The following is a 70,642-nucleotide window of genomic DNA, read 5'->3' as shown; positions in this document are numbered from 1 at the left end:
GAATTTCACGGAGCACATAGTTTCCTTTGGCTGGCGTTAGACACTTTAGGTACGGTGAAGAGAAACCTCTTTTATACAGTTCTCCATCAATGATCGTGAACCGACCAGCTCGAACTCTAAGTTTTCGAGCTTCTACTTGGTTAGCGGGTAGGTTACCCCGCATCAAATAGTCGATTATTTCACCTTTCCAACTATGTTCTTCGCTGTCAGCACAGAAAATTGTAACATCACTTCCATCAGTTTTTTCTTTGCCATATGTTAGGAATGTAATTTTCCTACTATCAATGTTGGCCAAGGAGCTTGCTAACTTGGCGAGACGGTCTGCTGACTCATTTTCCCCTCTAGGTATCTGCTTTATATCATAGCTGTCTAAACGCGAGAGAAGTTCATTTACTTGAGTGAGGTATTCAAACATTTTATCTTCCTTCGCTTCATAATTTCCATTAACCTGACTGACGATAAGTTGGGAGTCACTGTGTATTGTCAGTCTTTTTGCTCCGACCGACAGAGCCGATTTAATTCCCATTATGAAAGCTTCATATTCTGCCTCATTATTCGTTGCAGGAAATAGAAATTTTATGGCATATTGAAATTTATCTCCCTGTGGGCTCTCCACAACTATACCTGCACCGCTTCCTGTAGAGGTTGATGACCCGTCGACATAAACCATCCATGTCTGGGTGGAGCTTTCTTCTTAAGTTACTGTTATCTCTACTAGAAAATCGGCCAGAATCTGTGCTTTAATTGTTGGACGTGGGCGATATTCAATTCCATATTGGCTTAACTAGACAGCCCACTTAACCATTCTTCCTGATGTATCAGGACTCGAAATAATTTGTTTGAGAGGATGATTGGTGAGTACAATTATTGGATGAGACTGAAATTAAGGACGTAGTTTTCTTGCTGCAGTTACCAAAGCCAGTGCCAGTTTCTCGATCTTTGTATATCTTACTTCTGCTCCGTGTAAAGTTCGGCTGATATAATAAACTGGTTTGTGCTCACGTCATACTTTAGAGACCAATACTGCACTTACCGCTTCCGCAGATATTGCCAGATAAATCAATGGGGTGTCACCTTCGTTTGGTTTTACCAACAACGGCGGAGAGGTCAGATGCACTTTCAACTCGTCAAATGCTTGCTGACACTCTTCTGTCCATCGAAAACCTTTCCCACATCTCAGCATTTTGAAGAATGGTAAACCCTTGTCTGCAGATTTTTAATAAATCGGTTGAGGACGGCCAAACGTCCTGTCAACTCTTGGATGCCTTTTACACTCTTCGGAGGATTCATGTTTAAAATTGCTTTGATTTTTTCAGGGTTGGCCTCTATTCCTCGTTTTGACACTATATAGCCAAGAAATTTGCCTCCTCGTACACCAAAAGTGCATTTATCCGGATTAAGTTTTATCTTGTATTTTCTGAGTATACTGAAGCATTCCTCAAGATCTTCCAAGTGATTAGACGCTTGAATACTTTTGACGAGCTTGTCATCTATATAAACTTCCATGTTATGCCCGATCAAGTGTTCGAACATGGTATTTACTAGACGTTGATAGGTAGCTCCAGCATTTTTCAACCCAAACGGCATTACATCATAACAATAAATTCCTCGATCAGTGATGAAACTTGCTTTTTCCTGGTCTTCTGGCCCTAGGCCGATCTGATTGTATCCTTGATATGCATCAAAAAAAGTGAGCAGCTCGCATCCTGCTGTCGAATCGACTAACAAGTCAATTCGAGGGAGTGGAAACGGATCTTTGGGGCATGCTTTGTTGAGATCAGTGAAATCTATACACAAACGCCATTTTCCTCCAGGTTTCGGTACTAAGACAACATTTGCAAGCCAATCTGGGTATATAACTGGCCTGATGTATCTTGCTGCTAAGAGTTTTTCCACTTCAGCAGCTATATGTCGATTTTTTTCTGGGCCAAATGCTCTTTTCTTTTGCTTCACCGGTCTCATTTTCGGATCAACACGGAGGTGATGGAGCGCATATTCATGAGGTATTCCGGGCAGAGGCTCATCACCCCAAGCAAACACGTCCAAATTACGACCAAGAAAAATTTTCAACTTCTCTTCCAACTCAGTAGGTAATTCGGTCCCGATCTTTAGGGTTTTCTTGGGATCACTTGGTACGATTTCTACATGCTTTAGAGTTTCGGTTGCTGTTATTCTTTCTTTGCTCTCGGCTTCCTCATCCACCAAGTGTATTCCGTTTTCACGTAAAATTTTACCAGGTTTCGGTGCTCTTTCCTCACTAGAAACTTGTCTTTTACGATTTCCTGATGAACCCCGTAGTGTTACCGCATGACACTCTCTGGCTAGACGATAGTCACAAATGGCTTCTCCTACTCCTCCTGGAGTTGAAAACTTCAGTTTCATATGATATGTCGATCCGATGGCTTGGAATATATTGAGACTTGGTCGTCTCAATATCACATTGTATGCAGATGAAGACTTTACTACAAGGAATTTCACCATCTTAGTAGACCGTTTGGGGTAAGAACCCAAGGAAAGAGGAAGCGTTACTTCGCCTAAAGCTTCAACTATTTCTCCAGAAAATCCGACTAGTGGAGTGTTGACTGGAGTTAACTGTGCATTATTAATACCCAATTTGACGAATGCATCATGAAAAATTATGTCGGACGAACTTCCTGAATCCACTAGAATTTTCTTTACCCAAAAATTGGAGATTGTGGCTGAGATGATTAAAGCATCATTATGGGTACCCCATGGGTTCTCCAGATCTTTGTCACTGAATGATAATCCATCTTGGATAGTTCCAATTTCATATATCGACAAGGATGTGGGGCTAGATAAATTGTTGGTTCCTTTTGCTGCCCGCAGAAGAGATTTTCTTGCATTGTTCAAGTCGCCACAAGCAGGCCCCCCAGTGATAACGGCGATTACCCCTCCCGAGGGAAAATTTTCATCAGCTCGTTCATGTTGTTTCCCAGTTTCATCATGGCGCTTTTGATAGTCACGTTTTGGTTGTTCGTCTCGACTCCTGTCATCTCGCTTCTCGCTGCGGGATTTGTCCACAAAATTCGCCAAGTGTCCGCGCTTTATGAGTTTTTCAATCTCTGCTCGCAAACTGAAGCAATCTTCTGTTGTATGACCTTTATCTTTATGAAAATGACAGTACTTGTCCGAACGTTGGCACTTTGGATTATTCTGCATTGGGCGAGGGGGACGCAACAATCCTTGTTTTTCAGCCACTACCAGTATATTGGTCAGACGTGCATTGAGGGGTATATTCTGGAGGCGGGGGCTCTGTGCTGTTCGTTTCTCGTCTCGCTTTCTAATATCTTGCTTATCTTCTTCCCTATTTCTTTTATTCAGGTAGTGTGGTTCTACAGATTTTTCAACCCGTATGTATTTCTCAGCTCTTTCCAGTAATTCCTCTAGGTTTTTGGGTGGCCTTCCCGCTATTGATTCCTTGAACTTCCGATGGCGCAAATTTTGTTGCATTATTCCAGCTAACAAATCATGGTTCACGTGTAAGACTTCGTGCACCGCATGAGTAAATCGCCGAACATAGTCCCTCAAACTTTCTCCTTCTTTTTGAATGACTGTGAACAAGTACGCTGCTGTTTTCGGGTATTTCTTGTTAATTGAGAATTGTTGAAGGAAACAGTCAGTAAGTTGCTCCAAATTGGCAATAGATCCAGAGGATAACTTATTGAACCATGTGAGTGCTCTTCCTGATAATGTTGTTCGAAAAATTTTACAGTATGCAGCATCTGTGATATCATACAAATCCGCTTTCGCGTAGAATTTGTCAATATGATCTTGGGGGTCACTCGTTCCATCGAACTCAGGTAAGCTGGGGATTTTTACTTCCTTTGGTAATGCTTCAGATAATATGTCATCAGTGAAGGGGCTTCGACGTGACGGCAAAATTGCGGACATATTCTCTCCAGTTACATGTGTGCGAGATCCATCCTTCCGAGTTGGATTAGGGATCTTGTTTTCGCCAGAGGTGTCATGAACTGTGTGAACACTTGCTTCACCGTCTTTTTGAGTAGTATTTTTCTTGGTCCCCCCTTGATCTTTATCATTCACTTTAGACTTATCTTTATGTGGGTCTTCGTTATTAGGGTCAAGAGAGGACGAGCCTTCAGTCTGAGCTTTTTTTTTGCTGCTTTTGCGCTTACGGGTTTCTAGGTACTGAGCAACTGCATCTTTTGATGCAAGTGCTGCTGTGTTTTTCATTAGCGCAGTCAAGTCTTCACGGGTGATAGTAATACTCGGCGGTGCGTTTCCATTGTTATTATTTCCTTGAGACATTTTTGAAGTAATATGTGCTCTCAATGACGTAAAGAACAAGTTCCCACAGACGGCGCCAAGCTGATGTAGCCAAAAATCACTTGTACTCGACACGTTGCTTCCGCAAAGTCCGGAGTATCAATAAGTCCTTGTACGTTCCCTTGGGAGATCTTCAGTGGGTTGTTCCTACGTCACAAAACAAAGTCAGAGGAGCCGAGAGGGTTCCCGGCGAAGGCACTCCGACGCTCAAGTCAGCGATTACTCAAGGAATAATAATCGAGAGTAGAGCGATATAGTGCTTAAGAAAGTGTGTACTTTAATAATGAGTTGACTTGAGCTATTTATAGATATTCGGAGAGTTTCACGGGCTTGAGCCTCTTATGGGCTTTTGTAGAATTCAGGGTCTGCTTGAATTAAATATATATAATATTTAAATAAGCTTGGGCCTCAAAAATATTTGGAGTGGACCTTCATGATTGGGCTCATGCCCAGTTGAATTTTTAGGTGTAACCTATCACCACCAATAATTAAGGCTTAACTTGTGTTTGCAACATTTAAAAATATGTTAAAAAAAAAATCCATAATCACTTATTTTTAAAAGTTGTAAATATTACTATAAATATGTTATTTTATGCATGCATTTTTTAGATAAATTTTTTTTTTGATGGAATTAATTTTCTTCCCCGTATTTCAAAAACCACCTATATTAAGGTACACCTTTATTATATAATTAAATTTTGACAGCAATTATTACAAGTAAGAAATATATTTAAAAATGGCTGCGTAGCCCCAAAAATGTAACCAAGGTTTTCCGCCCAGCAATCATATCTCCGCTCCACTAACCGTCTAACATTTGGGCTGTGTTTGGTATATGGGATTAGCCAAGGATTGCAAAATTATCTCATGTTTGTCTCGTTTTTTAGGTTTTAGCGCATAACAACCGGCCCGTGATAAAGCGACTGTAGACTTGGGAAATTGAGAGAAAAGAATCTCGAGTTGCAGAAGGTATTGTAAATCACGAAGTGCACAGTTCCAAAGATTATGGGCCACTTTTACGCTTGTGCCCTTTAATAATATTTGTTTAATTAACACATGGGGGCATTTTGGTCATTACAATAAAAATTTAAAAGTTATCCCATCATTTTAATATAATACCAAACACCATATAAATTTATCATCATTAAAACTTATCATTCACTTTATCCTAACTAATAGATATAACTTATTAATCTCATCACACATACCAAGCGCACCCTTAAAGTATGATTTGATTAAAATAGTGTTTGGAAGAGTTTTTAAGAAATATTTATATATAAAAAAAAATTTAATAAATGCTTCTTAAAATCTTTCGAACACATGTTCACGCAACTACGGCAGCACTGTGCGTTCATATAATTTTTTTTTTTGACAGCTGCATTCATATAATAGTTACTTCATGTTCATCGTTATTTTACGGATCATGATTAAATAAAGTTCTAATCCATTATAAATTATTTTGAGCTCTCATTTTTTACCCACATGTAGCATAGCAATGTATCACATTAGTTATCTAATTTTCAAAAAAAGCACGAATCCCCATAGCAATGTTTTTTTAGCTGAAATCCATAACAAATTTTGATGAATTCCAAATAAGTTATATAAGTTGAATTGACTATAGTGAATATAGTATTGCGTTTATGAAATAATTTGTATTGCATCAAAATTTGGTAAATTATATTGATTAACTATTAGTGTTATCCTGGTAGGCCCAGATGGTGAGTCCGGGCAAATGCAAGGATAAGTATCCGGAAACCAGGGGCCGGTAATACTCAATGGGCCCAGGGTCATTTTATATAAAATGAAGCCCATACCTCCTTTACGTGTGGCAGACTCTTACTGCAAATCAAATCATTAGGCAACATGGTGAAACAGTATGGGCTCGGTATGGGCTCTCCCTAATATTGCGGGAAGGTCAATCCTACGTGACAACTATCCCATCACAAGAACAGTTGTCAGTTGGGCCATGCTGGACAATCATGGAAAAAGGCCGGGTCAATACATATAAAAGGAAGGCCCCTTACCACAAGAAGGGGGGCATGAAAAAAGAAAAAGAAAGAAAAAAAAACGAGAGAACAACACAAAAAAGAACCCACGTCGGGACATTCATTTTATGATGTTCGCATCATTGGCGCCGTCTGTGGGAAATTGAGATTTAAGACGTGGATATGACGATTATTGAGGATCCTGAAAGCTCCCAGCGAGCGATGGCAAATCTGCGGGAGCAAGTGAATGCCATGGTAGAGGTAGCATTACAAAGGATCCTAGCTCTACAACAGGAGAAGAGGGAAGGCGATCCGGAGAAGCAGCAGGAGCAGGAGCAGGAGAGAAACCAGGGGGAACCAGGGAAGGAGCAGGAAAAAACAGTAGATAAGGTGCGGGAAGAAAGAAAAGAGAAGGAGAAGAGAGGAGGAGGACGAGAGGGCATACAGGCGGAACAGGAGGCAGAATCACACGCTGAGTCTGCCCATGTCACCATGGTGGGGGAATTGGAACTGCTGAAGCAAAAAATTTTAAAGTTGGAAAACACTGACTCGCGGGAATCTTCGCGAGTCAAAAGCTTGGGATGACATTTCTCGCCGGAGATTATTAAAGAGCCCTTGCCATTACAATTCAAATCAACGAAGATCAAAGGGTACGATGGTAGTGGTGATCCAGAAGAGCACATGGCCCGGTTCGAAAATGTGGCCATGTTACATTGTTATAATGATCAAATCAAGTGTAAAGTTTTCTTAACCACATTGGAAGATTCTGCCCAATGGTGGTTTGAAAACTTGGAGGACGGAAGCATTGATGTCTTTAAGAAGTTTTGGGAAATCTTTCTGCAGAATTTCAGCAGCAGTAAACGGTACCGAAAGACTACCCTCAGTCTTTTTGAGGTAAAGCAGGTCGAAGAGGAATCTCTAAGGGCATATATCAAGAAGTTCAACAAAATAACTTTATAGATTCCAGCGTGCGCACCGGAAACCCGGATCACAGCCTTTACTCAAGGTCTCAGGGAGGGAGAATTCTTTCGGTCGCTGGTAAAGAAAACCCCTCGAAACTTTGAGGACCTCTTAGCCCGGGCTGAAAAGTACATTAACATGGAAGAGGCCCAAAAGCAAAAGAGGGATAAAGATAAGCGAGAGGGAAACAGAGAGAGAGGAAATAGGAATAACTCGGGAGGAGGGAAAAATGATTATCTGGGGAGGTTGATGGCTCATGCCCCGCCGAAAGTAACTAGAGATCGAGGGGTCCATGTGTGCGAGGAGGAAGTTCGGTAGACCTCCCAGAAAGGAGCGGGAAAATATTGCTCCATCCACGAGGTCAACACTCATGATACCAGCGAGTGCAGAAGACGCGCTCCGGATGCAAAAATGCCGATGTCAGGAGAGGAAAGGCGGATGGATAAAAGACAGCGAGGGCCTTATCGGGCACCGGGATTTGCGACACACAGGCCTAATGAGGCTATCTCAGAAAAAGCCCGGGAGGTTCCACCTCAGCGATTGGAGGATAGGACACGAGACGGACCCTCCCGAGGAGTCATCAACATGATATCAGGGGGGTCCACTGATGAGGATTCGAATAGGGCCCGGAAATCTTGGAGTAAGAGAGAAGTATTGGGGTTGGAGGCCCGGAAAGTAACCTCTTGCCCGGTCATTTCCTTCGGGCCAGAGGATTTGAAGGACGTGGTCACCCCTCATAATGATGCCTTGCTCATCCAAGCCAGGGTGGCCAACTATGACATAAGGCGGGTTTTCGTTGATTCTGGAAGCTCGGTAAATGTCATTTTCCAAGAAGCTTTTGAACAAATGGACCTGCTGGGATGTGAGGTCAATTTGGTGAAAACCTCTCTCTACGGGTTTGCAGGGCACACAGTACAGCCTCGGGGAGAGGTATGGTTGCCCATTACCCTGGGAGCCGGTGAATTGAGAAGAACTATCATGACTCTCTTTTCAATAGTAGAAGCTCCATCTTCCTATAATGTCATCTTGGGGAGACCAGCTTTGAACGCCTTCATGGCTGTGGCCTCTGCATATCATCAAAAGATTAAATTCCCGGTGGAAAACCAGATAGGGGAAGTAAAAGGAGACCAACCCTCCTCTCGAAGGTGTTATGCTGATACGGTACGAGTGGACAACAAGAAAGCTCGGGGTGAGCAAGGAAGAGGTGATCCTGGCAAAAAGGAGGTGTGCACAATAGGGGAGGTTAAGGAGGAGCATGAGTTAGTGCAATTATTCCCAGAACAACCGGGAAAAATTGTCAAGGTAGCTAGGGATTTGGAGGTCGGCCTTATGAATCAATTGAAAGCGTGTCTGGCCAAGAATACAGATGTATTCGCCTGGTCTTCCCAGGAGCTAACTGGAATCCCATCTCAGGTGGCCGAACACAAACTAAATATCCTCCCGGGAGCTCGGGTTATCAAACAAAAGAAGCGGCATTTTGGGGCGGATAAGGACAAAGTCATCGCTGACCAGGTTCGGGAGTTAAAGGAGGCAGGACATATCCGGGAGGTACAGTTCCCTACTTGGCTGTCTAACGTGGTACTGGTACCCAAAGCTACCGGGAAGTAGAGGATGTGCATTGATTTCCGAAACCTGAATGAAGCTTGCCCTAAAGATTGTTACCCCCTCCCTCGGGTTGATCAGCTGGTGGACTCTACATCAGGCTTTGAGTTGCTTAGCTTTATGGACGCATACCAGGGATACCACCAAATCCCCCTGGCACAGGAGGATCAAGACAAGGTTAGTTTTATCACTTCCGGAGGGACTTTTTGTTATGTGGTTATGCCGTTCGGGTTAAAAAATGCAGGGGCCACCTATCAAAGGATGATGGACAAGGTCTTTCAAGGCCAGCTCGGCCGGAATGTGGAGGTATATGTAGATGATATCCTGGTAAAGTCCCGAGCTAGGCGGGATTTCATTCCCGACTTAGAAGAAACCTTTAACACTCTTCGAAAGTACGGGGTAAAACTTAACCCGGCCAAGTGTGTTTTCGGAGTCAAGAGTGGGAAGTTTTTGGGTTTTGTGGTAACGAAAAGAGGGATAGAAGTAAATCTTGAAAATGTGAAAATATTGAAAGAAATGCCCTCACCAACCTCTATCAGGGAGGTACAGCGGTTGACAGGAAGAATCACCGCCCTGTCCCGATTCATCGCCCGCTCGGCTCATAGGAGTTATCCTTTCTTCCAGGTGTTGAGGAAGGCCCAAAAATTTGGATGGACTCAGGAATGCGAGAAAGCTTTTCAGGAATTGAAGGAGCATCTGGCTAATCTGCCGGTTCTGGTCAAACCAAAACCCGGAGAAAGGTTGTGGGTATATCTCTCTACAACCGAGCATGCTGTAAATTCCGTACTGATCAGAGAGGAAGCCAGGGACCAGAAACCTGTCTATTATGTAAGTCATGCCTTGAAAGGACCAGAAATTAGGTATGGTGATATAGAAAAGATGGCTCTTGCGCTCATCCTTACAGCCCGAAAGCTTAGACCGTACTTCCTGTCCCATCCAATCACGGTCTTAACTAACAGTTTGCTAGGTCGGGTGATGACTCATCCAGATACTTTGGGTAGACTGGTCAAATGGGCGGTGGAGCTAGGGGAGTATGACATCGAATATCAACCCCGGGTTGCCATCAAGGCGCAGGCTCTGTTCGACTTCTTGACAGAGATTCTCACTTTCGGCCAGGAGGAGGTGTGGAGGGTGTTCGTGGACGGGGCTAGCAGCTCGGAAGGAAGTGGGGTGGGTGTGGTTCTGATCTCTCCCACGCAGGAAAAAACCCGGATAGCCATGAGGTTGCACACTTTCAAGTCCAATAATGAGGCAGAGTACGAGGCAGTCGCAACGGGTTTAAAGTTGGCTCGAGAGGCAGGAGCGGAGCATGTAATTATTTACTCCGATTCCCAGCTGGTAGTGCAGCAATTACAGGGAATGTTCAGTGTTAAGGAAGAAAGGTTGCGAGAGTACACGGAACTGGTCAAGAAGCAGGGAAGTGGTTTCTCCAGTTGGAACATAGAGCAGATTCCCCGGGAGCATAATACTGAGGCAGATGCGCTGGCCAAAATGGCTACTTCCTGGAGTAGTGGTAACAGCCGGGAAGTGATACAACAAGTGGGGTCGGTGTTGGCAATAGAGGAAGAAAAGCAGGAAGGAAAGGGGAAATCTTGGATGACCCCTCTCATTAACTATTTACAGACAGGGACTCTTCCCTCAGATGGGGCAGTAGCCCAAAAGGTCAGAAGACAGATACCCCGTTTTACCCTTTTGAATGGGAGTCTGTATCGAAGATCCTTTCAGGGCCCACTACTAAGATGCCTGGAGGAGAAGGAGGTGAAATATGTGCTCCAAGAAATACATGAAGGATGTTGTGGGGATCACGGAGGAATGTGGAGCCTAGCCCGGCGTACTCTATTAGCCGGGTATTGGTGGCCTACTCTACAGCAGGATGCCCGTCAAGTAGTCAATGCTTGCGAAGGATGCCAAAGATTTGGAAATTTTTCTCATAAGCCGGCAGCGGAGTTGCAAGCAGTATAGGCATCCTTCCCATTCGACCAGTGGGGCTTGGATATTGTGGGACCTTTTCCTCTAGGGTCCAGGCAGAAGAAGTTCCTTCTAGTTGCGGTAGATTACTTCTCTAAATGGGTAGAGGCGGAGCCCCTTGCAAGAATTACAGAAGAGGTTGTGTTAAACTTCATTTGGAAGAATATTGTTTGCCGGTTTGGTGTTCCTCGGAAATTAGTTTCTGATAATGGAAGGAAGTTTCAGGGACGGAAGATGAAGGATTGGTGTGCGGAGATGAAGATACAGCAGGTCTTTACCTCGGTGGCTTATCCTCAGAGTAATGGACAGACGGAGGTAACTAATCGAACGATAGTGCGGTCTTTGCAGGCCAGGCTCTATGGCATGGGTAAAAATTGGGTGGAGGAAATTGCGGGGGTGTTGTGGGCTTATCGTACTACGCCGAAAACAGCTACTGGAGAAACACCTTTCGGTTTGGTGTATGGGTCCGAAGCAGTGTTACCAGTGGAGATTGGGCAATCTTCTCCCCGAATACAAGCTTATCAAGGGGAAGGAACCGGTAGCCGAGCGCAGGAGTTGGACTTGATAGAGGAGAAGCGAGGAAGGGCGGCCGTAAGGATGGAGGCTTACAGGGGAAGAGTGATGAAAGCTTTCAACAAGGGAGTCAAGCCTCGAGAATTCCAGATAGGAGATCTCGTATTAAAAAAGGTTAACCATGCAGGGGATGTGAAGAAGTTAGAAGCAAAGTGGGAAGGTCCTTACAAAATTACTCGGAAGGTGGGGAGAGGGGATTGGTACTTGGAAGACAGTCAAGGTAAGACCCTGAAGCGGCCTTGGAACACATTGCATCTCAAGTTGTATTACTCTTAAACAAGCGAACTTGTTGTAATATGTATTCCATGCTGTTATGTGAATAAATGTGTGTTTTGTTTAATGTACTTAAAGCCCATGGAAAACCCATGGCACCTTAAAGCCCAGGTGATCCACTACCCTGGCACCTTAAAACCCAGGCGTTCCACTACCCTGGTACTCAAAGCCCATGGCAAACCCATGGAACCTTAAAGCCCAGGTGATCCACTACCCTGGCACCATAAGCCCAGGCGATCCACTACCCTGGCACCATAAACCCAGGCGTTCCACTACCCTGGTACTTAAAGCCCATGGCAAACCCATGGCACCTTAAAGCCCAGGTGATCCACTACCCTGGCACCTTAAAACCCAGGCGTTCCACTACCCTGGTACTCAAAGCCTATGGCAAACTCATGGCACCTTAAAGCCCAGGTGATCCACTACCCTGGCACCATAAGCCCAGACGATCCACTACCCTGGCATCATAAACCCAGGTGTTCCACTACCCTGGTACTCAAAGCCCATGGCAAACCCATGGCACCTTAAAACCCAGGCGTTCCACTACCCTGGTACTCAAAGCCCATGGCAAACCCATGGCACCTTAAAGCCCAGGTGATCCACTACCCTGGCACCATAAGCCCAGGCGATCCACTACCCTGGCACCATAAACCCAGGCGTTCCACTACCCTGGTACTCAAAGCCCATGACAAACCCATGGCACCTTAAAACCCAGGCGTTCCATTACCCTGGTACTTAAAGCCTGTAGTAACAACATAGGCCATGTATGGAACCAGCAGCTCATCATCGGTGGCTCAGGATTATCTTATAGTGCTACGCCTCTCGGGACAGCGAAACAAGTTCTAGACCGACTATTTGCCGGAGGTGTAGTGTTATCCTGGTAGGCCCAGACGGTGAATCCGGGGTCGTCTTGCAAGACGGGAGCCCAGCATCATCCCGGGTGATGGGCCCGGGGTCATCTCATAAACCGGGAACCCAGGAGCTCCTTCGGGGGCCCAGGTATGCAAAGGCCCATAATAATTCACAAGTCATAGGAATCTAGGTGATCTACACGATATGTTACTCAACAGGGAAATCAAAATATGCAAGTGGACAGAAAGCCAAAGAAAATCAAATGAACATAATATTCATTACCCAATGTTTTTTACAAAGAAACAAAAAATCCCAAGAAATGTAGACACGCCTCGGGCACTAGTTTTACTTTTCTTCAGGAGGTGTCTCCTCCCCGGTCGTGGAAGAAGAGGGCAGGGATGCAATAGCTCGGTGGATGTCCGGGACCCCCTCTTGACTTAACCCGGCCTCTTCGTATTGCACAGAACATAGGTCGAAACCCTGAGCAAAGAAGTCAAAGGATTGGTCTATCACCATCTTCTTGAAATCCTTTGAGGCCAGAAAAGCTTGCTTCCACTGAGACTCGGTCATCAGCTGCTTCTTCAAAGAGGAGTCGGCATCCTCGGCTAGTAGGCGAGACAGGCCCGCCTCTGTCCAAGCGGCAACCAGCCCTGCCTGCATTTTTTCTATCACAGCTTGATGCATCTCCGTCTCTCGCCGGGCAGCATCCGATAAGGCCAAAGCCTTGTTAGTATCCTCTCGGGCTTCCCTCAGTTGGTTTTGAAGAGCCTGGGACGCCTTTAGATGGATCTCTTGGGCTGGCAGCCAGTTTTCTTTGCCATTCATCATGGGCCTGGGAAGTTTCCGCCCGGGAACTCTCCAGGGCCGAGCGCAGAGCACCAACTTCTGCGTCATGCATCCCCTGCAGCTGTGCGGCATTAAGGCGAAGCTGGGCCATGCGCTCCTCGAAAGAATGAGTTTTTTCTCTTTCCCGGTGGAGGACGGAGTTTGTTTCCTCCAGAGCACTGGCTAGCATGCATAGGCCCTGCAGGACAAAAGTGGGATAAGACAAAGGAAGCAAGGAAAGAAATAGGACACTGAACCCGTACTCACCGTATAGGCATGAGATAAGCCTTCGGAGAACTTGGAGGTAGCACCCCGCACCGACAGAGATGTTCTCTCCTCGGGTGAAAGCAGACTTTGGACCGCTGCAGCCTTCGAAGAGGTGGTCCCTGACAGGAATAAGGGAAATCGAGAGTTCCAGGTAGAGGAATTTACTAGGTTCCCCCAAGCGCACCCCATGTGCTCCATGCTAGCCGAGGGGATGTCCCAGTTCGAGGCTAGAGACTTGTCGGGATTAGCCGGGAGAGTTGGAGAAGAAGAAACAGGGGCAGTAACGTCCTCCGGGTCGCTCAGAATGATCATGTCAGGGTCCCGGAGGGCCTTCCTCTTTCGCCGGGAAAGCGGAACTTCATCCTCCAAATCCTCAACCGATAGAGGTGGGTTGGGTTGAGAGGAGATATGGGAGGAGGCTGATACAGTATCCGCCAAAGCTCCATCAGGGAGGAGTGAGAGAGAAGCAGGGGGAAGAGAAGCCTGGAGCGGGGGCAATGATACAGTGGTAGACAAGCGTGGAGGGCTGGAAAGGACAGCACGGCTCTTTTCCTCCTCCCTGGCTTTCTTCCGCCTTTCCGCTAAGGCCTTGGTTCTCTCCTTGGCAGCCTGCCTTTCTCTAGCTCGCTGGGCAAACTCCTCTCTCATCACGTCCGACGAATCTGCCATAAGAAAGCAATATATTAGGGATAGGATGCAACAAACAAATCAAAACAAACGACAGGAAGAGAACTATAACTTACCAGGTTGAGCTCCCGGAGCACCATAAGCGTCGATCACCTGGTTAAGGGGATCTTCCACCCGGTACTCAACCCGTAAGCTATCATATTCTCAGGCGTGAAAAGGACAGGGGAAGAGAAGTTTTGGTTGCCCACTAAAGCCAGGCTGCGAACATAGGGCTCCTCAACCCTATAGTTTTCAGGGAGTTCAGGTTGAGGGGAAGGCTGGACAAAAATCCGGTCCTAAAAGAGAAGGGGACCGGGGGGCGGATAAAGAAGTACCTTTCTTTCCAGCCCTTCAGGGAAGAAGGGATATCGGAAAGAAAGCGAGCGTTCTGCCGAGCGGCCAAAGAAAAGGCCCTCTCGTTAAAACGGCAGGAGAAAAAGTAGTGAAAAAATGAGGGGGATGATGGCTAAGTTATGCATTTTAAAAAGAATGTAGGTGAATGCCATAATTCGGAAAGAGTTCGGATGAAATTGATTAACCGGAACTCGGAAAAAATTGGCAACCGCCAGATAGAAGGGAGGAATGGGAAAGCGAAGACCGCTACGAATTTGATCCCGAAAAAAGGTATAACAACCCGACGGGGGGGTATCGGGTGTGCTCCCTGATAAGGGGCAGAACAAGGTATAAGATAAGGGGATTTCTCCCGAGTTACGCAATTCCTCCGCCGCCCCCTGCGATAAGGTGCTGGGAAGATGGGTGAACCATCCTAGGGTTGGCGGAATAGAGGCAAGGGGGAGGGGGTTACACACTTTCTTTTTTCCTTTTCCCCTCGCATTGGAGGACGAGGCTACGGAGTGTTTGGCGTGGGAAGTTTTTCTAGAAAAGCGAGGTCGGGAAGGAAGAGCCGAGGCGGAACGAGCATCGCTCGAGTCACCGCTAGGCTCTTCGTCTCTAGGCGAGCCTTTGGCATTCGCCCCGGAGGTAGAAGACGTACCAGTAGACATGAAGGAAGAAAGGATACTTACGTAATTACGAGGCGAGTGAGAGCGTGCGGGGACGAATGATGAAATTGGGAGTGAAGGACAGATGATCGGAGGCAATCGCGCAAGAAAGGGGAGACAATGAGGAGGTGAAGAGAAAGCACAAGTATTGGAGTATTAATAAAAGGTCTGGGCAATCTGAGCCGTCTATTTTGAATTAAACGAAAGAGATGTGCAAAGCGTGCTTGGGAAGCTAAAGCGACCTCTGACAAAATTTCTGACAACGCATACTACGAAGCATCTAGGGCTGACGTGGAGCTCAGTGTACTGCACAGGACCACCGGGGAAGGGCCATACTAACCTCTCGGGACAGCGAAACAAGTTCTAGCCCGACTATTTGCCGGAGGTGTAGTGTTATCCTGGTAGGCCCAGATGGTGAGTCCGGGCAAATGCAAGGATAAGTATCCGGAAACCAGGGGCCGGTAATACTCAGTGGGCCCAGGGTCATTTTATATAAAATGAAGCCCATACCTCCTTTACGTGTGGCAGACTCTTACTGCAAATCAAATCATTAGGCAACATGGTGAAACAGTATGAGCTCGGTATGGGCTCTCCCTAATATTGCGGGAAGGTCAATCCTACGTGACAACTATCCCATCACAAGAACAGTTGTCAGTTGGGCCATGCTGGACAATCATGGAAAAAAACCGGGTCAATACATATAAAAGGAAGGCCCCTTACCACAAGAAGGGGGGCATGAAAAAAGAAAAAGAAAGAAAAAAAAACGAGAGAACAACACAAAAAAGAACCCACGTCGTGACATTCATTTTATGATGTTCGCATCAATTATAATAAAAGGGTAGTCTAATTAATATTGGGTAACGCCGTAGCATTAAAGACGTAGGTGGGTTCATGCAATAAATTAAAATTTAAAAGAGGCCAAGCTAATCTTAACCCCACGTATATATTTCGTCACAATTACTCGCCGCTTTCGATATTTCTCATTAAAATATTAATATTAATGGTGCGTTGCTCAAAATCTTTAAAACGTGCAACAAATAAAATTTATGATTCAAAATTAAAACATTCAACAAACTAAATGCACAGTTTAAATATTTCAAATAGTGGAAAATTTTAAGTTAAGATAAGGTATTTTAAAAATATTTTTTAATATAATGTAAAATATTTTTAAAATTTCTAAATATATAATATTTGATGTATGTGTGTGTGTGTTTTTTTAATCTTTCCTTCAACCACAAGCCATCAGAGTTTCAGATGTCATTTATTAAATTTACAGTACTGATTTGCCCACACGTACAATATTGAATATCGCACTCAACTCTTATAAATTTTTAAAGGGATTTAATTTGGATTTTATTGCAATTTAATTTTCCTACTTGAATTGGGAGAATACGGACGAAATTAATTAATGTTTGGCGCACTGCTACCTTTTTTTATTATTACATAATCATCGAACCTGGTTTTAATTTAAATTCGAGGGACCAGGTACATACGTATCGGTATCTCATTAAACAAATATAGTTTGTCTATTTATTATACTCCTCGTTCTAATTAATAATCATAAAGATTGTCTCTTCTCTTCTTTTTTCTTTTTTTTTTTAGTTATCTAAAAAATATGCAGTTGGATTCTATATTTGGTAACATTTTTTTTTGAAACCGTTTTTAAACGAATTAAATAAGAACAAGATAGTAAGTTTGGTGTAACTTTCATTTTTCAATTATTTTCTTATTTTTTTTGAAACACAAACGAGTCTATCCGTCGATTATAGTTTTTTTTTTTGACGGCATATTTTTTTTCATTATACATAAATCACTCCTTTCATTACAAATTCCTATAGAATACATTTTGATTGATGAATTTGGAATAACAAATTGCAAATCTATTATTCAGGTTTCTTCATTGTATGGATTGTCTAAAATTTAAATTCCGAATTTACGTTATGTCACTTTAAATATTTTCGACAACAAGCGTATGGAATTAGAATGCATAAATATTCAATATTATTTGGAATTCATACTTCAAATAATATATCAAATTAAACTTAAGATTAATATTTAAAATTATTTATCAAATTAAATACTTTAAATCTTACATTTATTTTCTACTATCCTACAGGCTACATAACAGCATTAGTACTTTCGTTTTTCTATGTACGCGGATTTAAAAAAAAAGTTAAAGTTTAAATAAATTTCCTATTTATTTATTTATTTTTATTTATAAATTCATTGAAAAAATAATTCGACGTTTTTTTAAAATTTAGTTTATATATATATATATATATATATATAAATACAAATAAGAAAAAATTGTTGAAAAATTGAATAAAAATTGAGTTGGAAAACGTTTCGGAAAGAAGAAGTCACGTTCGAGCATGCAAAAGTGCACGCTCAAGTGCGCTTAACCCAAGCAAAAGTGGCCATGCAGAGAACTGTGCGCTCGAGCGCGCAGTTCTGCACGAGCGCGTTGTGCGCATTGGCCGTGCTCAAGCGCGCGGTTTTGCGCGCTCGAGCGCGAGCCATGCTGCCTAAGATTCCAGGCAGCGATTTTTCTCCGAAAAAATGCATATTTTTGGGCTATTTTTTCATATATACATTATGGAATATCAGTTGTTATTATATATTAACTCATTCTAATGTGCTTAATATTAATATTGATATGCGATATAAGCGGTTTTCCATATAAGGTTGCTTTCTTCAACGAAAAGTTGTGTTCTTTGAACACAAAATCTTGATTATCTATATAATCAATCCCATGTCTGCATTATTAGATAGACAACACACAAGTGCATACATATTCCAGTATAGTTTTTTTTTTCTAATCACTTGAAAGTTTCGCATATAATAGTTTGCAAAAATCAAGTAATTGTGGTGTTTTGATTGCCTGATAAGTACAATCGTTGTATCTTAGAGACGATTATCAATACCGATTTAGCACTTTGTAACCGAACAATTTCGTCTCGCGAATAGAGTGTTATACTCTGGCCTCAACTTCATTCCTGTTGTTGTGCTACTGTATTCCAAATTCCGTGTAGTGACCCGCAATTAATTAAGGTAATTAATTACTAAATTATGCCTACATAGTCCAAGATAGATCGGACGGCCCGAAGAGGAGTTCGGAGGATCCGAATTGGATCGAAAGCTCCGATCGAGATCGGAAGCTCCGATCTAGATCAGTGTACACGTCATCGGTTACGTCAGCAAGGTGACGTCATGGCTGACGTAATATCGGGCGATCGGAAGCTCCGAAGGGGCGATCGGAAGTTCCGATCGTGATCGGACGTTCCGAACTGGGTTCGGAGGTTTCGAACGCCGTCTATAAATAAGGGGTCCGAGCCCTCATTCTGTGTACCAAATTCCCTCTCTTCTCTCTGATTTCTAAGCCTTCTAACTCAGATCTAGGGAGATCTAGGCGTCCTATGGGAAATTCGGAAGTGGCTTAGTATCTAGACGTCGTCGCGGAGCTTTGGCCTAGTTTTGAGGCTATCGTCAGCAAAGGGCTAACGACGGATGCAGGTATAGCTTTGGCATCCTAAAAATATTTAGGAGTATGCAATAGCTTAGTTAAGACTTTTAGAGCGTTTATAGTGAAGCATGGACTTTTGCATGTGTAGACGCAGTAGAGCAGACTGGTAGGCTTTGGACCTAGACGGGTGTGCTAGGAGTTGACCTGCAGTGTTAGAGGTACGTAAGTACTGACCGAGATAGCCGACATGATATTTATACATATGTGTGTGATGCATGATGTATGTGCTGTATTGGCTATGCTTTACTGTTTTTTAGCACATGCATATGTTTTTACGGATACTGCATCGGGATGATGTGAGTCATGACAGTTTCCATCAGTCGAGGCGATTCTTTCTGAGAATTCGTGTCTTGGGAATATACGAGTACCACGCGGAGTCGCTCTCTAGCCCGGTACTGTGTATTCCAGGCGCCCAGAGAAAGTGATTTAACCCTGATTTTTGAAGTCATGTGCATGCTCATATTTGTATTTATATCATTGCTTCCGTATTGAGCGTTCTAGCTCACGCCCCTATGTTTGGGTATCGTGTACCTTGTGGCGGGGTAGGTTTGAGGCTGGACGGTCCCGGTGGTTCCCAGCAGGGTTGAGGTTGCTACCGTGCAGAGATAGTTTGTTAGGGATTCTGATACCCTAATTTCGATTTGGTTGTATAAAGAATTATACACTGTTTCTATCGTCGGTTGTATTCTGCCGATTGGATTTGTTGTACTTTGGAATTATCCGCTATTTAACGCTTTAATTATTATTGCTTGCGCTAACCACTCTGATTAGGTAGTGGATCCGTTGTCGCTACATCCCGAATTGCACCGAACAACAAAAATGCTACTAAATAAGTAAATATACAAAGTAAACCATCTAATTCTCTTATATAGATGTGACAAAAAATATTTAAAATATATCTCTTATATAATTCTCCAACCCACCACACTGATAAATAGGATAATTAATTGCCTCATACCGTCAACGGTCAACGACATCATTAACTGATCACAATGCAAGTTGAGATATATCAAAGTAGTGTTTGCTATAGTTTATAGGGAATTTTTTAGCTTTAAAAAAAAATTGAAAAATATTTCTTCTAATCTTTCTCAAATACTACTTAAATTTTCTAAAATACAACGAGCATCAAGCGTTATCTACGGATAGTTTTATCCCATCGATTAGTGTACTATACATTCGATGATCGTAATTAATGAATATCATTGAATTTTCACATGTTGATTTTTTTATTTTATATTTGGCCATCCCAAATGTCTTGTAAGTTGTAAACACGTGAAAAGTGAAAAATCTTAAAGCGAATATATATATAGCAAAAACAATGTTCTTTCTTTATCAATTAATAATGAATTAACGAGCCGAAACAAATGGTGGACCATTTTCACCATATATACTTAAATAACGCGTTCTATGTTCAATTCGCATTTATTGATTTGGGCAGAATATTTCAATGCATATATTGAAGATTTGCCGTTGCCTTAGTATACACACACACTATATTAAAGTTAAACATTTTATATTAAATATTTTTAAATTAGGGGCATCTTATCATTTTTACAGGTTTTCAAATACAGATAAAATTTAACAAATGTAGCCCGTCTCGTTAGAAATTAGAATGAACACATATATTGTATGGATAAATTGCAACAGATCGTACACTGTAAAAATAAAGGGAAAAAAAAGTAACAAACTTATGGGAAACGTTACATCTTGCTCCTACAGTTTGTAAATTTTTTATTTTTGGTCTCATTGATAAACAAGTTTTACATGTAACTTGCATTTATTTTTTATTTTTAATTTTGTTGTGATGTTTTTTTTTTTAAATCCTATAATTTGTCTTTTTTTTTTCATTTCTAATCTTATTTTCACCGGACCATAGTTGTATTTGTTGATTAAAAAAACATACAAATTAAATGACAAAAAATTAAAATAATATAGAAGCGACACAAATTCATCCTTAACATGACTAAAATATCTAAAAAAAAGTGTAAATTATAGTACTAAAATAGCTACCACGACGTTCAGATTGAATCATATTCTTTATTGGCAATGCAAGCAGTCACGACCAATATAAAAAATCTAACCTACTAAGGCTCGTTGGCTATTGAGATTCAACGACGGATGAAAGCATATGTTATTATTGATTTTGGACATGTTCTCAGACTAGCTAATAATTATGCACATTTTGTAACTCGTTTTGCTTCTTTCTTTTATTCATCATTTGTTTGGGTGAATGGATAATTTCTTTCGTAATTGGTTAAGCTTGTAACAGATTATTTCTCCCAATAATATTACAAGTTTTACCCTAAAAAAAATATGATACTCCCAAACTATGTGGAAGCTTAATTGTATTTAACATCGTGTTTTTAAATAAGGGTTAAAACCTTTAAAAAAAAACAGAAAAAGAAAATCAGGTAAAACCTTATGAAAATGAGGTAAATGTACTTAGAGTTTGTTAATTAGCTAGGAAGTTAAATGTGCTTGAAATTTTTTTTTTTAATGAAGAACATAGGCTTGTTGATATTTTAGGAGGTTTTATTTAATTTATTATACATTTTAGACTTTTCATATGAAGATATGATACGAGCAATGAAAATTCAAGCAAATATTATTTATGATATATGTGCCATATATATATATATATATATATATATATATATGCATCGAATTCCTATGAAATTTAAATTTTTAAAGTCGAAGATACAATTTTTTAAACTTATAAAACATAAGCATGCCACTTCAACCTTGTTATAGCATGCCAAATTTCCATTTTTCAATATATTGCAGGTATTGGTATACAGAGATTTGTAAACCACAAAATTTCCCGTTGTTGGTTTCAACATTAATTTTACAGAAAACTATTTCCTAACTCGGGCTAGACCAAAATCCGAGCCAGCATCCTCCCCTCAGAGAACGTATATGTTAAGCAATTTTAATTTTTAAAAAAATTGGAATTTTTTTTAAAAAATTGGAATGTAAATGTATGTACGGGCAAAAAATCGTACGTCATTATCTCACATGGACTGGTGGTTGTGCACTTGTGCTATGTGTTTAATTCGTGTGTGTGTATATCTATATCTATATATATTTTTGAGAGAAATATATATCTATATATGTGTGATGAAATGAAAATTGAAATGGGTCCGCAGCACAACCTTCCAAACAATTCAATTATTGAAATTTATAATTGGCAAGTCCAGTACTGTAACCCTCGCTGGATGAAGAAGTTTGCACTCGAAAATAATTTTTTTTAAAAAAATCGGAGACATTAATTTAATAAATTTTGCCACATTTTACTTTTCTTGTTGATTTATTTTTTTGTTAATTATATGAGAAGTACGGATCCTGCTGTAATTTATTTACCTTTACTATTTATTTACACCACTAATAATTGCGAATATAGTGATAAGAGTATGATGTTGGTGGCTAAAATTAGTGAACAGTAATTTATCGTGCTGTATAGATGATGAGACAATAATTTATATAGTCAGGTGAATCTCTGAAAGAAATTAATATCTATACTATAATTTTAAAATAAGATAAGTAATTATTTTTAAAATGATATTTTAAATAATTAAATATTTTTAAAATTTATATAATTTTTTTATATATAAAAATAATTTTTATTTTACACACATCGTGTATGCTCAAGCGCTAATACTAATTATTTTACGTACCATCCATTTTCTTAAACCAAAATTTGGAACATTTTTTTAACCCTTATAAATTTGGAATTAATTATATTCATATATTTTTTTTTTGAAAAAAAACCGATGGCCAACTTTTTCTTATAAATTTATAATAAGCAAAACAAAGTTCTTTTACAAAATATCATACATTTCCACTTGCACATGATACTCGTATTTTTTCACGAGTAAACAAATTAATTATCTGATAAAATAAAAATTCGATTATAAAAATTGATAAATGAAAATATTAATTCAATATAATTACATTTACGCGATGACCATTCCTCAACTTGCGACGGAGTAAACTAATGTAAATTTTTTTTTAGCGTGCCGCTTTTCTAATCTAATCTAACAATCTAAAAATATTGATACACCATCGTTGCACTAGTTTGGTAGTTTTACAACATTAGTTCATTGTTTTTAAAATTTACAGCATACCTTTATTTTATTACTCAAAGGTATAGATTGCGTTTACTTGCTATGATAATAATAAGATTATATTGATAATCTTATCAATATTATATTTATTTTTTAAGGTCTGTATTAACTCGTAAATTCCATTTATATTTACCTAATTTAAACTTTATATCTCAATGGTTTATCACAAATAAAAGGTATGATATATAATTATTTTAACTAATTATATTTTCAATAAAAAATACATCAATATCCTTTTTTTTTTGTTGAAAGGAATACATCAATATCCTTAACTTCCCAACATATAATCATGAAAAAACCCATTCAAAAAATTATAAAACATGAAACTTTAAGATATATTTAATAAATTTTATTTTATTTGATTTTAACATGTGAAAAAGTCATTAAAAAATTATAAACATGAATACAAATTTAATAATTTAAGATATGATTAATACATTTCATTAAAATTTATTCTACTCATGGAATTTTTTTTTACTCGATTTATTATTTTTTAAAAAAATAAATAATATGTATACTCAATAATTTTAGTGAATGAAATAATTTACATGTGATTCAATAATAATTTAAATTTTTAAATAAAATCATAATATCAATTTTCATACACAAACGAAAAATAAGATTATATATTATAAGCAAATGACAAAAATATAACTCGTCACTGATCATAATTTCAATAACAAAATTGGTCAATCAAAATAAACATATTATTGCTTATTCACAATTATTCAACCGCCTACATATAAACTAGTTAAATAATTTCAGTATTATTTATCTATATATAATTAATCACACTAGTCAACACAGTCATAGAATCAAAACACATCACATCCGCTAATTATAAAATATGTGGTTGCATGCCTCATCTATGATAAATTAGATTATTGAGGTGGTTTTGGATTGATGAATTTGATTGATATATATTTATATGATTTATGGATATTTGAAGCATTAATCATTACAAAAATTTATATGAGACGGTCTCGTGTGTAAATTTTGTTAGGCAAATCTTCTGTTTGAGTCAACCATTAAAAATATATTATTTTATATGACAAAATATTACTTTTCTTATAAATATGAGTAAGATTGATCAATCTCAAGAATAAAGATACATGAGACGTACTAATGAATCATTTAGCTTTGGTGTATTTGAAATCCACTATATTTAATGACCATTAAAATTGAATAACTTGATACAAAGTGATTTAAAAATTCATTAAAGTTTGTATATATATGCAAAAAGTTAAAAGAAACTTTAAATCCGTCCTTTCAAATGCATGAGTCCAAACACGACCAAAGAATTTTACCTTTTAATTAATCAACACATTGGGTTATTCACGATTTCACAAAAACTCCCATCTCACGTCTTAATTTTATAAGACAGAACTCCTAATCGACTCTAACAATAAATAATATGAGTAGCTTTTAATTTTTCATGAATATAAATTCGCGAGACCGATATTTCATCTGTTACAGTTTTCACCTTCCACACTTTGGACATTTGTCTCCACTTTATTTGGCACCCCAACCCCCAAACCCCACCACCCACCACCCCCGGAACTTGTTATCTCTCGGACGCTGCATCGACACTGTGTATGTACCCTAACCCTATACTTTACATTACAATACACAAAAATATACTAAACATGGAGATATGGCTTTTATAATTTGCATTGATTCGGCGCAGTAACATCACAGGAAATGGGTCCATTGTCCTCTACCACAATTCAACAACCTTTGTCTATGTAAGTAAACTACACCATCCGGGTCCGCCGCTGCTACTACTTTCAAGTTTCACCCCAACTTCTTTCTTCCTTAAATACCAGCAAATAAAAGAAAGGTGGTTATTATCTCGTGTTCTTGCTAATGATGGAAGATCAGTATGCCATGGCTGATCTCCGCCACTACATCAGCGGCAGGCCTTTGTTTCCGCCTCCTATACCGGCGCCGCCGGGATTTCTTGCGACCCACAGAGGTTTTTCCCCGTCACACGCCTTGGAGATGTTCGTGGTCCCCAGGGGTGGTCTGCATCAGGAGTTTTGTTCTGATTCTACCAACAGCGCTGCCGTGGTGGATGTGGCTCATAATACTACTGTTGCCGCGACGACACCCGCTGGCGGGTTCGACGTGTTCCAGATGGAGTCGAGCGGCGGAGGGGACAGTGGCACGGTGAGGTGGCCGAGACAAGAGACTCTTACACTTCTCGAGATTAGATCGAGGCTTGATTCCAGGTTTAAGGAGGCCAACCAAAAAGGTCCATTGTGGGACGAGGTTTCAAGGTATATGTGCAAGTATGAGTTTTTTTTGTTTTTGTTTTTTTTAACTTGACCTAATTTCTAAGATCACGAAACAACACTTTCTTGGTTCTTGAAATCAAATCCCGTTTGTTTGTTGCTTATTTACTTGCAAATTTTTCTGAATGATCATTCTAAAATATCACAGAAAAAAAAATGTGATTGTTTTTTTCCAGAGAAAGCTTGCTTCTTGCTAATATTTTCCGAACTTGGTGAATCCAAGATTGTACCTTTTCATTATTCTTTATCGACCCCTTTATTTTATTTCTCAACGAAATGATAGCTCAATATTAATGAAGTCGAGTTGGAGAATCCAGTTACTGATAATAACTCTGGTTCTGATTTCTATATGATGATGTAACCTCACAATCACTTCTGCAAATAATAAGAACATCAGTATCTGTTTTTGAACAAGAACTAATACCACTTTTCTGCTTCAAAAAAGGCCAATCTTTTGAAACAATTTTTTTTCCAGTTTTTACTTTCATAAAAAGACGTGAACAATCAGAGAAGCAGCACCTCTCACAGAGAGCTTTCCGTATGACTTTGAATAGTCATGTTATTCCAAACGAGGTTTGTCTTCACCACTTAATCAAAGAAACCACTTGAGCTTGCCCATTATCAGCAATTATCATTATCACTTGAAATTTTTTACAAAACTCAGTACATGAACTGAAACTAGGGTTCATTTGTATCAAGATCTCGATTTCTTGGATTTTGAGTGTCAAAAAAGTCTTCTTTTTTTTTTTTTACGCTATAAATATTTTATATAGTTTGGGATTTCAGGATACTGTACGAGGAACATGGATATCAGAGGAGTGGCAAGAAATGCAGAGAGAAATTCGAGAATTTGTACAAGTATTACAAAAAGACCAAAGAAGGCAAAGCTGGAAGGCAAGATGGAAAGCATTACAGGTTCTATAGGCAACTTGAAGCTCTCTATGGCGAAACAACTAATGTATCTTCAACTTCAGGAACCCATTTTAATGGTGGAAGTTTTCAACACAGTTGTCAGAACAAGAACACTTTTTTAGCTGGTAATGAAGTATCCTATCCGGGTTTGAAGCTCTCTGATACAACCCTTAGTCTCTCAAATTCTTCTGATCCCGATGCTTCTTTATCAGACGATAATGATACAAATTTAGGAATTAATGACGACGACGATGATGATAATGATAAATTAGATGAGCGAAAAATGAAGAAAAGAAAGGGCAAGCGAAATTGGAAAGCTAAGATCAGAGACTTCATTGATTCACAAATGAAGAAGTTGATGGATAAACAGGAGGCCTTGATGGAAAAGATGATGAGAAATATCGAGCACAAGGAACAAGAAAGGATGGTTAGAGAAGAAGAATGGAGGAAACAAGATGCGGCAAGAATTGAAAGAGAGCATAAGTTCTGGGCTAGTGAGAGAGCTTGGATGGAAGCCCGAGACAACACTTTAATGGATGCTTTGCGAAAATTGACAGCAAAAGAATTGAGGGCTGCTTCTCTTAGAGAAGAATTTATGGCGCCCGAGATTCGAAGCTTAAGCGGAAACCAGAACGATGATGGTAGCGAAACGATGACTAATTCTTCGAAAGTGGACGTTTGGCCGGAATCCGATATTAAGAGACTGATTCAGCTGAGGACTGGGATGGAAGCAAAGTTTCAGCGAAGTGGGATTTCAGAAGAGGTGCTGTGGGATGAAATATCACACAAAATGGCTTGTTTTGGGCATGAAAGGAGTGGGTTAACGTGCAAAGAGAAGTGGGATAGTGTGAATAATTACGTACTCCAATGCAACAAGAAAAGAAAGGAGGATTCAAAAGGTTGCAGTTATGAGCATCAGAATAATGCATCTATGTGTTATCAAGGAGGAGAGAAATGCAGCGACACGAGTGAGCAAGGGATTATTTATCACGCTGCTAGGATAAATAATCCCACCAATGTCGGTCCGTATTGTAATGGGAATGTGGGTGATACCGTGAGTGATGGCTGCTTCAGGTACTTCATGGGGGATGGTATTGGAAGAATCATGGATTGATTCGACGAAGGATTGATAATCCAAGATTATGCAAGAATGTGAATCGAGATTGGTTCAAGAATTTTTCTTGTGTAATGATATGAACTATGAAGAGTTGATCGACTCATTGGGGGGACCAAAGAAGCTATTCTCGCGGTAACTTGTAATCTTAGTTGGTAACTTAGTTAATTTCGTCTGCTCTGGATCAGAGATGCTCGTCTTGCGGTAACTTGTAGTGTTAATTGGTAACTTGTATAATTTCTTCTATTTTATGTATTTTCTTGTTGAAATCTATGTATTGGTGTCGTTTGATTTGATTGATAGTGGTAAAATTTAATGGGGAGTTACATTTGTGCAACTGGGATTTTAAGTTCGCACTATTTATGTTACCTACAGTTGGTACCTCATCATATCAAAAGTTATTGTGAAATTTTTGTTATTTTGTTAATGCATGAATCTTAACTAAAATTTGATATTAGATTTAAGATCTCGATATTAGAAAAGCTAGAATTCGACAGTCTGATGCTGATATAATTATGTACAAAATTCACGATAAAAAAATTTATGTACAAAATTGGAGTGAATACATTTGTATGCGAATGATTTGATTGATATGATATGGCATCTAATATTAATATGACTAGTGCGTAATTAAATTTATTAGAGTATTGGAATGGGGCGGTTTTCAATTAATATATATTTTTTGTAAATTGATTTCTCCGAAAGCGATTGCCCATGATATATTTCGACCTTCTTGGCTTGTTTGGCATGGAAATTTATAATTAGATATGTTTGCATTAATTATCTAAAACTAACTGATTATATAATTTTTTTAAACAATTTTATGAAGGAAAAAAATATTTTTAAAAAGTTGCAAACACTTCTTTAAATAAAGATTTGCTTTTATGTCTAGTTTACTGATTAAATATTTAGTTCTATTTTAAAAATCATATTTTTATCTTTTCAAATTTATTTTATAAACAATAACACATCATCATGTCACATGAAGCCAATGACATTATAGTACCTTAAAGTTTGAGAAGAATCATAGGCACCAACAATAACGTACATACCATATATACATGAAGCTTCTTTAATAAGAACAACAAAAAAAAAAAAAATTAATAATAATTAATAACAACAACAACAACAATAATAACAATATTTATATATATATATATATATATATATATATATATAATATATATATATAGTTTTGTTATGCTGTCCACCTCCCGTGCCCACCTTCATGTCCACTTATGAGGTGGCAATCATCCCATGGATGAGATGAATCATATACAAATGATTCATCCAATGGATGAGTGTCACCTCATAGATGGGCACGAGAGATGGACAACATAGCAAAACTATATATATATATATATATATATATATATATATATATATTAACAATTAATGCCAATATCAAATTAGATAGATTTTTAGTTTTTTTGTTCTGGAGGACTGGTCTCATAGAGATGCTAAATCAAGCTGCTTATTTTTCAGTTGTCTATCATACATGTGTAAATACATATATATATATATACATATATATATATATATATGTTGAGTTATTAATTAATGGAGGAGAAAGATTACAACGATTGAATCTCGAGTCTCGTGAATTCAAATTAACTAAAAATCATGACATCGAATGCATTACACGTCGAACACCGAATACATGAGAAAGTAATTACTAAAATTTTTATTCAAAATAGAACTGTGAAAACCTTTGCAGAGGTTGCCTACTGCCATACTCATGCATGTATGGCAGTCATCTGGTAATCCTAGTAACAGCACTGAGCCATTATTGTATCTTATAAAATTTAATTATCTGGGTATGCGATAGATTCATGTAGACCATATAATTAATATTTTTTCTAATAAAAAAGCCAAAAAAAAAACTTATGTTTAAGAAGAAAAAAAAAAAATAGATACGTTTTGCCATTCTTCTTTGTACATAATCATTACCCAATCACACAATATTTTCATATATATTGTTTTCCTCGAGGGGACAGAAGAGATATTAGCAGTCAAAATAGGGGAATTAAAGGGATCAGTTGCAGCAGCGGTGACTTGGAAATTGTTGTGGGAGAGATTTAAACTGAAATTGCGTGTGTAACCAAAGTTTTTATAGTGATACCCATTTTGATTTTGACTACATACTGACATATCTGAGAACTTGTCGTGTTTTTTTTCTACTACACAGTCTTTTTCATAATTATTTCTACCTCCTAAATTTAGAACTTTTTGTCTGTATCTGCATTTTTTTTTCTTTCTTTTTTTTTTTAAAATAAAAAAATCTGTAATATATGGCTCTAATTGAAATGATTCTCCTCCTGTACGTCTAATATCAATTGGGTGACACGAGTTTCTCATATTTGTTTTTATTAATAAATTTACCAGATTTTGCTGATTAAGATTTTACCATATTGCATGAGAAGAATTATTTCAGGTGTAATATCCTGAAAGATAAAAAAAACCATTTTAATTGAAATGTGCAATATATAATTCACTAATATTATGTATGAAATGCATATTAATTATATGTTTAAAATTTTCAAATATTTTAACATAAATTATCAATTATGTTTAATAAAAAGAAACGACTTGCTTTCTAGGTTGTCACCAGTATTGATGGGTTTTGATTGTTCAAAATTAATAGGAATTTATGTTTTGCACTAATCAAAAATAGGAATTTACTTTAACGAACGATATGTTGGCCTCACTTATTGGTCTCTGACCAATTTTCCTCTTGTATCATCAAACCATATATCACCAATCAACACAACACCTACCACTATTTGATGCCAAATTCATAGCACTACTTATTTTACTTTCTTCAAATTCTACTAATTCAATAAGCCATTACTTCATATACCATTATACACGTAGGTAGTGTTTGGGGGAAAATTTATGAAACATTTATCAATTTTTTTTGAACAAAATTTTATAAAATTTTAAATTTTTGTTAAAGAAAAAATCGAGAAACACTTTTCAGAAGCTCTCATAAACACTATATTAAAGTTATATAGTACCGATATTTACAATCTCGACTTTTATAGTAGATTTTTATACCACATAAAAGTGTCATTAAATTTCATATTGTTGGCAATAATTTCATACACCAGGCAACGGCTTGCATTCGGTGATAAGGTAGCTTAACCCAATCTCGACTCACAATAAACCACGTAATTATTATTAATATTAATATATCAAATAAAGTTTGATAGGTATGTTGAGTTTTTTTTTTTTTTTTGTAGTCATTTATCTGTGCTTTTGAATCTCTTCGGATCGTTTCTAGTTTCTTCTCAAGACTTGAGTTAATATATGTTACAAGGAGAATATTCCTCTTCTATTTCAACGTACATGAACAGAATGGGTTGTAACTTGTAATTGTAAGCTAATATCCAAATGGGACATGTATTGGGCTGGGCCATAATCATGGGCCCAGGGACCCGCCCAGTTGACTTTCACCGCCATCTGTTTTGACCGAGTCAAATTTCTTAATGGAAAAGTTTGCTTACCTCATGAAGTCGTCAGCATGAAAATTTGTTTGTTTGTTAATTAATAATTATTTGTTTAACTTAATGAAGAAGTTTGCGTAGTGGGCTCCACACAATCTTGTTTGGGCTGGGACACAGCTGGGCATGGCCTCCAAATTTATCCAAGCCACAAATGCCGCGATTCAGGTGAATCCTGTGGAATCAAACAGCTGGCCCACGTACACCCCGTAACACGAAAATATCTCAGCCCCTTGGAACTGCTTCTTTTCTTCGCCGACCTTTTGAAATTCCCCCCCGCGGAAACCAATCAATCTGCATGCTACCTTGTTTCTTCCCACGAATCTGGGGTGATTGGTGAATCATTTCTTTCTTCCTTTCGTGTTTTTAATTAATTAATTAATTAATGGAGAGAAATATTGCAGTAACAGTGTGTTTTGAAGAAGAAAATGCCAGGAATCCAACCTCCACCGCCTTACTTCTCGTCCCTGATTTTTATTTTAGCACGGTGGCAAGTATATATATGCGCGTGAAACCCCGCCTCATCGGTCATTTTTCATCGATTTTTTATGCTCTCACGAGAAAAAAAAAGAAGCCCATTTTGGATTTGTCATCTGATCCAACTTCATATATATCTCCAAGAAAGATCCTTTTTCACTTTACAAGAAAACTTATGGACCATGATGGTACTACTGTGAATGCTTCTTCGTCTTCTTGGGCTGACGGAGAGTTCGATAGTGCTCCTCCACCTTCCGATCCCCTGCTACTCTCGCCTCCGTTTCGTTTCCCCGAGTTTTCGTCTGTTTTGGGCGTTGATTCTCCACAGAATGAATTCATGGGCGGTGGTTCAATAGAAGAAAGTGTGATGTTGGAAGACGGAGCAACGGGTGAGCATGATTATTTATTCGAGTCGCCGCGGCCTTTGGAGTCCTTACAGGGGATTTCGGTTCCTCCATTTTTATCCAAGACATTCGAGTTGGTGGATGACCCTTCATTGGATGCCATTATTTCGTGGGGAGCCAAGGGTGATAGCTTTGTTGTGTGGGATCATGTGGACTTTTCCAGACTGATTTTGCCAAGAAATTTCAAGCACAACAATTTCTCGAGCTTTGTCCGCCAGCTCAATACATATGTGGGTATTTGCTCTGATCTAACTCTGGGAATGATGCTGTTAAATTCCTTTGTTTTCGTACTGTTGATTAATGTTATGCATATTTTGGTGTTCATATCATGCGAAGTGTCTGTTTCATGTTCGTATTTACTTTGTGACCATCTCGTTTTGTGTTGACATTTGTAGAAATTGAAGGCAGTTTGTTCATTTCTTGACTAAATTCTGTCTGAATAAGATATCTTGAAGTGAAACTGTCTCCTAATCGTTTGTGAGACGTTGCTGTTGTTTTTCAACCCTGGTGATGCGTTGGACTTCTTTTAGCAATTTACGAAAATGCCGAGATTCTAATTTCTAAACCTTCTCCAGGAATTGATCCCGGCAAATTAAACGATGTAAGCTATCCCTCCACAGGTAGAAATTAATGCATCAAACTAATTTCTTGCATAAATTTGGTGTGAAATGTAAAATCTACGGATCATTGTGTGCTTAGAACGACATTTTTCTCCTTATGCATAAATATATACTGAAGTGGATGCGCCGATTATGACCTGGAGCTTGTTTTGATGCTTCTTATTTGTTTCCTTCTATGACTTTGTTTTATGTCAATTTCTTGGGGGTACTTCAATGCAGGGCTTTCGTAAAATCGATACAGAAAAGTGGGAGTTCACAAACGAAGGATTCGTGAGGGGGAAGAGGCATCTGTTGAAAAATATCCACAGGCGTAGATCGCCTCAGTCATCTCAGCAGATAGGCAGCTCTTCTGTTTCACAAAACAACACGGACCAAGGTGTTTTAGAAGGCGAAATAGGACTTCTAAGGAGAGAGAGAAGTTTGATGATGATGGAGGTTGTTGAATTGCGGCAACAACAGAAGGGCATGGTTCAAAATTTGGAAGACGTTAGTGAGAAGCTCAAAGGAGCAGAGAATAGGCAGAAGCAGATGGTAGCATTCATGGCTAAAATGTTCCAGAACCCGGCTGTTTTGGCTCGTCTTAAGCAAGCAAAGGAGCGAAGCAGTGTCGCTTCCCCAAGAACAATGAGAAAATTTGTGAAACATCATCAACAAGAATTGAGTACATCTGACCCATCATCCCCAAAGGGGCAGATAGTGAAGTACAAATCTGAACTCCAGGATTTTCCTAATCCCTCTGTGACATCAGGCTTCATCGACTCAGTTTCGATAGAACAACTTTCACATTTTCCTTTCCAAGCAGAGCATGTGCCTTTAGAGATGGAAACAATTGTTCAAGATGAATCGGCAATGATAAACGAGTTGTTCCTTCCACCAGATCAGTTTGGAGAAGTTCCAGTTCTTGAAAGTATCCATGATCCACTCCTTAAAGGAAAGGGCACATTCACTAGCTGGCCACAATCCAATCCTGATGAGAAATTTGTCACTTTTCCCACGGATTTTACGAAAGGGAAGAGCATATCCGAATCCTCAATGCTAGGAACTGAAAGTAGCTGCAAACAAGGAAATGCGTGGAGCATGGGCTTTGAAGCCACCGCCGGCATGTCTAGTTCCTCCGCAATGCCCTGGAACAATCCTACAAATTTTGATGCTCGGGCGTTTGGTTTTAGTGATGAGGAGTTAGATTCTTGGGACATAGAGTCACTGCAGCCAGGAGTTGGGAGTTTGCAGAATGAAGATTATCTGTTCACGCAGCTACAAAATCAAGCCAGAGAGAAGAAAATGGATCCATGACACATTCAGTTACTTCTCTTTTCATTTTCTACTGTGGTTAGATATATTCATTGCATGGATAGGATGGTATCATTATTTCATTGCATCAACTATTTTATCAGTTCTTTGCGTCCATTCATTAGCATGTTCTACAAGTCACGTGTTTTTACTTTTTAATCAAATGATAATATTTTTTTTAAATTTATGTTTGACAAGAAGGCCCCTATTTTAAATGCCAATAATTATATACAAAGGCATTGCTTGGCGACACACGTAGACAATGAACGATGCATAATATAAAAATAATAAATCAGTATATTCGGATAAAATAATTGTAAATAATATTAATGATAAAACTTTGAACAAAAAAATCAAATCAAAAAATATAACTGAAATCAATATTCGGCCCACATGTCTCCCCTTTCTCTAGCGCGCCAAGCAATGGGTCCTAATTTAAATATGGAGCCCAAAATGGAGGGAAAATTCCATAAACTAAGGCAGCTGGCAAAATTTTCATACATCTCTCCCAAACGAGACTCGAGCCAAATTTCCTGCGAAACGATTTTAGAAAGCAGAGTTCTTCTCCTTCGAAGGTATGAAGTTATGAACTCTCTTTCTCTCCGTGTGTATTATAACATATGTTCGGATCAAGCATCATTCTCTCTGCGATTTATTGAACTGACTATTTGTTCATCGATTATGTGCCTAGAGGCTAGATATGTTATTGATCTCGATTGGTTTTAATAGAAACTAGACAGATAAAAACGAAATTTCATTGAGATATGCATTCTATGATATCTGATCTGGTTAGGTTGTGTATGTTTCTGTGTTTGTACTCGCGAATTTGTTTTTTTACGTTTAATCAAAAAAAGATGATTCGGAAGAAGGTGCGATACGAATGTTTTTGCTGCAAATTCGTTAAGGTTTTAGCAGATGCGCTATGTTTGGGTATAGATGCAGTGATTCCACCTTCCTGAACTTTAGAGTATTAGCCACCAACCTCTGCACCACCAAAAGAATAAATTTATCTCAAATTATTGATAATTGATAGTAGACAATTATTTGATTTAAAGACAATATCACTAAACCACTATAGCAACGACATATCGATTATTATGGCACGAAAACGAAGGAGAGGACGTTGCCAGAAAATGTTGCCTGGAAATTGTTGTTTTTGTGAATGTGAGCGGCAACTAGATTGATTGTTTGCTCATTTTTGTTTTGTCCAATGCATGACTCAATTCTTGCAAAATATTAGAGTCGACCCTATCCGACCCATGAAAACCATTAATTTATAGGTAGAAATTATTACTTTAGATATGAATAAGATCAATTTGTACCATGATATGACAAGAGACTTAAAATATATACACACTTTCCAAATACAAAACATGTATATTTTGGTGGAATTTAATTGAAATAAAAAATGTTTAGAATATGAAACAAAATTATGCAATAGCTGTCATAGTATCTTTGCCAATCATACTAGGGAAAAAAACTACGAGGATTGCTTAGGATACCCAATTTTGGCGTTTGCACTTCCAAATTATTTACACAACATTTCCAGCTTAAAACCCAAAAATGATCCATCTATATGCAAGTATCATGTATCCTTATTCCTTAAAGTGGATACTTAGTCTTTTGGAGTTGAAGATGAATTCATCAAATTTGCAGTTAAAATTTTGTAAATAGGGTCGCATTTCAAACTATTATGTTTCGATGCGATGTAAGTTGGATTGCATGAAGCCATTTTATTTCCATTTTTATTTTCTCGTTCATGTGAATCGATGTAAAAAAAGAAAGAAGGTGCACGCAACATAATTCTTAGTGCCGAGTTGGTTCATCCGGGACATTTCAGGCAGTATGATCATGCATGTACTTTACCTTCTTATTCTTGTTTCAAGCTAGGATACCTTGTATTAATCGATAAGACAGCACTTGATTGCTGCATGACATTACCTCGAGTCGATTTTATAGTTATACTCAGGCATCAACAATAAATAATATAATAATAAAAGAAAAAAGGGCGAGTAACTGGTCAAAATTAAAAGAAAAAGCCTATCTCTTATCCCTGTAAAAATTGAAGATTTCAATTTTGATCTAGGGACAAAATCGTTGACAGTTCACAGTTTAGACAATCTCTGTTTCAGCCCAAAGTGATAAATTTATATATGTTACCATTTTCGGTTACTTTGAGAAAACCAGGCTGCCGAGGGACTTTAATGCCATGCCGCTGCTGCTCTGCTCACAACCCTACCATTACTTGTGATACAGATAACCTTCTTCTAATTTTGTCCTGCTTCTCCTTTCCGTTTGGCTAACTTGCTCGCAGGAAAGTGCAATCTGGCAATGAGAGGACGTGGTGCCCGTGTTTTCCTATCAAATCCCCTGACACAAACAAACCCTGGAAAAAAATATGGCTATCATTACTAAATTGCTTAAAGGGAGATTTCGAGTTCTTAGCTTGTTTGTAGTTTGCCTCAGAATAATAATGTTACAAACTCACACTGTTATACTATGAGAATCCTTGTGCAGGGAAGGGAGGAGTGTTTTATAATCAGATATGTCAACTTGTCTACTATGTTTTCTGTATGAACTTTAATATTGATACATTTGGGTACAGGTAAGTATAGCGGGGTGAACACAAAATGTATATGTAAAAGGAGGATGGGAGAAGGAACAAGGTATGACTTTTCATGCGTCCAATCTGTAAAAGAATATGCAATTAATTCTGAAAACAGTTTAGTAAGAAACTGAAAGTTAAAAGCAAAACAGAGACACAACTTTCAAGGATGTCATTTATCATACTATTCATATGTTCGTTATACACGAATAACTACACATCATCCGAGATGAGGATGAAATGAAAAGAATTGTAGAAGAAGATATGAAGTATGAACTACTCTGATTTGCTGAATCATTCTCACCCTCTGCCTGTATTAACATTTTTCTATTGTCAACCATCAGTATGGGGATAATTGTTGTTATCAGTCAAATATAGCTATTGTAATGATTGGCTGAGGAAAAATATACTCTCAGTGCATCTCTGATTATAGCAAGGGGTAGCAATGTTCAATTCATCGCTACTGTTCTCTTGCAAGCAAGATTGAGTTAAAAGCATTTTCCTTTGGGATTGATTTCTGCCCTCTGGTTCTTGCTATTTTTATATTTTCCTCACCTGGGAAACCCAAATTGTTAAATATGGAGATTACATCAATATGATATGAAAAGAATAGTTTACTGATGCTTAAAAGCATTTTGAATTTGTGATTTGGCAAATTAGGTGTCAGTGAAATACGTTGAAATGCAAACAATCTAATATCCACATACCTCTCCAAAAGCAATACTGGATATCTCCGGTCGCCAGCCCTGATAACAAGATTTGAGTATAATGTCAGTTTTTATGAATAACTTATATTTTTGTTATTTAATTCTATATTCCCCTTTTACCTTTAAATATTGTTGGTATAGACGTTCCAAAATACACTGTTCTCCTCGGCAAGTTCCATAGCCACTTTCGTGGAATATCCATGGGATGAAGACTACTCTCATGGTCGGAGAATACCTACAGGTAAACTAATGTTTTCATTGAATTCAATTTCAAGGAAGACTGCTTGATGAGAGTGGATCCCATCTAGATTGAAGAATGGGGTATATTATTACCTCATTTACTTGGAAATTTTTAATTTAAGATGGGGCATATTGTTACCTCATTAACTTGGAAATATGTGCCATTAAGAGGAAAGCTTCCTCTCATAGCTGTTCTACAAGGTATCTGTTATGATGGCTCGTGTTAAGTTCTATATACTGGATAAGGAATTTTGAGAGCTACCACGATAATGTCTTACCAAAAGAGTTCCCCTCACAGTTAGGGAATTCGCTTCACGGACACTGTTGCATGATAAACAAGTTTCATCATTGCATAGTTTCTGGGGCTCTTGGGAGCTACACCTTCTCTCAGGTGGCTCAATAGAGTTCACAGTTTCACCTGAGTTGCATTTGGTAGAATTAGTTAGTTGTATAGTAGTTACTTGGAGATAACATTCATTATTCAATTTCTCTTCAGAAACAGGAAGAATTACAACAGTTGTATCCTGTAGTATCAAAGCCTGAAGAAGGCTTGTACAAGTTCTCAGTAATCATAGACCTCGGAGTCTTTATACCTGGCGTCCATATAGCAAGTAGGTATGGGCAGGGATCATCTACTTCTCTTCTGTCCATCTGCGAAATATCATAATTAGGTTTGAAGTAGATTATGCATTGAAAGAATTCTCTAGAATATTACTAACCCCTTCCAGCAGAGGGTGTGAATCTGGTAGCTCATATCTGTACAAATGGTTATTGATTAGTGATCTTCTTGAAACATTATCACGTGGTAGTCGTGCTTAGAACGATTAAGTGGTTATAACTGGGATATCTTTAGATTTTAGCCATAAACAGATGGCTGGAAACGATATCACATGGTAGTCATGCTTAGAACAATTAAGTAGTTATAATGGGGATATGATACCATTTGGTTTGATTATTATTAATTTATGAATAACTTATCTTATCCAATCTCACGTTTTTTTTGTCATATATTTATCCATCTACTAATTATTTATCTTGCATCAATCAAATCATTAATTATTTATCTTACATCAATCAAATCATTGAATTTAAATTACTATATTATCTTTTATAAATAATATTATTCATATTTTAATAATAATAATAATAATAATTATTAAAAAGACAAAATGATAATTTATCATTTTCTCTAAAATTTAATCAATCAGATCAATCAAACTATAATCTATTAATCAAACCAAATAATATTTCAACTATCATTTCTTATTTATTTTTTATTATATTATATTACTTCACTCTGTATTATTTATCTTTATCACCCAAACCAAACGGTAGAGCTTAGTCGTAAATAGATGGCTGGACTTCTGATCAAGGACACAAAGTGACCACATAGCACAACAAGAAAAGATCAATCTCGTGGTTCTAGTTTGGTGATTTGCCAATTATTTCAAATTTAGGAGAATTTACTTACACTTGATGTTCCGTTCTGAGCTGGCTCACGTTTTTAAGTTTAGGCAGAGGGATCAAAGCGGCTTCTGGAGTCAAAGCTACTATGGCTTTTGATGTTTCTCCTTCCAGAATTTCTGCATTTTGCCTCATGATCTTCTGTAAATTATGAGTAAATTCTTCCATATTGAGTTGGATGGTAGGAATTTCATCAGGATCTTCACAGAAACTGTTCTCGATGTCACATTCTGGAACTTGGTTATAGCTTGGTTCTGGTGTGGCAGGGGCTTCAACGGTGGGCTCTGGTGTAGTTGGCTCTTCAATAATGGGTTGAGAGTTTCTTGCTTCAGAGTCAGCAACTATTTGATTAGGTTGTGGTGAAGGCAGCTGCAACAAATTCATTTTTTTTGCTGGATTTTGATTAGCTTCTCTTTTTTCTGTTGCAAGTGTGATGCTTTTCTCCTCCGGTGCTGGAAGAGCAAGTCTTGCACTGCACATAAATTAATCAGATTCCACTATTTAAGTTTCACCTTCCAAAAAGATCAATACTTTCATCTCAATTTACTTTTGTATCTAATGATGTATGATATATTTAACCTTCACGTAGCTAACGTTTGTCAAGCTCGTAGCCTATATTTGAAGAAAATTATAGTCAAATGATCTTTTTTGTCATCCATGTTTTAATGATTTAAGGTGGATTTAACCAGTGTTCTTCTTTCTGGTCTTTATATAGATATGACATTCTATGAAAGATACTAGCAGAGGGATCTTTTAATATGATTTGTTAGCCCTATGTCATACTCCAGGAGAAAATACTAACCAAAATTTATGAAATAAATGAATCACCCCGATGCTTAACTTTTTTTAAAAGCATGGGCCATGGAATGATGTGCATACCTTGCAAATGCACTTGCAAAATGTCGGCATTCTCCTCTCATTGGACATGCATTGCAATTTGGTTTGCTCTTTGTGCAAAATACCTGACACAAATATAATTTTTATTTTACAAATTCTACTGGTCAATCTGGCTATTGAAGATGTTTTTCTACCAATCATAACATACCTTTCCAAAAGTAATCATTTGATAATGCAGCTCATATCTATAATCAAAGAGCACCATTAGTCATTGAAGGGCGATTAAGTACTAGTGTGAATCAGTAAGTTGGCGATTGTGTTAGTAGAAATTTTATGATTACAATATTTTTTGATCAAGCTTGCAAAGCCTAGGCCACAGATATTTCTGAATTGACTCCATTATTGGGTACCTACACAAGGAAGCAGCACGTATTATTCTACCTCTTAATCTACAGTCTACACAAGAAAATCTAGTTGTGGTTGAAGTTACTAACATTTCCAGTAGATGCAGCTGAAGTGACTCAGGTAACGGCTGAAGAGGTACCCACCCTAATCGCACTGCTATACGCCCAACATTTGTGTCAACCTTTTCAACATAAGAAATACTACTGTTGGTGAAATTCTTCGATGTTCAATAAATGCATTGTTATATGGATAAAAACTTACCGGAAAGGCAAGGTGATGAAGTGTCAATAGCCGCACACACTCCACGCTCTTCAATCCCAAACCCTTCACGCTCAATAGATACTCTCTAGAAAATGTAACAAATGTATTAATGCTTTTCATTTGTTGAATGCATAAAAAGCAAATGGAAAATCTGCGACCTTACTTTGCTTTATCTGGTGGAATATCTCTCAGCCATTCCAGATCAAGGCTTCCATGATCTCTAACAAGTCGGTTGAGGAAGTCCTGCACAAGGTTTTTCCCTGATTATTAGGTGGTGACAAGGGTTCTTGGATGTCTGAAAAAGCAATGGGTATTGAGATATTAAATATAGATCTTTGTTGCTAATATCTGAACCATACCTTGATTCTCTCGGCTAGTCTATTATTCATACCCCGTTCTCGAATAGTATGAGCAATCTCATTAACATCTGCACATCTTACAGTTTCCCAGTCCACCGAGTCCATGGTGTTGGGTGTTTTCTCTCTCTTTCTCCCTCGTGCCTCGGCCCGTTTTCTTAAGCTATCCCAATCAATTGGGTCTACTTTGTCTTTTCCAATTCGTCCTCCCTTCCTTTTGGGTACGTGATCCGTATTGCTTGGACGAATATCAGGGTAATTCATAGTTAGGTGATCTTCCATGCTCTTAGACTTCTCTGAATTTTCTGTGTGACTGCTATTACCTGTGGCATTAATCAAATTTTGAGGATAGATTTGATTGTTTGATGCCTCTGTATTACAATTATTTTCTTGAAACAATATCTCTGTTGCATCTTGGCCCTTTTGGTTTTCGATTATTTTTTTATCGATCTCAATTTGATCATTGCTGCTTGACTGAGCATTTGGACTGCACAACTTTGGTCCGTTTTTGGAACTATCACCTGTGAATTTTTTACTCGAGTCCTCGAATTCAGATTCTGATGATGTTGACACTCTGCTTCCTGCAGGGGAAAGTCTTTGTCTGCTGTCAGCACAGTACAACTTGGATAAACTATAGTGTTCTGATTCTTGAGCTCCTGGACTGGGTGCTAGATGCAAAGTAGACTCACCGCAGGAACTAACAGATTTTGCAGGGGATATCCAATCATCACCTTGGATTTCTTTTTGTGAGACAAGAGACAAACTATCTTGTTGCACGTGCCCACCTATATCAAACAAATTTCTGGCCTCTCTAAAAACACAGTTTGATTCGGCCATCTGCAGAAGTTGTACAAAAGTAGGATTGATGAACCTATTTGGCACAACCCCAGCTGTTGTCACTTCCTCTGTGGTGCTCAGTATGGAAGTCCTTTCGGTGGTTTGAGCTATTGGGGAATCTGTAGAGCTGTGAGAAGAAGTCACAGAACTCTGAGACGTAAGTGCATCAACTGTATCACTCTTAGTCTCAATTGAACTAATCTCATTGTTCAAGGCAGATGTATGGAGAACAAATGGGTCATGTTTGGACATATCTGCTAGTTGGCCTCGAAAGCCATCGTCAGGTTTAATTCCATCAAAACTGCTACCCGGGGACCCGACTCTACTCACCACTTTGATATCATTGCCTTCAAATTCGTGAAGTATCTCAGAATCCTTACCACAGGCTTCTTTGTTTAACACTTCTCCATTCACTCCAGAAGTTTCATCAGGATTCAGCACATATTTTTCAGGCTCCATAGCGTGTGTATCCACTCTCTCTTCATATAATTCGGTAGAGTTGGTCTTTGACTTCAGAGGGAATTGCGCAACAAGAGACATAAAGGCAGAGCTGAAGAGTAAATGAATTGATTCAATTATTTCTGGCATCAACTACGAAGAAATCATTATAAACCTACATTTGTTAGAATTAAAAAGTCAACCAACCTAGAAAGGTGATCGGAAACATTCTGAGTGAGGAATACACCAATCACGGAGTCTAGTACTGATCCTTTCCATGGCGAAAAGCGCCTGTCTCCTGTATGGTGAAATGAAAAACGAAAGGTTTTCCCAGATAAGTTCATAATACAGAAGAAAACTACAGTTTTGAGTCTACATGAAGAATTTTGCACCAAACCCATGGATAATAACTGCATGCACATCTTTTTTTGGGAAGCCAGGAGGAGGGAGGGTACGAAGGGAAGGAGAAGTTTGTATTCTTTATGAGATACTTGGACATATATCATGTCTGTTTATTATGTATGATTCAGGTTCATCAGGATCAACGTTCTTCCATTATTTCTTGAAAAACTTTTGTTGGGGTTTGCTGCCCTACAAATGGAGGTACAGATATTTCAAATAATTAAGCAAGGTAGACTCCGTTTCTTTAATTTATTATGTACTCTACTTCCAGGCATCTTTATTTTGCTTTACTTAATTTAGCGACCGACAATATTAGAGTGGTATCTACAACAATAGATTCAACGTATAATTAGCATAATCAACTATTTGTCATGCTATCTTATCTTTCGAGTATATCTGCTGAAAGCTGTACAGTTGAATAAGATGGCAGAAGATTGTGCTTTTAGTTTACATTAAACAAAGAGATACGCATATGGATGTAGTTGTTGGAGTTGTCACTGAATGAAACCATGTTAAGTAGGGTGCTGATTTACTTCCTTTGGCCTAGTTCAATGAAATCAAGAACTCTATTCTTTTCTCTGATGATTCTCTCTGTTAGAATTTAGCCATTGTACCCACGAATCTATATGTGCTGTGTCGTAGCGAAGAATTTATGCCAAATCAATGTAGAATTTTGTTACTCAAATTTGACAACTTTGCACATTACCTTGTACAAGATGCATGCGTGCTATAAACGAGTCTGCTCTTCCACTGAATACTCTTCGTTCTTCTTCCCACCATTTTGTTTTTTCTTCATCATTTCCATCAATGCCTTCACTATTTATATTTTCTAATAGAAGTTGCCACACTCGTATTGTCTCATCGTCAAGTTCAACTTTAGGCCGTGGTCGTCTTCGTTTAACTTGATCAAATGAGTTATCAAAAGGGATAACAGCTCCACCTCTTTGATATGGAACAAGGGCATGTTGCTCTTGATAATACTTGTGGTACGCAAGAATTGCACTTTGATCTTGAACTGATACTTGGTTGCTCTCTGCTTTCAGATCAAGTTTATTAAGTTGTTCAGTTATTGCATCAATTGCAGAGACATATCTAAATTTCTTAGCCACTGGAGAACCTGCATTAAATGCCAAAACAAGTCAGAACTATCCAGATAGATGATATCTTATTTCACCTTGTTGATATTATAGTTACCGATCAAATTGATGAACCCATTGCAATTACACATATTTGACTGTTCCTTCACTGCCGTGGTTGTCTCTCTTAAAGGGTTTTTTTCAAGATTCTTGTGATTGCCTGAGGCCATCATAGGGGACTGCAAACTGCATGTTGTTGTATTGTGTCCCGTCTCGGTCCTCGAAGTATTGCAAAATACTGGAAAATACATGCTAGGTGTGCCATAATTCTTCTCTGTGTTTTGTGGTAACTTATAACTGCATGTCTGCAAGGAGTTGTAAAAAACCCCAGTTGCATTTGTGCCATAGATTTCAGATCTGACAGCAGTATCCACTCGCTGTCTCTTATAGGTTCTTGCATTTCTTTCTGTATCCAAGCATTTGCTGTTGCTGCAGTTGGAATCATTTGGAATGCTAGATGTCAATTGGCAATCAGGATTTGTTGTCATTTGAACTGCATTTTCTTCTTTGTCATGTGTTACATTAGAGAATACTATCTGGCATTTTCCTCTTGTAGCTACTCGTTCATCAGTGAGAGTGTAATCATCCTGCAGTGGACACGTCTTTGCATAAGGCAAAGGGTTTGGGGAATGCCTTTCTGGTTTTAACTGGTAACCCATATCAGTTTTCTCCATCACTACCTCCATCGTGTGTCTGCATTGCATAGTTGCTTTTAAATGATCTTTTGCATTGAGTTTCTCTTCTTGTGAGTCGATGTCTTGATTTGAAGATGGACAGTATGAGGAACCTTCGTCTTTCTCTTGGCTTTCCAAATCAAAATTTAAAGATCTTCTGCAGGAATTTCTGGTAAACCGGACAGGATTTCCATGGGCTGCATCAATACTTACCTCATCTAATTTGGAAGCTTCAGGCTTGTTGATTCCCTTTTTCCTCACATACTTCCTCTTTTCTATTGGAGTATCCTTAGAATTAGGATGACTTTTGTTTGAATCGGTTTCACTTTTCACCCCTTCCAGGGAGGCATTATCAAGATGATTGACTCCTTTTTTACGAACATACTTTCTCTTGACCTTCGTGGTGCCTGAGGAGAAAGCTGGGTTTTCAGAACTTGGTTTGGAAGGACTCTTGTTTGAACCACTTTCACTTTTTCCTCCTTCCATGGGAGTATTATTAAGATTGTTGGCTCCGTTTCTTCGAACATACTTTCTCTTGGCCTTTGTGGCGCCTGAAGTAAAAGCTGGGTTTTCGGCGGCTGGTTTGGGAGTCTTTTTGTGTTGGCCTTCTACTATTACTTTGGGCCTGTGCCTTTTCTTTCTTGGTTTCGGATTAGGTGTTTTCCTCAGGTCAGTTTCCTCTGCCCCTTCCTTGTCAGGCTTGTGATTCTCTTGTAGTTGTGTGGAATTAGTTGCACATGACTGAGATTGTTTGTTCTCTGCAACAAGTTCCTTCGCTTTATCACTCAAGATTTTGTTCACTCTTGCATCTTCTTCTACATGCATTTCACCTTTGCTTAAATATGACATTGCAGATTCGCATCCTGCTTTACCGAGCTTCTCTGGCGTCAAGGGTTCAAACAGGGACAATACACTCTTAACCATAGTTGAATTTGTATTTGTCCTGGTTGGTGAATGAAAATTACACATTGTCATGGAAGGTATTGAATTTTCCCCTGTTGGATAAGAAAACTTGTATATCAGCAAAAGTACAAGAAAATGATTAGCTTTTCATAACGTTGCAAACATATGTAGTTCACATTGCACAACAATTGTGTGGCTTCACAAGAATTAAACTTTACACTGAAGTCAGACAGGAGACTTACCTGTTAACGTTTGTTGTAGACTGTCGAGTTCTACATTGTATTTTGCTCCAGACAAATTTCCGAAGCTCAAATTAATTTGGGGGTGAAAAGAGGTAGCTAAACCACAACTTATAGCAGCAGAATCTGTCACTGTAACCACATTCTCAACTGCTGCTGGGGTTGCTCCTGCATGTGCCACCGCCAAAAGATTTCCAAACGATAGGTTGTTCCATATGTTGTTATTGATAGTGAATTTGTCATTTATACATAAATCCTCCCCATGAACTTGTGAATTTGTGTGTTGATTTGCTTGCAAAGTGTTGGAAACCCAACGAACATTAACTGAATTCGTTGAATTGTAACATGTAGGTATCGCCAGACATTGCGTTTCTTGCGGAAGATTATTCAATAATCTACCTGTTTCAATCCAATTTGCCTGATTATCATGTTTAAACCCGGAGTATTGTTCTGGATCCAACTGACTAGCATTATCAATGTCTTTTTCTTTCCCATTTGAGCAGATCGGTGGCTGTGTTGTCGAATCGGGCTTTGCTGGGGTTGTAGGAATCCAAGAACAACTATTCTGGACATCTTTGAGTTCTGGAGCCATATTTTCTCTTAAATACATTTCCCAGTAACAAAACCCAGGGAATTCCTATCTTTACTCGTTCAGCAAATTTCTCGTATCCTTTCTCTATTTATACAAGCATCTCTCTATTGCAAAACCCAGTAAAAATCTCATCTTACCTCCTTCCAATTGCACCATCGGAAGTGAATTTTTCCCGGTTTAAAACACTATTACATCATATGCCAGCGACTTTTCTTCAGAACTGCATTGAAAACACTGGAACATTTCTGTATAAACCAAAAAAATCAGAATCTGAAAAATACATCTGTACCAGATAAAGCCAGCATATCATATTAATCACTCTTCTTTTTCTCGTGAAATTATGCCGAGCAGTTTCAATTGACAGATCTCTTTAAAAAAAAATACAGGAAAAAGCCAGAATTTGGTGGGTGGAGCAAAATCGATGAGCGTACGTTAGGAGAAAAAAGCTTGAGGTTCAATTTCTCATTCCTTAATTTCATCGATATTGATTCATGATTTTATTAGTCGCCCTATTGCAATAAAATAAGAAAACCCCTGAACCTTTTTTTACTTACCCTGGTATTGCAAATTTGATAAATGTCAAAATTTGCCATGTATCTTCGTGGAAATCTCAATCAAACACCATGACTCTACAATTTAGAACAATAGGTGAGCACTGTGATTGAACTGACCTTGATCGTTGGATCTCTGGTCAAGATCTATGGAAGCGGTGGATGGTGGATAGAAACTGAAAGAAGAGAGTGTTCTCTTGGAGAAGGGAGAGAGAGACAGAGAGAGAGAGAGAGAAAAAGTAGGAAGGAGAGCTCATAACAGAAAGACCAGGACTTTAGCTATTTGAGAGAGAACATATCGATCAGATTGAAATTTTGGCGGTTTAACGGTTGAGTTCAACAGTTTTTGTGTTCGAAATATTATTTATTTATTCGAAGCGCGAAAGTTTAGAACATACAATAATATAAGGTACGGAATGAAATATAATATAATATAATATAATTCATAATATCTAGTAGCATTTGGATGGAAGTTATTTGATATTAAAACAGTAGAATAATACCGTTGGTGGGTCCATGAGAGATAAATTTTAAGAAAAAAAAGTGTATTTGTACGGTGGTAAAAGAACTATCTTTGGATCACATATGTTTAATTTCTATCACGATAATTATAGTGAAATAAGCAACGTAATTTATGTCGATTTTGCTTTGTGATGATGTTTTTAAACAATATAATATAACAATAAAACATTAAGGCTCTATTTAATTTGAGTGATATGATAAATAATATATAAATAAGTAATGTAATATAATATAATAAAAAATAAATAAAAAATATAGTTAGTATAGTATTTGATTTGATTGATAGATTGTAGTTTATTTAATTTGATTGATTAAATTTTATATAAAAATGATAAATTATCATTTTGTCCTTTTAATAATAAATAAATAAAATATGAATAATATTATGTATAAAGATAATATAGTAATTTAAATTCAATTATTTGATTGAGGTAGAATAAATAATTAATAATTTGATTGATATAAAATAAATAATTAATAGATGAATAAATAATATAACAAAAAAAGCGCGTAATTGGATAAAATAAATTATACATAAATTAATAATATAGACTATCAAGAAAGCCTAAAAGAATATTAACGTGTTTCAAAGTGACATAACATGGATTTAGTAGTTAGTGCATTAAATTAGGAGGAAATTGAGCCTACAGTGGGAGGTTGTGGGACGAGTATGGCACACGTGTGGCTACATCAAGTCAACAATAAAACAGGCGTTTGAAGCGGCGTAGCATTGCAATACGTTAGGAAGAAAGACACACGTGGATTCTCACCAGACTGACAGTTAGCTATAGCTATTAAACAGTAGAGCAAAAGTCTCCCGATAATATTTTTTGATGAAATCTTTTTCCAAATTTCAAAATTGTTCACTCGTTAGTTTTAGCTTTTAATACATATATAATCTGTCCTTAAAATTAATCTTAGAAAACGGAAAAAAATAAAAATATATCGTACAATGATATTTATAACAATTATATCAGGGTATTTTGCTATTATCTCATGAGATTTTGATATGATATCGTGAGATTTTGCATTCAATGTATCGTGAAATTTGATAAATTAAAAATTTTTATTGAATTTTTTGTGGTGTAAAAATTGTTGTACAAATTTGGTTGTACATGTAGCATTGATTTGAATTTTATTTAATTCAATAGTATACTTGAATTTTCATATTTTGGAATTATATAACAAATAATCTTAATAAATTTTCATATCATATTAAATTTATTTTGTAAAATATTATAATTAAATAAAAAAAATTAACAACAAAATATAATTAAATCAAGAATTTTAAATATAAAATATGTACAATACATAAGCTTATGTTTCATACAAAATATGGGGTTCATCTATGCTACATCGAGAGTATTTCTGTCTTTATTTCAATACCATTAGATCACCTGGAACCCTTATATTTTTATGGAAATTGAAATTGACATGTATATTGATGATCCAATGGTTAACATTTGATCGCATCATGGTAGGAAGAGTACTCCAAATATAACATAAAATAATCCCAATGGACGTTATTTGCTTATAATATATATCGTACTCCACAGATCTATTATGGATTAATGTTTAATTTGATATTTTTTGTTTTATTCTTTGTTGTAATGTACCTGAATTGAATTTTTTTTCTTTCTAAAAAAACATGTATGGATTTTATTGATGAATTTACTTACGAAATAAGGAAAGAAACGAGCCACTACGCACATATTTTGGGGTAGTTTATGTTACCTCGGAAGTATTTCTCTCTCTATTTTAATATTGTTAGATTACGTGGAACCCTTATATTTTTATGGAAATATGTATTGATGATCCAATAGTTTTAATTTGACCACATTATAAAAAAAGAAGTATTACAGTGATAGCATAGAATAATATAGTGGATACGTGGACAGAAGCACAAAACCAATTAGAAGGATGACCTTGATCCTCTCCTATGGATAGGCTTCTCAATCCTCTTGATTCTCAAGTCTTGATTGTGTTGTTAATGATACACTTACAAATAGAACAATTGTGATTCTATGTTATATCGAAATTAAGTGTGATTTATATAAAATGTCTGTTCGAATATCTTATACAAAACAAAAAACTAATAAATCTCATATTCTTACTTGGCAGTTGTGTGGTTTCCATCGAGACAGCTCTATACATGCACTCATTATATGTTATAAAGTTCGCGATGTTTGGAAGCAGACGGATTTATGGTCGATGATTTCCAAGTTAAGAGATGTGGATACTTTAGATGTTTGTATTTGGTTGCAATCGAATCTGGATCGGAAGCAATTTGAGCGGATGGCTACTCTTACTTGGGGGATATGGAAGATGAAAATGAAGGTGGTTTACGGTAAGGAACCGCAAGCGCTGAATGCAAATTTAGGGTGGTGTGATGCCTTTCTGCAGGACTTTAGAGGAAATTTATTGAAATTGAAGCCTTCTCTTCCTGAATTGTGCAGACAGTCACCAAGTTCATGGTGTGCTCCGCCGCCGGGAACGCTACAGTTAGAAGTTGATGCTTGTGTGAATGATAGATTACATCAGTTTGGAGTGGGTGGCGCGCTCCGGAACAATTTGGGAGAAAATGTACTTGTGTTTGGGATGAGTATTCCAGCACCTCAGTCCGTCGAGGAAGGTGAGATCAGGGCAATTCTTGAGGGATTGAGAGCTGCTAAAGGGATGGGTTTTAGCAGATTTTTGGTGGTTTTTGATTCACTCACTTCGGTGCAAGCAGTTATGGGTGGTGATGAGCATTTACGGTATATGGGCACTAACAACACTGATTCGTAATTTTTTAGTGGAGACACAAGCTATTGCATTATGTCATGTTAAGTGTACGACAAATATTATTGCTCATAAAATAGCTCGTTTTGCTTTTTCTTCTCTTTCGCTTTTTGTTTGGGTGACTTGGAATTTCCCATCTTGGGTGGACAACTTGTAATCTTTCATTGTGATTGAATGTTATTACGAGTTTTCTAAAAATAAAATAAATAAAATAAAATGTTCTTACGAACATCTGAATTCTGATGTTAAAAAACAATGAGAGTTCATATCTAGAATCACTTTAGCACCGATATATGTATCACTTTCTTTGGGTCTGCTCATTATTTTTCAAAAGAAAAAAAATGGTGGCTAATTATGTTATGGGCTGTTTAAACGTTACTTTATCTCGTAGTTATTATTTGAAGATATATTTGTCACATTTGTGAAAAGTGATAAAGGGAAAGAACCGCCAATCATTTGTTAATTTATTATTAAAATACAAAATTGATATTTTAACTTTATCCAACCAAACTATTGTGCTTTTTTTTTTTTTTATTAATAACTAACAATTGAGGCACACCCAATGTGTATGCAACGTAATACATGAATATTATTTATGTATATATAGGTATGAGAGCAGTTCTGTCCATATAATTGAGAAAAAAAGAGAGTGAATTGAAAAGAGGAAAAGTGTAAATTGAAAGTAATGGAAAGAGCATGTGTGAGTGGAGGAGTATTTTTGGATTAAGAAAATCCAAACCAAGAGATCAAAACAGTTTTTTTAAGGCTCAGCCATAATAAAATAGTAAAGATTCATTATTTATTTAGTTATCTATTACTTATAAATGAATCAAAAGTAAAATCATTTTAAAATTGATAAGTTGCATATATTCATAAGAATCTAATATTGTGATGAGGGGTTCTCACGTCATAAAAAACAACAAGAAGAAGAAGAATCAAATATTGGCATTGCATTTCATTGGCAATTAATAATAATAATTTGCATCTATAAACTTGTAGGATTTATTTTTTTTCTATTAAATCAACATTAAAATAATTTTAAAATAGAATTTAAAAATACAATTATTAAATTTATTTTAAAAATAAAAACATAATTTATTGTTGATAATAAAAATTATTAAAATTAAAAAGGAGAAACAATTTGAATAGACTATATATGATAATGATACATGAAAAAAAAACAGCTCTGAAGTTGGATCATTCGTCTAGAAAGAGATGGAGCCAACGGAGACCAGTGTTGGCACTCATCACCCCTCAAATTTGTTTTATCTATAATATTTTATCTTTCAAATTTGCAATAGTACTTCATTTTTAAGGTCATCACCAACCATAAATTCATTTTGGTGCAAGTTTTGCACTAAGATAGCGTTTGAGAAAGATTATGAAACATTTTTCGTTTTTTCTTTAGCAAACTCAACATCCATCTAACTTCCATCTCCAAATAATTTACTTAATATTTTACACCAAAAAAAATATTCTCGAAATATTCATTTTATTTTACATTTTATTTGATATTTTTTTACAAATTTAACAATATAGTATGGGTAATGTTTATATACTATATAAGCAATATTACATAATTACTAAATTTAAATAATAATATTTAAGTTTTAAATTTTATTATTATATTTTAATTAAATTATATATAAGAATTAATACACGAAAATTATCAAAATTAAATCATAATTTCAATATAAAATTTAATTAAATCAAAATATCCATTAATTTATAGTAAATAAATAAATATTAAAAATTAAATAAATTAAATAGTTATAAATTAAATTTAGCAATTATAATTAATATTTTATGTTTGAATATTTAATTATTGTAAAACATTAAAATACATATTTTATTATTTAAGCATTATTAATATTATTTAAAAGTAAATAATGGAATAAAAAAATAAAATGAATTAATGCACCAAATTTGGCCCAGGGTCTGTGGCCACTGCGCCAACTTTGGTGCAAGAATGTGGAGATGTTATTTTGGTGCAAAAAATACCCTCCAATATTGAGCACCAATTTGGTGTTTCGCGTCATTTTAGTGTTCTATTGGAGATAGTCTAAATGATTTATCGATGTCACACCTTTTTATCCAATAATAAAATCATTTTCGTTCTTTTAATTGAATTTTTTAGCTCCATCCCAACTTCTAAAATCACTCTTCTAGACGAAATAGCCCAAAATTTCATGGGGAATCCGCCACTGAGACTGCTATAAAGCTTGAGAAGACAAGGGTTGAAACAAATCTTAATGAGCATAACAGAGAAAGCAGTGGCCTCTCTTATTCATCCAATTTGTGAAGAGGGAAAGAGAGGTTACTGTTAGGCAGGTAGGTATATTAAATAAATGCGGTGGGGGCCACATTTATTTAATAAATCATCCCATCCCACATCGGAAAACTGGAAAATGAAACGAAGGAACCTATTATAAATAGACCATAATTCCTTCGATTTAAGTATCCAATTCTCCTCTTCTTTTGTATTAACAAAGAGAGAAGAAAATAAAAAGAGAGAAAAAAAAAAGAGAGTTTTTTTTTTCGGAGATCTCTTGTGAGTCAGATAATTCTTTCTCGTTAATACTCGGGGTTTGGGTGTGGTGAGATATAGTGTTTTGTATACACTTGTAATATTTCTCCGGTTATAAATATTGCAGCAGCTCCGTGGACGTAGCCTATATTGGGTGAACCACGTAAATCTTTGGTGTTTTTGTTGATTATTTTATTCCGCAATTATTATCGTCATGATCACTCCGATATAATCCATAACAACTGGTATCAAAGCTGTTACGGTGTCCGGGAGCCTTGGTGAAAAATTTCTTAAAATTCTGAGTATGCTCTGTGGTTGCAGCTTTGTCTGATCTTCCACATCAGAAAAGATTTTTTGAAATTTTATTAAGGCAGGTGAAGCGATGGCCGGAAATGACGGATCGGAACCGAGAATCAATAAGTTTGACGGTACAGATTTCACGTTCTGGCGGTTACAGATTAAAGATTATCTGTACAGCAAGAAGCTACATCAACCTCTATCCGGGGTGAAGCCAGAAAAGATGGAGGATGATGAGTGGGAGCTTCTTGACCGACAAGTGTTAGGGGTAATACGATTGACCCTAACAAAGAACGTGGCACACAACGTGGCAGAGGCAAATACCACGGAGGAGATGATGTTCATTTTGTCGGTCATGTACGAGAAGCCATCAGCAAATAATAAAGTGTTCCTCATGAAAAAGTTATTCAACTTGAAGATGGAGGAAGGTGCTTCGGTGGCGGCATATATCAATGAATTCAACACGATTGTTTCTCAGCTAACATTGGTTGAAATTAAATTTGATGATGAAATTCGAGCACTTATTCTTTTGGCGTCTTTACCAAATGTTTGGGAGCCGATGCGGGCAGCGGTTAGTAATTCTGCTGGAAAGGGAAAGTTACAATTCAATGATGTCAGAGATCGAATCCTTGGTGAAGAAGTTCGCATGAGGGATTCGGGAGAAGCAACATCATCGAGATTTGCCCTAAATCTCGAAAAGAGAAGTAGGGGCAGGAGTAGCGAAAAAGGTTCTAACCGATGGCGTGGCAGATCCAAATCAAGGAGTGGAAAAGACAAAAATACATTCGAAAAGAAATTAAAGTGCTGGAGCTGTGGTGAAACTGGTCACATGAAAAAGTACTGCAGATCACACAAGAATAATGCAAATGTTGTGACTGAGGAAGTACACGATGCTTTAGTGTTATCCATGGAAAGCCCTGTTGACTCTTGGGTTATGGATTCTGGAGCCTCATTTCATACCACGGGTAATCGCGATGTATTCGATAATTACATTGCTGGCGATTACGGAAAAGTTTTCTTGGCAGATGGAAAACCTTTGGAGATTGTTGGTATGGGTGATATCAGTTTGAAAATGTCAAACGGATCTATCTGGAAACTCAACAAAGTGAGTCATGTACCAAAGTTGACCCAAAATCTGATCTCAGTGGGACAGCTCGATGACGAAGGCCATAAAGTGACCTTTGCTGATGGCTCTTGGAAAGTGAGCAAAGGAGCCATGATTGTTGCTCGAGGAACGAAAACTGGAACCCTCTACATGACTTTTAGTTGCAAAGACATGTTAGCAGCTGTGGATGCTGGAGCTAACTCAAGTCTATGGCACTGTAGACTTGGACATATGAGTGAGAAAGGAATGAAGATGCTGATATCAAAAGGGAAGTTACCAGAGTTAAAAGCTGTCGAACACAATTTGTGTGAAAGTTGTGTTCTTGGAAAACAGAAAAGGGTGAGCTTTTCAAAAGGCGGTAGAGAACCGAAAGCAGCAAAGTTGGAGCTGGTTCATACTGACGTGTGGGAACCATCTCCAGTGACATCCCTTGGCGGCTCACGATATTATGTCACATTTATTGATGATTCGAGCAGGAAGGTCTGGGTTTATTTTTTGAAAAATAAATCTGATGTTTATGAAACCTTTAAGAGGTGGAAAGTCATGGTGGAGAACGAGACTAACTTGAAAGTGAAGTGTTTACGGTCTGATAATGGTGGAGAATATGAAGATATTGAGTTCAAGAAGTATTGTGCACAGAACGGGATCAAGATGGAGAAAACCATTCCTGGTACACCTCAACAGAATGGCGTGGCTGAAAGAATGAACAGGACCCTGAATGAGCGAGCCAGGAGCATGAGATTGCACGCTGGACTGCCGAAATCATTCTGGGTTGATGCAGTTAACACTGCAGCATATCTGATCAACAGAGGACCTTCGATACCACTAGATTGCGGAATACCAGAGGAGGTCTGGAGCGGCAAAGGAGTAAACCACTCGTTCTTGAAAGTGTTTGGTTGTCTCTCATATGTTCACATCGATTCAGCCAGCAGAACGAAACTTGATCCGAAATCAAAGAAGTGTTTCTTTATTGGTTATGGAAAAAATGAGTTTGGTTATCGGTTCTGGGATGACCAAAATCTAAAGATCATTCGGAGCAGAGATGTCATTTTCAATGAGCAAGTTTTGTACAAGGACAAATCAGACATTCCAGCTGGAGATAAATGTCCTAAGTCAAGAAGACAGATGAAGTACCATTGATGGATATTCCTATGAATGAGTCGGAGGATAGTAACCAGGAAGAAGAAACTGCACAAGAAGTTGATCCACAAACTCCTGTGATTGAACTCAGGAGATCGTCAAGAACAATCAGACCACCTCAGAAATACTCCCCTGCACTTCACTATATTTTGCTGACTGATAAAGGTGAACCTGAGACCTTTGAAGAAGCGATGCAAAATGATGATTCAACCAAGTGGAAGTTAGCCATGGAAGATGATATGGATTCACTGTCATCCAATCAGACGTGGAAGTTGACGGAACTTCCGGAAGGCAAGAAGGCATTACACAACAAGTGGGTGTACCGGATCAAAGAAGAAGTTGATGGTAGCAAGCGGTACAAGGCGAGACTTGTTGTGAAAGGTTTTCAACAGCGGGAAGGCGTTGATTACACCGAGATTTTCTCTCCAGTGGTGAAGCTGGCCACTATCAGAACTGTACTTGGACTAGTGGCGAAGGAAGACTTACATTTGGAGCAGTTGGATGTAAAGACGGCGTTTTTTCATGGTGACTTGGATGAAGAAATGTATATGAAGCAGCCACAGGGATTTGAAGTACAAGAAAAAAAGAAAATGGCGTGCAAACTTCAGAAGAGCTTGTACGGTCTCAAACAAGTTCCAAGACAGTGGTACAAGAAGTTTGATGGATTCATGAATAACAACGGTTTCCTGAGGTACCAGGCGGATCACTGTTGTTATGTGAAGAAGATTGATGGTTTATATATCATTCTATTGCTATATGTGGATTACATGTTAATAGCAGGAGCGTGTCTGGAAGAGATTGATAAGCTCAAGAGAGAGAGTTATCAAAAGAATTTGATATGAAGGATTTGGGAGCTGCAAAACAAATTCTTGGTATAAGGATCTTGATAGATAGGGTGAACGGAGTCTTGAAGTTATCTCAGGCAGAGTACGTGAAAAAAGTTCTTAGCAGATTCAACATGGATGAAGCTAAACCGGTTAGTACTCCTTTGGCTAGTCATTTCAAACTAACCAAAGCCCAATCACCATCGACGGAGCAGGAGCATGCTTATATGAATAAGGTTCCTTATGCATCTGCTGTCGGAAGCCTCATGTATGCAATGGTATGCACCAGACCAGACATAGCACATGCAGTGGGAGTTGTGAGCAGGTTTATGAGCAATCCAGGCAAACAACATTGGGAAGCAGTGAAGTGGATTCTCAGATATTTGAAAGGTACTATCAGTTCATCTCTGTGCTTCAGGAGGACTAATCAGGACTTACAAGGATATGTAGATGCCGACATGGGTGGTGACCTAGACGGCAGGAAGAGTACTACTGGATATGTGTTCACATTAGGTGGTACGACAGTAAGTTGGGTATCCAAGTTGCAAAAGATTGTTGCACTTTCGACTACTGAAGCTGAGTATGTTGCAGTGACAGAAGCTAGCAAGGAGATGATATGGTTGAGATCATTCCTTGAGGAGTTGAGTCAGAAGCTTGAGGATAGCACATTATACTGTGACAGTCAGAGTGCTATTCATTTGGCAAAAAATCCTGTTTATCATGCTAGGACGAAGCATATACAGGTACGGTACCATTTCATCAGATCAGTTTTGGAGGATGGAATCTTGATGCTTGAGAAGATTTCTGGAAGCAAAAATCCAGCTGATATGTTCACGAAGGTAGTGACCACTGACAAACTGAAGTTATGTTCAACTTCAGTTGAACTGCAAGTATAAGAGAGGAGGCATGAGCCGCTACTTTGACTGTGTGAAGTCATGATTGAAATCAAGTCTTCAGGTGGAAGAATTGTTAGGCAGGTAGGTATATTAAATAAATGCGGTGGGGCCCACATTTATTTAATAAATCATCCCATCCCACATCGAAAACTGAAAAATGAAACGGAGGAACCTATTATAAATAGACCTTAATTCCTTCGATTTAAGTATCTCATTCTCCTCTTCTTTTGTATTAACAAAGAGAGAAGAAAATAAAAAGAGAGAAAAAAAGAGTTTTTTTTTTCCGGAGATTTCTTGTGAGTCAGAGAATTATTTCTCGGTAATACTCGGGGTTTGGGTGTGGTGAGATATAGTGTTTTGTATACACTTGTAATATTTCTCCGGTTATAAATATTGCAGCAGCTCCGTGGACGTAGCCTATATTGGATGAACCACGTAAATCTTTGGTGTTTTTGTTGATTATTTTATTTCGCAATTATTATCGTCATGATTACTCCGATATAATCCATAACAGTTGCAGAAAACAAAAGATAGTTTCAAGGCTTTCAACAATGTTAGATTTATATTATTGTTTTATTATCTCATTGGTGTATAGTTTTTTATGCATATTATTTTGAACCATATAGTTTTTCTATCAATTTTCTTGTCGTGACATGGAAAATTCGGTTTAAGTAAACTTTATGATAAATGCAATATTTAATTGGCGGGCAGTTGATGGGAATTGGGAGTCGTTCGTTAACATACCATGATTTTCACAAGATAAATTGGGAACTTCAGCTGCAGAGAAGGATGATTTTGCAAGATAAAATATTCATGCACTGAGCGAGTTTTGCTTGGGAGATAGGAAAATAAGTGAATTTGTGATTAAGCTTTGCTCTTGTGTATCTCAAACCATGCATCTTCATCTACAGTACGTAGTGTCTCTTGTGTGAATGTAGACTAATTTACAGTCAAACCACATAAATTGTCTTCCTTCAATTGAATTTTTTTCAATAATCACTTTGGATCGATCAAAAAGTTTCTATTTTTTCGTTATTGTATTAATTTTGATTAAAAAAAAAAAGTACCGTAGTTTCTTGAACACAAAGATTAAAGAGTAGAATTAGATAGATGAAAGCGTAGAATCTTGAATAAGACGAATCAAACTTATGGTATTCATAAATTGCCAAGAAGATCATAAAAATTTACATGCAAGTACCTAGTAAAATTGTATTATTATATTAAAAAACATGATTCATAAAATGGTCTGATCCGACATTATCCACGTACAAAAGGTTAGATGAAAAATAAGTTCGTCAGGTGAGGAAAAGGTGGTCCTTACCTCTTCGGCCTTGATATTCTCACCCAACCGAGTAAAGCGGTCGGTCACCGCCCCCCGAGCTTGACGACAAATTCGAGGGACTATCATCCAATTCCAATCCCATCGAGACAAGATAATAATAATAATAATAATAATAATAATAATAATAATAATAATAATAATAATAATAATAATGATAATAATGATAATAATGATAATAATAATAATAATGATAATCCATTATATAATTTAATCATCATGTAAAGAAGCTTTTAGAAAGAACGAAGGAAAAAACATGGGGACAGATCGGAGAAAGATGTTAAAAGAATACTGATAAACATCTCCAGTTCTCCATCATCTAAGTTATATTACAAATACAATGTCGGGATTCAGTGGTACCAATTTAATTCATACACCGAAAACGATTTTTATAATAAGATGATAAAAATACTCATTTTGCCCAGTGGGCTTATCCGTTTTAGGATCAAAATTAAGTCTAATTATTTATCGATAATTTCCAATTCTTTATTTTATTTAATATCATATTTAATCTCGCAAATATTTACCCATAATAACCAAAATCATTTGTCTACTTGAGTATAAAATAGGTCAACAGGTAACGACTAACGAGGATTCAGGTCATCCTGAGTCAAACAACCATGCAAGAGCATTACCATCAAGCAACGCAATTCCACCGTTGGAAGAGAATCAAACCTTTCAGTTGACCAAAATATCGATAATACATCAAATATAGTCGAATCGAATGATACAGAACACTAAGTTTAATTCCCTTAAATCATCTTGGATGAATAAGAGAGGCCATAATCTGGTGGAATTCGAAAATCACAAAAATACCGGGACTCGTAAGCGAACCGAATCGTCTGTCACCAACTAAAATCATTCATGCACATCAGAAGAGGCATTGAACTATGTATGTATGCCAGCAGCCATAAACAAGTAATCTTTCTCCGCGGGAAAAACCTCCAAACCTGTAGCCAAATATCAATATAAGCTGCTATAGAAAACGGTGTGCACCAGCAGTTAGATGTTTGTGAGTGGAAGAAGCACAACAAAATAAGAATATATAAACATGTTTGCAACAAGATAGGAAGATGCTGCGGAAACACTGCCAATGTTAAAAATATGACTGAATTTGAAGGACACTTTTATGAGTTGAAACGTAAAAACATATCAATTAGGAGATATCTTTGAGTTTTTCCTTAAAAATTGCCAGTTAAAAATCGCCATGGACCATACAGTCACACCTTTAGTGTTATAGTTGCTTTCGAAAGAAAGCTCTAAATTATATTTAGGAAATGAATGGATCTTTTGAGGACAACTCGAAGAGATCATAGAATATTAAAGTTATAGCATCAGGGGAATTGAAACTTATGTTGATAGATGTTAAACTGGTTTCCTTTTTTAAAGACATACAGGAGTTTCTTTGGAAGGAGGAAACGGAGAGAACAGAGATTTTGGTTTTCTAGGATACCACAAGAGAATGCAGAGTGGAAAATGGGCAGGTAAGCCTTTCTTTCCTCAAACCCACCCATACATAGAAAAAGAATTATCTCTAAACAAATACCAAAAAGTAGCACAATAAGGGAGGAAATGAACGAATAAGAGGGAACAGACCATGATAGCTGCACTGGCATTACAGGTCCTATCTTTCACTTCTTTGCTGGGGAGGGTGCAGGTTATCTTCATTGCCCTTCCCGTTATTATGCTCGTATCCATCACCACTGCCATCAAAGTTATTATTGTCATCTCCGGCAGATTCTGCATGCTCTCTTTCCTTGTTCCATTGCTCGATTTTAGCCCTTCTTTCAACACTGCTTTCCCGCACTGAACTCCTGTTTCTCCTTCCTTCAGGGCTTCTGCTTCGTCCACTCCTACGACCAGGATCTCTGCTTCGAGGCCTTTTACCTCTATCATGGTGGCGGTGATCACCTCTTCTTTCCGAACCATGCCGCTCATCATGGTGTCGATGTCGAGGGCTATGACTCCTACTTCTACTGCGACCATGCCTCCTTCTACTCCGAAATAATTGTTGCCGCAGCTCTCTTCAGAAAACAAATGGATCAATCAGCAACCAATCGGAGTAAAGCTCGAAGAAAGATATGGAGAACAAAGTAAGGCTGACCTGCTTATCTTTTTCAGATGCATAAAATTGCAGTATCCACCTCGATTGCACACATTCTCTTCATACTGCCTACAGGTTGCTTCACGGAAATCCGTCACAGGGGAGAAGTCAGCAATGATTGGGCGCCCTAAAATTCAAATACCAGTAAGAAAGAAGAATCAAGTGATTTACTGAATTTAATTAACTCCTGTTAATGATAGGCATACATGTAGGCAAAAAATGCACAGGCTCGGCAAAAAAAAACAAATCAATTTGAAAATACATAAAAAAAAAAAACCCTATCGGTCTCTCATAACAAATTTAGCACCATTATTTTGGTGATATACGATAGATCTCATGCAAACAATTTCCTCTCCTCCAGAGAATCTGGAGACCTGGGTGAAAAGTGTAGACAATAATGAGAAGAACTAGCCTTCATAAGATCTTCCCATGAGATTCTGAAGTGCAGCTTGAGCTTGGTCTTCCTCCCGAAACTGAATGTAAACATTCCCTACCATGTGGTCAGCCAAATTATCACAGATGTTGAGGCTCTGGATGTCCCCGTACTTGCTCAGCTCCTGAAACAAATCTTCGTAGAAGTCCTGTTTGTTCGAAAATAATCAAATAAGCATACATATGCAAGTTCCACGCCTTGACTGTTTGTGAAAAGAAATTGATACCAATGAATCAAGAAACCAAAATTAAACTTGAATTCTAAATTTAAGACACGATGGGATGCCCGTCAGTGAGATTATGTGTGCAAGTGATAAATCAAATTTAAAAGGTAAAAACATAATTCAAGAATATCAAGAAGTGTCACCAAATTACAATATTTTTTTTAAAAAAAAGAAAATCATAGTTCTGTACACGTTCATAGCGAGACACAACCAACACAACCAATTCAATAATTACCAAATATGTGGGAACAGCGTATGCATAAATTAAAAGGAAAGGCAAATGACAGCAACTAGAGAGATTTCTCTAGGAAAAAAACAATGTCAGGGGTGTAATGGAGTTGAGCTTGATTCAACCTTGTATTCGAGTCCCACTCCAACAGCTTATCGAGCTAGTTTTTAGTTGATCAGATTCAATATCTAGTAAAATAAGAACATCCTACCTCGCATTACAACAAAAAAAAATTGCATTAAAATTTTAATAGCAAAGAAAATTATCTACGAATTTATGAATGTTACAAGATATTTGTATATGAATTTATGAGGTTTCCAAAACGCATCCCAAAGTTCGAGTGGAAGATATAACGGAAACTGAAGGATAAAAAAAAAAAGCGGAACCTCGAAGTGGGACTGAATCTTCTTAGGGTCGATGTTCTGGCCTTGAGGATCGACACCAGGCGTGATCATATCAGGGCGTTGATACATGTTGGAAAGCAGAAGCGTGGGGCTGATGCTGGGCTTCGTGTGCAGACGCGAGCAGCGGTCTCCGTGGCGGCACGCGCCGATCTTGAAGTAGAAGGGACAATTTACCCTGTCCTTCTCCGTGCCGAAGATGGACGCCAAGTGCTCCGCCATTACTCTTCAAATTCTTGGGATTTGATTTGGGGAAAGTTGAGGCAAAGCGAAGGGTTTCTAGGGTTTGCAAATCGAACCAATTTTAGAAGCATTAGGGAACGAATCCGAGCACGTGAACCCCGGTATATGATAATGATATACATCTATCTAGATGGTTAATGAAATCCTATTATCCAAATTAAAGTTCCAAATAAAGGATGTAATTTGTTAAAAATAAATAAAAAATTAAGGATGTAATCATCTATATTTTAAAACACGAGAATAATTAATATTGGAGAGTTGACTTCGTAAATCATGGAAGCATTGGATTAACAATTAAAGTAATATCGGTAAGATAGGTTGAACTCTACCCTATCTATAGCATTCGGCACGAGTGTTGCTGGTATATAAAATAGTATAGTACCTGAAAAATTAAGAAATTTATGTGTGTGATAAATATTTATTTTGGGTTATGTTTGAATGTGAATAGTTAAATGACTAGAACTTCCGGAGCATTGTTTTCAAAATCGGACTGGACCTGTCGGTTTGACCGGTTCGATCGGGAACCGATCGTTGGACCGGTTCGAAACTTCACCAAAAACCGAAAAACCGGTCAGAACCGGTAAAAACTGATCAAGAACCGGTTGAACCGGTCAAGAACCGGGAAACCGGTTTAACTGGTTGAACGGATTTTTCGAATTTTTTAAATTTTTTTTTAAATTTAAATTTTTTATTTTTAAAATTTTCAATTTAATATTTATATATATATATATACATGATTATTTGAAATTTGTACTTCATTAAAAAAATTATTTTAATAATTATTGGTTTTTTTTAAAATTAAATAATTTTTTACTTTAGGTAGACCGGTTCGATTACCGGTCCGATTATAAAAACACTGTCCGGAAGTATAAAATGGACCGTGAATTTGAAATTAAAGCAAAAATTTATTTTCTAATTTGAGTTAGACCAGATGGATTTGAGTGGATTTGATTAAAATTGGGTAAATTTACTACAACTCAAATCTATTTTATACGTTTGGTTCGAAATTAGAATGCAAAATTTGACATTCATATTTCTATTTATATGCTTCAATTTCTAATCGACTCTTCAACCATCTTTATAAAGCAGAATTATAAAATAAAACATATTGAAATTTACCATATTTTTAAATTATGTTTTAAAAAATTGAAAATTTATCTATAATATTTTATGGAGAAAAATTAAATTATTTCCCATAAAAAATTGATTGTTTTTCCAATGGAATTTAAGTATATCTTATTTTTTTTTAATAAAAAAGGAAAAACATCAATTGGAGATGCGGGGTATCGATCCCCGTACCTCTCGCATGCTAAGCGAGCGCTCTACCATCTGAGCTACATCCCCATTTGAGATGAAGACGTATCGTCTTTAATTATGTAATATGTTTTCCAATGTTTTTAATTGTATTCAGCTACAAAATGAATCCTGGTAATGAAATTTAAAATACTCAGTTAAAGGTCTCACATTAATTAGATTAAGAGCCCGTTTCGATTTTGTATATATTTTTTTAAAAAAATATTTTTTTAAGCTATAAGTTTTTTGCTTTTGAAAAAACTCTAATTTTGACTTAAAAAAGTGTTTTTTTAAGCACTTATTTGGTCATCCAAACACCTTATTAACGGAAAAAACACTTTTATTTTTTTTAAAAAAGTGTTTTTCTGACTTAGCTTTTGATACCAAACGAGGCCTAAGTTTTTGAAAGTCCTATGTTTAGGATCAATTCATTTTGAATTCATTTTTAGGGTTGAGTTAGACCAAAATATATTATTTTAAAATGATATTAGAAACCAAACTACGATTATATATTGAATTCTCATTACTAGGTATTAGGTCAGATTACTGTTATGTGTTGGATTCTCATTACTGCAGCTAGGTCGGATCAAGTTCATGGAAGCTCTATATATAAACTCAGACAATTTTCTTCTCTTGAGCTAACGTTTAACCAATGTTTTCATAATCGGATTTGTGATTGAACCGATTTACCTTAAAAAAAGGTCCAATCGATCGGACTGTTTTAACTGGATCGTCGGATCAAAAATTGTTTATATAATATAATATATTTTAAATTTTTCAAAACCTAAAAGATGTATATAAATAGACCAAAAAATATATTTATCATAGTTTGAAAACTAAATAACCATATAAATATATTCAAAATATTAATTATAGTTATATATCTTTTAAATAAATAAATTAAAAAATCTAATATTACTAAAATAATATTTTTAATGAAGTAAAAATTTCAAATAATCATTTATATATATAATAAAATATTAAATTAAAGTATAAAAAGTTTTAAAAAAACTAAATTTTCAAAAAAAATTAAAAAATCAGAAGATCGGTTAAACCGGTTCTTTACCCGTTTTTGGCCGATTCAACCGGTTCTTGAACCGTTAAAATGGTTTTTTGGAGTATTTCTGTAAGGACCCGATATTAATATATTAATTAATTTGTGTGTTAAAAATATGTATTTATAAATATCGGTTTATAGACGATATTAAATGAATATGTTATTTATAGAGCACACAGGAGTTGAAATAACTCAAACCGGGTCCAGTTTGAACCCCGAATGAATAAAATAAGACACACATTAAACTAATACATATCTATATATACATATATAATATATATCATAATATCTCTCTCTCCACCGTCTCTCTCTTCCTCGTTTCTTCTGTTTCTTCTGTTTCTTTGTTTTTCAAATTTTTTCATTTCTTCAATTGTTCGTATCTCCTTCGTTTTTGGCTGGATTTCAAAAGTAAATATAGTTCCGGAATCCTCGCGACGAGAGCTATCTTTCGGTACCCATATTTCATATTTTTATTGAAATTTCCGAAAACCCGTCGCACCAGCCGCCGTCGTTCGCCGCCGCCGATCGTCGCCGGAGTTTAGGGGTAGGTTGTGTTAGTTGTTTAACCCTTTAATTCCAAGCTTTGAGGTATAATTTTGAATTTAGGGTTTCGAATTTTGGGTATTTCGATTTAATTGACATCCGATAATTGATTTATTATTGTTTGTAGGTATTATATCGAAGTCGATTGAAGGTATTCGATATTTTTCAGAATTTATTTGGGATTTATTTCGAATTTCCAGATTTTTTATATTGGGGATTTTCGAATTTAAGTGTTGATTATTCATTAATTGAGTGTTTAGATGCTCTAAAAAATATAAATGCGAATTTTCGAAATTTGTAGGAATTTTCGAAATATTCAGATTGTTCTACTTGGGGTATTTTGACTTTTAAAGTCGTATATTCGATATTTGGTCATTGATAGGATGTTTTAATATTAAATATGAATTTTAGGATTTATGAGCAATTTTTCTGGAATTACAGATTCTGAAAATTTGGGATTGGAATATCCGAGAAATACTTGAGATATTTCTGTGGTAATTAAGTGTCGGTTGAGGTACGTATGAGCTGTTTATATTACGACACCTATAATGACATGTAATGATATTAAGTATTTTGTAATGAGTGATAATGTGTTTTATGTGCTTACGTGGATTATATGATTTACTTCACTCATTTACAAGTTTACATAGCACGTTGAGCCTTGACTCCTTTGATTGCTATTGATATTGATCTCTTGAGATGTATTGAGTCATCATGGAGCGAGTGACATTGTTTTAGTGCACTCCTGAGATAGCATGAGGCACGGACAGGTAGCTCTTGTTGCCCTCCGATGCTACGTACGACACTCCTGATGACAGCATGAGGCTGGACGGGTCGCTCCTGTCACCCTCCGATGCTACGTGTATGGATTAGCAGTGATGATTCGAGGTCTGCTACGTTCCTGGCACGGGTGGCCACTGAGTTTATTGTGATACGATTATTTGGACTCCTTTTGGTATCCCTTATTTCATTGATACCTGTCACGCATTACATTGCATTTCATTGCATTGTACTTGATTTTATTCATGTCAGTTATATTTGTCGTAATTTTTATAGTTCGTCGTACTGGGGTCCGACCCCTGTTTTCTTTTTATGCTGTGGTTGTTTGTGATTCTATAGCAGGTTATCCAGGGGAATTTGACGCATCTGGTGGAGCGTCATCTAGTGGTACCCAGTGAGGCGAGCGTGGAGTCGAGTTCCCAGATATATGTATATATATCAGTTTAGCGAGTTTTATATTTGCCGGGGTGATGCCCTGTGTATCTGTATAAATAGTTTTGGACCTTGTTTTGAATTGTTATTTGTGTGATTGAGCCTTGCCGGCTCTGCATGTGTTTAGTCCTGGCCAGTGCGGCTATAGGTGTGTTAATTGGAGTTGTGACTCTATTTTCGAGTATATATTGCTGGTTGTGTTGTACAGGTTTTTGAGATATCCTATTTACGAATAGGTCATGCCGAAATTTCTGTAGGCCCAAACGCAAATTTTTAACTCGTTTTCGCTGTTTACATTAATTAATCCTGGTTGTTTGATCATTAAATATTAAATCAGGACACGGGCCCTTTCATTTGGTATCAGAGCGTATACTGGGATATGCTCGAACTAGAGTCTAGGACACTCGAGTTTAGACACTAACAAATTGGTTACGTATGTGTGTGACTACTTATTCTTACGTGACTTACTTGTGGTGTTTATTTTTGAACGTATTTGTTAGAACCAGTAGTTCTTGGCTTTAGAATTAGTTTATGAATTCTATTAGAACTCTGAGTTCCTATCATAGTTTTCTGTTTGTTAAGTTATTTTGCCTGTATTTAAATTCTTGTGTCTTGTAGAATGGCACCAGGAGGAAGAGGTAGAAAAGGGAAGGAAGTTGTAGAAGAGTCTGCAGCGGAAAATGTTAGAAATCTTGATGATATTGTCAGGGGAAGACGTGGTCGACCAGCTGTTCAGCCTCCGAAAGATGTGGAATTAGAGATGGAACAACAACCACGAGTAAATCCTGACAAAGGAAAAGTGATTCAAGCTGAGGCTGATCCAGTAGCCCAATTGACAGAGAAAATGGGAGGAATTCGATTAATAATTTCTCAATTTCAGGAGTTGCGTCCGCAAAAGTTCTTTGGCAATGAAGGAAGTGAGAAAGCTGCTAGTTGGTTGAAAAGTCTCAACAATATGTTTAATGGACTAGAATATCCTGATGACATTCGACTGAAGTTAGTTCCTTTTCAGCTGAAAGACCGAGCGCAACTGTGGTGGGAAACGACAGCAGAAACACTTTCTGATTCTGGTGAAAAGATCACATGGGAAGTATTTTGTAAGCAGTTTGCACAAGAATATGCACCACCATCTTATTATTCTGCTAAAGAAGATGAATTTAATCTGTTGGTGCAAGGCAATAAATCTGTTGCTGAATATGCTTCTCAATTTTTTGCTCTTTTGCCTTATGTCCCACATGTTGCAAAGAATGATCGATCAAAGCTTTCACATTTTCTGAAGGGGCTTACACGAACGATCCATACGTTGGTAACTACTGGAACTCCATCTACTTATATGAAAGCAGTAGAAAAGGCCAAGAAAATTGAAGCAAGTCTACTAAGGGGTGAACCACAATCAATCCCAGCATCTGTTCCTCAAGGAGCTGGAAGCAGTTCACAGACACCAATGGGTTTACCTTCATATCAACCTATTCAATCTTCTCAGCAAGCGAAAAGGCCTTGGTTTAAAGCTAAGGGGAAACCATTTAAAAAGAAACCACAGTCTAGTTCCTCCAGTTCCAGTGGTAGTCGTGGTGGAAGTTCAGTTGGATCGTCTGGTAGGGTATACTGTGACAGATGTGGTGGTAAGCATTTGAGTGCACATTGTACAGGATTTCCAGGAACTTGTTATACTTGTGGGCAGGCTGGACATTCGTCTCGAGTATGTCCAAATGCTGGAATACAGCAATTTCAGCCACAACAGTTTGGCCAGTTTCCTGGACGACCATCATTCAGACCATATACTCCTGTACCACAGTTTGCTCCTACACAGCCTTATATTCCAGTACAGTCCACTCAGCAGCCTAGGTATCCATCTCCTCAGAGTCAGCAGCGTTTTCCAGGTCCACAGCAGGCTCAAGTCCATGCTATGACTCAGGATCAGGCACAAGATGCACCTGGGGGAGTTATTGCAGGTATTTGTTATATTTTTGAGTATCCTGCACGTATCTTGATAGACACAGGAGCATCTTATTCATTTTTATCTGTTACATTTGCTGATGAGCATGAGATTGCTTTTACTCCGTTATTGGATACTGTGCCTGTTGCTACTCCTGCTGGTGTTTTCTTGATGTCTAATGAGATAGTTTTGAATTGTGTGATTAGATTTGAGGATAAGATCATGATAACCAATCTAATCAAACTAGCTATGTATGATTTTGACTGTATCTTGGGTATGGATACACTGATGAATTATAGAGCTACTGTTGATTGTTTCCATGGCATTGTGAGATTTAGACCGTATTATGACAATAAGTGGAATTTTTATGGTAGTGATTCACAATCTCGCATTTCATTAGTATCGGCAATGGAAATGTTTAGATTATTGTCGATAGGAAATAAAGGATTTATGATTTATGCTCTAGATGCGACGAAGGAAGAGAAATTGAAAGTTTCAGATATTCCTGTCGTTAAGGATTTTCCTGATGTATTTCCTGATAAGATTCCGGGTTTTCCGCCTCAAAGGGAAATAGATCTTAGCATTGAATTAATGCCAGGGACAAGTCCTATTTTTCGAGCCCCATATCGATTAGCTCCAGCAGAATTGAAAGAACTCAAGACGCAATTGCAAGATTTGCTGGAAAAAGGTTATATTAGACCAAGTGTATCACCTTGGGGTGCTCCAGTCTTGTTTGTGAAAAAGAAAGACGAAACGATGAGAATGTGCATCGATTATCGGCAATTGAACCAGACTACTGTGAAGAATAAGTATCCTTTGCCACGAATTGATGACTTGTTTGATCAGTTGCAGGGTACATCTGTATATTCTAAAATTGATCTTCGTTCCGGATATCATCAACTTCGAGTTCGAGAGGAAGATGTTTCCAAGACAGCATTTCGAACGCGTTACGGACATTATGAATTCTTAGTTGTGCCTTTCGGGTTGACTAATGCTCCAGCAATTTTTATGGATTTAATGAATCGTGTGTTTCGGGAATTCATAGATCGATTTGTTATCGTTTTCATTGATGACATTTTGATTTATTCTAAGTCAAGAAAGGAGCATAAAGAACATTTGACATTAGTACTTCAGAAACTCAGAACATCACAATTATATGCTAAGTTTTCGAAGTGTGAATTTTGGCTGGACAGAGTATTATTTCTAGGACATGTGATATCAGCACAAGGAGTATCTGTCGATCCTAGTAAAATTGAAGCTGTTCTTAATTGGTTCAGACCAACCAATGTCTCTGAGATTCGTAGTTTTTTGGGTTTGGCTGGATATTATAGGCGTTTCATCAAGGGATTTTCTGAAATAGCTAGGCCTATGACTATATTAACGCAAAAAGATCGACGTTTTGTGTGGACTGAGGAATGTGAAGCTAGTTTTCAGACTTTGAAAGAGAAATTGACTACGGCTCCAGTACTAGCATTACCTTCAGGCTCAGGTGGATTTGTTGTCTGTACAGATGCTTCTTTGAATGGACTGGGTTGTGTTTTGATGCAAAATGGACGCGTGATTGCGTATGCATCTCGTCAATTGAAACCACATGAGACTCGTTATCCAGTTCATGATTTAGAATTGGCTGCCATTGTGCATGCATTGAAAATATGGCGTCATTATCTGTACGGTGAACAGTTTGTGATTTATTCCGATCATAAGAGTCTGAAATATTTATTCACACAGTCTGATTTGAATATGAGACAACGTCGATGGCTGGAACTGCTTAAGGATTTTGACTGTGATATTCAATACCAGCCAGAAAACGTGAATCAAGTTGCAGATGCTTTGAGCAGAAAAGTTCATACTAAGATGTTGGCATCTTTAACTATTTCTAAAGTTCATGAGCATTTGGGAACTTCAGGATGGACTTATCGAGCTAAAGGTAATCATTTCATAGTTTCATCTATACAAGTTGAACCACGAATAATTTCGAAAATCAAAGCAGCACAAAAGACTGATCCATATATTCATCATTTGAAAGAATTACTCCAGCTGGTCAGTCAGGGAAATTTCTTGTTGCTTCTGATGGATGTTTGCGTTATAATGGTAGACTTGTGGTTCCGAATTTGATAGATTTGAAAGACGATATACTACGAGAAGCTCATTGTAGTCGACATAGTGTACATCCTGGAATTAGAAAGATGTATCATATCTTGAAAGCTCATTACTGGTGGGAAGGTATGAAGAATGATATTTCTGATTTTGTGGCTAAGTGTTTGACGTGTCAACAAGTTAAGGCTGAAAGAATGAGACCAGGTGGTATGTTACTTAGTCTTGAAGTACCACAGTGGAATTGGAAACACATTACTATGGATTTCGTGACACACCTACCTCGATCTAATCGTGGTTGTGATGCCATTTGGGTTATTGTGGATAGATTGTCTAAATCTGCCCATTTTATTCCATATGATCGTACTTGGACATATACGAAAATGGCGAAAATGTACATTGATCAGATAGTGCGATTGCATGGTGTGCCAGTTACTATAGTATCAGACCGTGATCCCAGATTTACTTCTAAGTTTTGGTCTAGTTTGCAATCAGCTTTAGGTTCTAAATTGGCCATGAGTACTGCCTATCATCCACAGACAGATGGTCAATCTGAAAGGACTATTCAGACACTTGAAGATTTATTACGAGCTGTTGTGATGGATTTTAGTGGTGGTTGGCAAGAATCTTTAGCTTTGGTGGAATTCTCTTACAATAACAGTTACCACGTATCTATCAGGATGGCACCATTTGAAGCCTTGTATGGCAGAAAATGTAGATCTCCGATCTGTTGGGAAGAAGTAGGAGAACGACAGTTGTCAGGACCAGAGTTTATTCAAGAGATGAAAGAAAAAGTTGACCTGATCAGGAAAAGAATGAAAACAGCCCAGGATCGTCAAGCCAGCTATGCTAATAACAGACGTAGACCTTTAGAATTTCAGGTTGGCGATTTTGTTTTCTTGAAAGTATCACCATTTTGTGGTACTATGAGATTTGGGTGTAAAGGGAAATTAGCTCCTCGTTATATCGGTCCATACGAGATTGTTGAGAAGATTGGTATTTTGGCGTATCGTTTGAACTTGCCGCAGAGTTTGTCTGCGATACATGATGTATTTCATGTATCTATGCTACGAAAGTATGAACCAGATCCTTCTCATATCTTGAGGGCTGATGATGTGGAGTTGGATAGTTCCCTTAGCTATGTTGAATATCCAGTGCAGATTCTTGATCGTAAAGAAAAGCAACTGAGGAACAAGACGATTCCTTTGGTTATGGTGGAATGGAGTAGACATGGGAGAGAAGAAGCTACATGGGAATT

General features: G+C 37.4%; 5 protein-coding genes, 1 long non-coding RNA gene and 1 other non-coding gene across 9 annotated transcripts; 3 read left to right on the top strand and 4 right to left on the bottom strand.

Moving 5' to 3' along the window:
- Nucleotides 1–1,176: 1,176 nt before the first annotated feature.
- Nucleotides 1,177–4,290, bottom strand: LOC140866824 (uncharacterized). Its single transcript, XM_073271880.1, has one exon. The coding sequence runs from the start codon at nt 4,288–4,290 to the stop codon at nt 1,177–1,179; it is 3,114 nt and encodes a 1,037-aa protein (XP_073127981.1).
- A 20,300-nt stretch (nt 4,291–24,590) lies between these two features.
- On the top strand, nt 24,591–27,570 carry LOC140875486 (trihelix transcription factor PTL-like). 2 transcript variants are annotated; one of them, XM_073279171.1, is made up of 3 exons: nt 24,591–25,203; nt 26,005–26,255; nt 26,343–27,570. In XM_073279171.1, the coding sequence occupies exons 1-3, from the start codon at nt 24,791–24,793 to the stop codon at nt 27,242–27,244; spliced, it is 1,566 nt and encodes a 521-aa protein (XP_073135272.1). In that variant the 5' UTR covers nt 24,591–24,790; the 3' UTR covers nt 27,245–27,570. The 2 variants fall into 2 exon arrangements, with proteins under 2 accessions (XP_073135272.1, XP_073135271.1); XM_073279170.1 differs by having other exon boundaries at nt 26,005–27,570.
- Nucleotides 27,571–30,946: 3,376 nt separating this feature from the next.
- On the top strand, nt 30,947–33,721 carry LOC140890848 (uncharacterized). 2 transcript variants are annotated; one of them, XM_073298969.1, is made up of 3 exons: nt 30,947–31,862; nt 32,204–32,229; nt 32,468–33,721. In XM_073298969.1, the coding sequence occupies exons 1-3, from the start codon at nt 31,133–31,135 to the stop codon at nt 33,539–33,541; spliced, it is 1,830 nt and encodes a 609-aa protein (XP_073155070.1). In that variant the 5' UTR covers nt 30,947–31,132; the 3' UTR covers nt 33,542–33,721. The 2 variants fall into 2 exon arrangements, with proteins under 2 accessions (XP_073155070.1, XP_073155079.1); XM_073298978.1 differs by lacking the exon at nt 32,204–32,229 and having other exon boundaries at nt 30,947–31,858.
- A 1,824-nt stretch (nt 33,722–35,545) lies between these two features.
- Nucleotides 35,546–45,652, bottom strand: LOC140874856 (transcriptional activator DEMETER). Its single transcript, XM_073278307.1, has 19 exons — nt 45,046–45,652; nt 43,285–44,895; nt 42,797–43,207; nt 41,896–41,986; nt 40,417–41,800; nt 40,221–40,300; nt 40,058–40,142; nt 39,886–39,977; nt 39,733–39,801; nt 39,600–39,636; nt 39,434–39,516; nt 38,562–39,026; nt 37,810–37,846; nt 37,684–37,741; nt 37,369–37,508; nt 37,230–37,295; nt 36,971–37,085; nt 36,851–36,889; nt 35,546–35,924 (listed from the first exon to the last, which is right to left on the bottom strand). Exons 1-19 carry the CDS (start codon nt 45,650–45,652, stop codon nt 35,806–35,808), a joined length of 5,589 nt encoding a protein of 1,862 aa, XP_073134408.1. The 3' UTR covers nt 35,546–35,805.
- Nucleotides 45,653–45,897: 245 nt separating this feature from the next.
- On the top strand, nt 45,898–49,348 carry LOC140874857 (uncharacterized). Its single transcript, XR_012148241.1, has 3 exons — nt 45,898–46,086; nt 48,829–49,054; nt 49,164–49,348. It is a non-coding gene; the product is annotated as an uncharacterized lncRNA (long non-coding RNA).
- Nucleotides 49,349–58,173: 8,825 nt separating this feature from the next.
- Nucleotides 58,174–61,345, bottom strand: LOC140886656 (splicing factor U2af small subunit B-like). Its single transcript, XM_073293373.1, has 5 exons — nt 60,992–61,345; nt 60,133–60,301; nt 59,721–59,847; nt 59,213–59,640; nt 58,174–58,566 (listed from the first exon to the last, which is right to left on the bottom strand). Exons 1-4 carry the CDS (start codon nt 61,226–61,228, stop codon nt 59,241–59,243), a joined length of 933 nt encoding a protein of 310 aa, XP_073149474.1. The 5' UTR covers nt 61,229–61,345; the 3' UTR covers nt 58,174–58,566; nt 59,213–59,240.
- Nucleotides 61,346–62,520: 1,175 nt separating this feature from the next.
- On the bottom strand, nt 62,521–62,593 carry TRNAA-AGC (transfer RNA alanine (anticodon AGC)). Its single transcript has one exon. It is a non-coding gene; the product is annotated as a tRNA-Ala (tRNA).
- Nucleotides 62,594–70,642: the final 8,049 nt, after the last annotated feature.

This window comes from Henckelia pumila, chromosome 1 (genome assembly GCF_033568475.1).
Source record: "Henckelia pumila isolate YLH828 chromosome 1, ASM3356847v2, whole genome shotgun sequence".
NCBI classification, from domain to species: Eukaryota; Viridiplantae; Streptophyta; class Magnoliopsida; order Lamiales; family Gesneriaceae; genus Henckelia; species Henckelia pumila.
This window is presented reverse-complemented; position numbering and strand designations above follow the sequence as displayed.

Bases quoted from the DNA above. Each gene is read 5' to 3' on its own strand.
- LOC140874856 (XM_073278307.1), bottom strand. From the start codon at position 45,652: ATGTATTTAAGAGAAAATATGGCTCCAGAACTCAAAGATGTCCAGAAT. The intron at 44,896-45,045 runs GTAAGTCTCCTG...CTTATCCAACAG, and splicing joins TCTACAACAAACGTTAACAG to GGGAAAATTCAATACCTTCC. The intron at 39,027-39,433 runs GTATGCACATCA...ATTTATGTGCAG, and splicing joins TTTGCAAGTGCATTTGCAAG to TGCAAGACTTGCTCTTCCAG.
- LOC140866824 (XM_073271880.1), bottom strand. From the start codon at position 4,290: ATGTCTCAAGGAAATAATAACAATGGAAACGCACCGCCGAGTATTACT.
- LOC140890848 (XM_073298969.1), top strand. From the start codon at position 31,133: ATGGAGAGAAATATTGCAGTAACAGTGTGTTTTGAAGAAGAAAATGCC. The intron at 31,863-32,203 runs GTATTTGCTCTG...AACCTTCTCCAG, and splicing joins CCAGCTCAATACATATGTGG to GAATTGATCCCGGCAAATTA. The intron at 32,230-32,467 runs GTAAGCTATCCC...ACTTCAATGCAG, and splicing joins ATCCCGGCAAATTAAACGAT to GGCTTTCGTAAAATCGATAC.
- LOC140875486 (XM_073279170.1), top strand. From the start codon at position 24,791: ATGATGGAAGATCAGTATGCCATGGCTGATCTCCGCCACTACATCAGC. The intron at 25,204-26,004 runs GTATATGTGCAA...TTGGGATTTCAG, and splicing joins TTGTGGGACGAGGTTTCAAG to GATACTGTACGAGGAACATG.
- LOC140886656 (XM_073293373.1), bottom strand. From the start codon at position 61,228: ATGGCGGAGCACTTGGCGTCCATCTTCGGCACGGAGAAGGACAGGGTA. The intron at 60,302-60,991 runs GTTCCGCTTTTT...TCGAACAAACAG, and splicing joins AGATTCAGTCCCACTTCGAG to GACTTCTACGAAGATTTGTT. The intron at 59,848-60,132 runs GCTAGTTCTTCT...TTTGAATTTTAG, and splicing joins CATGGGAAGATCTTATGAAG to GGCGCCCAATCATTGCTGAC.